The 72,089-nt window shown below is 39.6% G+C and overlaps 1 protein-coding gene across 1 annotated transcript; it reads left to right on the forward strand.

Moving 5' to 3' along the window:
* Positions 1-21,629: 21,629 nt before the first annotated feature.
* Positions 21,630-52,134, forward strand: LOC128534122 (NLR family CARD domain-containing protein 3-like). Its single transcript, XM_053508422.1, has 9 exons — positions 21,630-21,715; positions 24,029-24,156; positions 24,369-24,485; positions 25,389-27,173; positions 37,743-37,937; positions 42,638-42,811; positions 45,259-45,432; positions 49,298-49,474; positions 51,558-52,134. Exons 2-9 carry the CDS (start codon positions 24,104-24,106, stop codon positions 51,562-51,564), a joined length of 2,682 nt encoding a protein of 893 aa, XP_053364397.1. The 5' UTR covers positions 21,630-21,715; positions 24,029-24,103; the 3' UTR covers positions 51,565-52,134.
* Positions 52,135-72,089: the final 19,955 nt, after the last annotated feature.

Raw genomic sequence — 72,089 nt, forward strand, 5'->3', positions numbered from 1 at the left:
GATTCGTTGTGTCGCGCGACGCAGAGACATTTAATTATTAAAAAAAAAAAACTTTAGTTGAGCGCAGAGAGAAGTGAACACACTCTGTCTCGCGCACTGATGCTGGCAGAGTTTGGCGCTTCATAGACAGGGAAAATATTAGCATCATAGCAAAAAATAAATAAATACAAGCAGAGGTAGAGGAAAGATACATGGCGAAGGCTGCTGGGTCTTACTATAACACTGTGAACACGTGTATGTGTGCAAAACATATTTTATTTTGTGTCTGTATGCGTGTGTGTACAGCGCGCGTTTAAAGCAAAAGCAAATCTCATTAGAGACGTTAAAAATCCATGTTCTCTCACTGCTCAAGGCTCAGACTTCTCTTTGCCTGTTGTGTGTGGGTGTGCGCGCACGTGTATGAGGCGCCGTATAGGGCTTAAATCAAACTTCACTCATGCACACACACATAAAACACTTGCATACACATATATGAAACACTCACACATAGACTACTAACTGCTCAAACAACTACATATGAAACGCACACACACACCTTTGAGACATGTGCACATACATACACAAACGCTCCGTGCACACACTGCACGGAGTAGCAAACTGTAGCGGTGTAGGGACCTGAATGAAAAATTATCTGTCATTACATATCGCTGGAGCATGAAAAAATGTAACTCGAAAAAAATATTTATAGATTTATTATAATTATTATCAAGGACGACATCATATAAATAGGACACAATAGTTAACATTTTAATTTAATTTAGAAACGCTTAGTATTATTATGGCTTGTAATCTGTAAAAAAAAAAGTATAAATAAAATGAATACATCTCCGTACATCTTGTGAATCGAATCATTTTCGGTAATTTATAAACGTTTCAATACGTTATATATTTTATAATGGTATTAGTTTTTGTTTCAATAAATATTCTATATTTAATGTCCTGAGCGTAATATTTCCACACTAGCAGCGACAGGTATCCGAGGTGCTTATGTTACCACAGTAACGCATGGAGTAACGCCTTCACAGACATTCCCTGCACATGGAGTAGGGAGTAGGGTGTAGGGAGTAGGGTAGTGATTTCAATGTATATGTACTTGCTGATTCATTCTCCCTGATTAGTAGTAGCGTCTTTTGAACAGACTGTTATTGGACAGTTTAGAAGACAGCGAATGATTTATTTATTATCACCACAAAAGTGAGTGATATGGAGGGTTGGAACAATGTTTAAATTTTTCGATTCTGTATTTGGATTTGATCAAGCGGGGAGAGTCAAGTGGGATTCCGATGAGTTAGGTATTGTTCATATTAGCGAAGGCGGGGAAACACATTTCACAAAACAGTAATTGCTTCTGTTGTAGGATCCGACATATTAGCCACAGATTCCGTGCTTCAATTTTCTTTTTGCAAATCATCACCTGCATTTTCTGCCGCCGCAATATTCAGACATCATTTGGACAGTTCTAAATAGGCCTTGTTATTGAACAGTGATGATCATTATACTGTTCTACATACAGTATCATTATACTGATCTTATAAACTGTCCAACAGCAGGCTGCTTACAAGTCCGTCTACAGTGAAATGACTTCCTTTTAAACTGAAATGACTTCCGTTTACACTCAAATGACTTCCGTTTACACTGAGAATCTCATAAGTGTGTAAGCACGGAGAGTTTGTGTGTATGTGCGCGCATCTCATAGTTGTGTGTGCACGGAGAGCTGGGTGTGTATGTGCGCGCGTCTAATAGGTGTATGTGTGTGCATTTTATATGTAATTGTTTGAGCAGTAAGTAGTATACACTCACCTGAAGGATTATTAGGAACACCATACTAATATGGTGTTTGACCCCCTTTCGCCATCAGAACTGCCTCAATTCTACGTGGCATTGATTCAACAAGGTGCTGAAAGCATTCTCTAGAAATGTTGGCCCATATTGATAGGATAGCATCTTGCAGTAAATGGAGATTTGTGGGATGCACATCCAGGGCACAAAGCTCCTGTTCCACCACCTCCCAAAGATGCTCTATTGGATTGAGATCTGGTGACTGTGGGGGTCATTTTAGTACAGTGGTCATAAAGGGATGGACATGGTCAGAAACAATGCTCAGGTAGCCCATGGCATTTAAACGATGCCCAATTGGCACTAAGGGGCCTAAAGTGTGCCAAGAAAACATCCCCCACACCATTACACGACCACCACCAGCCTGCACAGTGGTAACAAGGCATGGTGGATCCATGTTCTCATTCTGTTTACGCCAAATTCTGACTCTACCATTTGAATGTCTCAACAGAAATCATCAGACCAGGCAACATTTTTCCAGTCTTCAACTGTCCAATTTTGGTGAGCTTGTGCATATTGTAGCCTCTTTTTCCTATTTGTAGTGGAGATGAGTGGTACCCGGTGGGGTCTTCTGCTGTTGTAGCCCATCCGCCTCAAGGTTGTGTCTGTTGTGGCTTCACAATTGCTTTGCTGCATACCTCGGTTGTAACCAGTGGTTATTTCAGTCAAAGTTGCTCTTCTATCAGCTTAAATCAGTCGGCCCATTCTCCTCTGACCTCTAGCATCAACAAAACATTTTCGCCCACAGGACTGCTGCATACTGGATGTTTTTCCCTTTTCACACCATTCTTTGTGAACCCTAAAAATGGTTGTGCGTGAAAATCCCAGTAACTGAGCAGATTTTCAGTTTGACATTCAGTTTGGAGTTCAGGAGATTATCTTGACCAGGACCCTCCCCTAAATGCACTAAAGCAACTGCCATGTGATTGGTTGATTAGATAATTGCATTAATTTGAAAGTAAACAGGTGTTCCTAATAATCCTTTAGGTGAGTGTATATGTATGTGTGCCTGTTTCATATATGTGTATGCAAGTGTTTGATGTGTGTGTGCAAGCCAAAGTAGTAAAATCATTTTTTTCTAGGAATCACACCATATTCTAATAATCTCCATCATCCTGTCTTTCTTTTCTATTTAGTCTTTCTCTAATGCTTACTTGCACCACAAACACCCTTCATGTCTCTGTCTCCAGGATAACATTCACCCTCCCTTCCTGATACTCTGCCTCCCAATGGGGGTCAGCGCTGGGAATAAACACTTGTAAAACAACCATAAAGTGCTACAGTGTCCTTCAGCATTGTACAGTGACAGAGGAAGAGATGAAGAGTGAGAGTAAATCTTATGATTTGAAATTAGTTGCAGAAGTTTTACTACAAAAAAAGAAACAATAATCAGTGATGCTAACCTTTTGACTTCACTTATCACTCAGTAATAAAGCTTCTGCTGGTCTGTTTGATCAGAACAGTTTAGTTTCCAAGCAGCAACATTAAACCACTGTCTTGTATTTTGCCTAATTCTTGAACTAACACATTTCTGAATGCAATTCTAATTATGGAAACACTCAGGGAGTGTGAGACTGGGAGGTGAAGACTTAGTGAGTGAAGTCTGGACCTATTAGAAGCTGGAGACGTTCTCCTGTCAGGACCGAGCAGAACCTTACTGATTCCTGTACAAGATTGGAAAAGATAATCAGACTTAGGGATGTTAATCATAATCATGTTAATCTACTAATGATCAGAAACGTTATTAATGAGATTACATCACACAGCACTAATAAAGGCACAAGGAGAAATAGTGTATTTGACCAGTGTGTTAGCTGAACATGTCCTTTAGCTGGGGTAGGAGACAAACATTTTATTAATCTGATAAAACCTCGCTGCTAAAGCCTGATGTCTTACCCCCTGGATAGCAGCCGTGTTGATGGTGGTCTTGTTCACAGGGTTTAGCAACAGACCATAGCTTGGTCAAGACAGAGCCCCTGACTCTTGATCCATTTTTCCCAGCATCCTTTGCAAGTGTATGAACTATACATACGTGAGTGATTGCTCCTGGTCTTTGCCACTGAGGAAGTCTGGTAGATCATTGACCTGTGTGTATATTCAATTAATTCATTTATTCATTCATTCATTCATTCTCTTCAGTAATCACCTTATTCTGGTCAGGGTTGCGCTGTTGCCTTTTTTCCTTATGCTGACTAATGAATAGTTTGTACTGAATTGCAATTTAAATGGGCAATTTTAAAAGGCAATGTGTCCCTGATAGTCTGTTTAGGTGGTTCACTGATTAGTTGTATAAATTACAGTAATATTGTGAGGGTTCACCACTAGAGGAAACTGTTTTTGTGTTGTAGTTTTTGTGTTGTAGTTTTTTTCCCCACATGTGGTGGACCTTTAATGCGCTTTAAAGGGTAAATTATTTTATGTTAAATTACTGTTAGGTACAGTACACTATTTTCATTGAGTAATGAACTCCAAAAGGAGTTGTGGAGGTTGTTGTGGAGAATTTAGAAATTAAACCGAAAAAAATCTGAAGTTAAACGTCACTTTGCACTTTTACGTTAAATTAGACCTTGGAATCAAAGCTGAATTTTAAACAAATGCATTTAATCTGTAAACTTCCTGAAGTTTCAAATGATGTGACACAAATTCCAAAAATAACAATCAGATTCCATTTCTTGTAATCAAGTTGGCCTCGTCAGTTTGTCACTGAGCCCACAGGTTTACATTTACATTTATTTCATTTGGCAGATGTCCTCATCCAGAGCGACTTCTATTTCTCATTATACATCTAAGCAGTTGAGGTTCAAGGGCTTTGTTCAAGGGCACAGCATAGATGGGTTGGTTGTGTTGGAGTTTAATATGTGATTCTGATTTGATTCTTCTGACTTGTAGTCCAAGTCTTAACCACTGAACTAAAAAGATGTGCCGAACTGTAATTTTCCTTGTCTCTGCGGTGGTACCATCAATAGTACATGTTTGTAATTTTAGTATGTACCTGTTCCCAATAACCAATCACTGATCACTACTGCTTGTTTTAGGAGTTTTAGACTTTCTTCTTTGGAAGTTGTGATATTCCATCCATAAACACTTTCTGACATTATTTTGTAAATTTGTGGATAATTTGTGGTGCCATGACCAACAACAGTTATAATCATTCATTATCTATATCACTTATTCTGAGTAGGGTTGCTGCAGTCCTCCAGTACACACACACACACACACACAAACTTACACACCCAGTCATACTCACTCACTGACATATTGTTTTATCCTGTACACATGGTTACAGAGGGCCTGAAGCGTATCTTGGGAGACTTAGGGAATAAGGGGGGGTAGACCCTGGACAGGGTGCCAATCCATCACAGGGCACACACACACATACACACATTTAAACACAGACTACAGGCAATTTAGGAACGCCAAACAGCCTAATCTACATGACTTTGGACTGTCAGAGGAAACTGGAGTACCTGGAGGAAACCCACTAAGCACAGAGAGCTAAACACCAACTGGAATGCACTGCATGTCTTTGGACTTTAGAAGGAAACTGTTGTGTGTGGAGGTAACCTACAGTACCAAACACAGTGAGGACATGAAAACTCCACACACACAGACTGGAGGTGAGATTCAAACCCCCAACATTGGAAGTGTGAAGTAACGGTGTTAACCACTGAGCCACTGTGTCCCCCAAAATCAATTTAATCATTTAAAATAATTGATTACTCAATTCAGTTGAATCCAATTATTAGTTTAATTAATAATTAATTAGTCATCCATTAAGGACACCTAAAGAGTTAGGCTTAAAGCTAATTAAAGCTTCATCAAAAGTACAAAATCACTCCACAGTGAATAAAGGACACAGTAGAGGTCAGTATCTTTATTTCTAAGTGTGAGATGAATGGAGTTGTATTTGCACTGACCAGCTCAATGTACAGAATGTGGCTGTAAGAAAATTCTTTTTTTTATAAAATAAGTTATTTCTACTTTCTTGCTCTCTTCCTGATAGATCTGATAATAACGTGTTAAATCTTCCCTGCTGCTGTCTTCCTGTCTCATCCTGCATCTGTTCTTAAAGGTGCTACTGTATAACACTCCAGCTGTCCACTTACACTGTGTCCCTGATCAGACCCAACCAGACTGGACTGATCATGACTGTTTACATGAGATCATCACTAACTCTGCAGTGCCCTGACTTGTCTTCTACTCCTTTAGAGAACTTCACACACATTTATGTTGATGTCTCTTGTTCTAGTCCTAATGATATTGTGACCTATTGCGTTTATTCTATCTGTAAACTGACCAATATTGTATTAGAAGATTATTCACTGCTTTTTCTTTAATTTCAAGCTGCTGAACTTACCGCTCTTACTCGGACATGTGTCCTATTCAAAAATCACAATTAGCTATGGTGAAGGTCAAAGGTCATGCATCTGGTGACTCTGAAGAGATTTTGGGTAATGCTCTAACTGATGAAGTATCTAAGTATCACAACCCCCAAGTTGTCCCTGTTGGGCCTTGAGCGAGGCCCTTAACCCTCAACTGCTCAGGTGTATATGAGATTAAAATTTAAGTCGCTCTGAATTAGGGCATCGGTCAAATGCCTAAATATAAATGTAAAAATAATTTCTAGATACGGTATTCCAACATCTATTGACAGTGATAATGTCACGCACTTCATTTCCACAGTGACGCAAAACTTGTGTACATTCTTAAGCATTGACTGGAAAGTTCACATCCTTAAAGTTCTGGTGTGGTTGAAAGGATGAACAGAACAATCAGAGACAGACTGACCAAAGCCATGATGTATTCGGGTAAGAACTGAGGTGACCTGTTACCGTCTGTGTTTTGTGAAATTAGAACGACACCCAATTCTACAACCAAACTCTGACCCTTTGAGATTATAATGAGACGACAGTTTTCTCCCTAACAATAGCCAGTGTCCCTGATAATTAATTTTGGCATTTTTGACTTATATTGTTAAACAAACTAATGTCAATAAGGGGAGCTTTGTTTGTATCTCTCTACCTCACTACACTGAACATCCATTTAGACATAAACCGCTTCTAAAGTTCGCTAACTACACTGTTTGTGCTGCTTCTTATGCCAAGCCAGGTCCTTTTGTTTTCTATAAACAGTCATATTTTTGAACGTACAGGTTATACTCGTGGTCCATATTTAACTAATAATAGTTGTTTGGAAACCTGCGCTAATGCTTCTCACTGTGAGGAGGCCTATGTTTCTTTCCAGGCTTGTCACACTGTCACTTTTCCTCTTAATCATTTATGACTGTTTCTGTAGTGACTTTAAAACCCAGGAGACGTGGCACCAAATTTGTAGGCAGTTAACCAAAATATGTCTGCCAGACAATTTATATTTCCTGCATATGGCCAGGGGTAGCTCAGTGGTTAAGGCATTGGACTACGGTTCGGAAGATCCCAGGTTCAAACCCCACAACCACTAAGTTGCCACTGTTGGGCCCTTGAGCAAGGCCCTTAACCCTCAACTGCTCAGATGTGTAATGAGATAAAAATGTAAGTCGCTCTGGATAAGAGCGTCTGCCAAATGCCTAAATGTAAATGCATATGTAGTAATTGTATCTGCTTCCCACCGTCTGCCAAATGTAACTGTTTATTTACAGCTCCTAATGAGAAAGGCACCCAGATGCTTGTAGAACTGACTACTCTTCATTTGACCGTTATATAAAACAGAATGACTTTGGATATTTTACTTACTCAATAAGGTGGTGTTTGTATGGTTGGTAGCCAGTGTTGTACATACATACCCCCTAACGATGACACTAATGGTAACATTTCTATTGCCCTTGAACAACTGCATAAAATCTCTAGAAAATAAACAATGATGAACATGGTAACACAAACTGTGGACTTTTATACACTTTGTTTGTCTCACTCGTACCCTCACTTTGCAATGATTATTCCTGTTCTTTTTGTCTTCCTACTTCACTTATTGTTTGGTTCTTAATTTTTTAGCTGCCTACAGTCACTTATCTCTCATTATGATTCTGCATTACTTACATCGGACTAAGAGAGCAGCTGCTGAAATGCCATTACAAAGCAGCAAACAGGTATTTAAAGCTGCTGGTGCCTCTGGAGTCCCGCAAACCTCAAGGTGCAGGATCCTTTAAAGGCTTGCAGTTGTGCATAAACCTACTATTCGGCCACCCCTAACCAATGCTCACAAGCAGAAATGTTTGCAGTGGGCCCTAGCATATATGAAGACAAGTTTTTAAACAGTCTTGTTTACTGATGAGTGTCATGCAACCCTAGATGGTCCAATGGATAGATGGTTGGTGGATGGCCACCATGTCCCAACAAGGCTGCGACATCAACAAGGAGGTGCCGGAGTCATGTTTTGGGCAGGAATCATGGGGAGAGACCTGTTATGCCGCTTTAGGGTCCCTGAAGGTGTGAAAATGACCTCTGCAAAGTATATTGACTGTCCACTTCCTTCCATGGTACAAAAAAAAGAACCATGCCTTTTGTAACAAAATCATCTTAATGCATGACATGCACCATTTCATGCTGCAAAGAATACCTCTGTGTCATTGGCTGCTATGGGCATAAAAGCTGAGAAACTCATGGTGTGGCCACCATCCTCCCCTAACCTCAAAGCCCACTGCGAACCATTGGAGCATCCTCAAGCAAAAGATCTATGAGGGTGGGAGGCAGTTTGCATCAAAACAGCAGCTCTGGGAGGCTATTCTGACATTCCGCAAAGAAATTCAAGCAGAAACTGTCCAAAAACTCACAAGTTTAATAGATATAAGAATTGTGAAGGTGATATCAAAGAAGGGGTCCTATGTTAAGATGTAACATGCCTTGTTAGGATGTTTTTAATTGAAATATCTTTGGATTTCAGTAAATATGACCTCCTAAAGCTGCAAATTTAACAAAAGCCTATTTTCAGTTCTTTACAACCTATAAAATGTTTTAACTCTGGTATGCATAATAATTTGGAACAGTGCATTTTCAGTTTTTTTTTTTTTTTTTAAATAAATATTGTTATCATTAGGAGGTTTGTTCAATAAAATTTAAATTATACCCTAATGGTTGATGACTTGAAAATTATACTGACTGTCGTTTGCAATGACTAATTATAAAAATCAGAGAAAGATATAATTTGCGTAATAATTTGGAACGCAGTGTACATACATACAATCACTAATTAAAAAAAAAAAAAAAAAAAATTGAAATTGCGACTGCGATTGAAACGGTTACTTAGTACTTGAGTATCTCTTCACTGAATACTTTTTTACCCTGTAAGTTTTTATAATATTGTAAGACACTGTAATCTAATGAGAAGATTCTTGTGCTCTGAAAACAGACCCCTTACTGTGCTTCCTCATGCCTTACAGTATGTGGTAACACCTTCTATATCCTTATCCAGATGAAAATACATCCAAATGGCAAATGCATGTCCTCTCACCTGTCTGTCTGTCTCCGGGTCCCTCTATGACTGACATGTTAATGACTGGTTTTTTTTATGTTTGGGATGTAGCATCGTTTAAATGTGCTCTCTTTGCTAAGAATAAACAGAGATCTTCAGACATCATGCCTGTGTGTGTCAATCAATCAAACCCGGACCGATAGGTGTATCAAGGTGCAGTGGACACAAGAAATAATTCTTCTACTCTTAGCTTAAAACTGACGACACAAGTCTTCTTCATTTAAACCTAACAATTTGGCTCAGTCCGGTCTTCCCTCTCAGAGGAAAAAGTATGTGTTTATTTTGCTCTTTTTGTTTTCTCCTCGGTCAGGGAAGATTTTATAAGAACTCGTGAGATTTGGTTCAAATAAAGTGTAATTCATGTTATGTTTTCTAAATAAGTTTTTTTCACCGTAATTAATTCTAATCGTCTTGTCTAAAAGGTTCTTCTTCATTTAAACCTAACATACTCCTCCTTGAGTAATATTTTGGATGACTTCTTTTTACTTCTCCTTATATTTAAGGACAGCTACTATTACTTGAGTAATGTTTTTTGCGGCTGTTGTGAACATTACATACCTGACATTTCCATGGTGTTTATTGCTGCTTACTATGAACTGCTTTACAACACACACAGACCCTGTGACCAGCAGTGAAAACATTCCTGATATCTGAGGTCAGTCCATGTGCTGGTTGTACACAGTCACAGGTGCAGATAGAAACTTATCGTGTGTCCATCCACTTTAAAAATACAAGAAATCCATCCCGAATTCAGACCCCAGTTGTGGTCCAGGTTCCAACGTGGGCAGGAATCACAGAGTCTCATCATCAGTCTGTGTTTTCCATGAAACAGTGATGGTCGTCTGTATCTCGCCTGCTTGTTTACATTTGCTTTCTATCAAACAGGAGGCTGATCATTTTCACTGTCACAACTGTTTATAAAAAAAATTTAAAAAATAATGTAAATAAATTACTAATTGAATAAACAATCACTAATGACCTTCCATAAAGACAACACAAGCTTTTGTAATGTCATACAACAACTTAAACTTTTTTTTCTTTTACATCTAAATATCATAAAGTCTCTAAACTATATAACTCAGTATTTTAGCCCTCAGGATCTAAAGTGTTCGTACTAAATAACATTATAGACAGCAGTGTTATAAACTAACCAAAAACTAAACCATAAACCAAAGCTATACAGAGCGAGTGTAATACATTGGAACATTTACACCACAGCTGATACTAACAAACATCTGTAATCTGCATAAGACATTAGATTAGACTAACATGTTCGTGCTAAACTACATAAGGCAGTATGATAGCATGATCATGTAAATCTACATCCTACACTAAACTATGTATGTGCTATTGAAAAAATAATGTTACATATAAGTTGGACAACATGAGGTAAAATAAAATAATATTAGTTTTATATTTTCAAAATAAGGATTATATGAGATTTAATAACTTACCCATAGTTACAGTTTGCTGGATTTTCCTCCTCTGTTTTCTGTCAGTGTTTCAGTGTTTGTTCTGAGGTAAAGCTAAACTCCTCCCACCGTCCAGAACATTCTGTAGAGCTCCAGAAACCTGTACAGCGCGTGACAGTGAAACCCAGGAAACTCACTAAATACGAGTGTGTGTGCGCGCGCGCGAGCCCGCGTGTTGGGGGCGTGGCCTTGTATGTAGATTACCCTGTGACTGTTTTCCCTGTGAATAGCGTGTGGGCGTGTCCTGTCTCAGGTCAATACTAGAAAATTACCAGACTGTGCCTCTCCTTGGATTCATGCGGATTACATAAACTGAGAATATTTGTTTTTTATTAAACTTGTTTTTTTTTTAATTAGACCCTTTAAGCGTTCTATAGATATATGTCTTATGTCGGTGTGTGAAGAATTCGCATAGTTTCAGTAAATTTTAGTGACGCGTTTTAGAAAGATATTGGTGGGTATTGGATACTTACTGTACATACACCTCATAAAAAATACAAAAAAACCTTTTTTCTTTACTTTCAAACATTAAATCAGAGTAAACATTTTCTGTTTTGTATCACTAAATATTATACATATTTTTTGCAATTCTTAAATGTCAGAATCCAGCGAGGGAGAATTTTTATTTACTTTTTATCACTTTTATCAAAGTCAGAAGTATACATACACTAAGTTTATTGGGTCTTTAAACAAAAAGAAAATTCCAGATGATTCCATTCTGAGCTCAAGAAGCTTCTGATAGGATAATTAATTTACATTTGAGTTCATTGGTGGCACACCTTAAACACAGAGCCTCTTTCTTTGACATCATGGGAAAATCAAGAGAAATCATCAGGAAAATGACTGTGGAAATGAGGAATCAACCCCAAGGACAACAGTAAAAGACCTTGTAAAGATGCTGGCTAAAACTGTTAAGACAGTGTCATTATCCACAGAAACGAGTCCTGTATCACCATTAGCTGAAAGGTTACCCTGGCAAGAGAAATCCATTACTTCAAAATGACCATAAAAAAGCCAGAATACAGTTTGCAACTGCACATGGGGACAAAAATCTTAATTTCTGTAGACATGTTATGTGGTCTGACAAAACAAAAAACATGACAGGTGAAGTAGGTTCTGTCTCAGGGGGTGTGCAAACATAGTACCTTTTTAACAAATTAATGTGGCAAAGGCGAGTTTTATTTCTACAGTCCGGAGTACTAATTACATAATTGGTGGGGCTAAGCTTCTGCTTTACTTTATAAGGCCCAACAAATCTAGCTTGGAGTGAGGATCCCGGCACTGGTAATAAGGCTAAAACTTGATCTCCAGGACAAAATGCATGGGAAACTGCCTTACGGTCATATCGCTCCTTCATGTCATCCTGGGAACAACATAGAGCTTGGTTTGCCATGTCCCTTGCAATTCTTAAACGTTCACAAAGGGCCTGAACATACTTCAAAATTGATTTCTCTTGAACTGGTGAAGTGGACAACCATTGTTCCTGTAGGACCTTTAAAGGCCCTCGCATAGTGTGACCAAACAGAAGTTCTGAAGGACTAAAACCAAGAGACTCATCCACAGCATCACGGATTGCAAACAACAAAAGGGGAACACCCTCATCCCAGTCCTTTCCAGTTTTAATGCAATATGAGCATGTTCTTAAAAGTCTGATGGAAACGCTCAAGGGCACCTTGTGATTCATGGTGATAGGCAGTGGAGACCTGATGGTTAATATTCAACTCTCTAATTACCTGAGAAAACAGGCGTGACATGAAATTAGAGCCACGATCAGTCTGTATGCATTTAGGCATGCCAAATGTAGTGCAGAATTTCTTAGAACTTAACGTCTTAGACTTTAGTGAGCGCTTAGGGATAGCTTCTGGGAACCGCGTGGCAGCACACATGAGAGTGAGCAAAAAACTATTCCCAGAACATGTCTTAGGCAGGAGACCAACACAATCAATGATGATACGCCTAAATGGTTCAGTTCTGATAAGAATAGGCTGTAGCGGAGCAGGAGGAATAACTTGATTAGGCTTACCCACTTTCTGACATGTGTGACAAGTACGACAGTAGCGTGCCACATCGCTCTTCATGCCAGGCCAAACAAAACACCTTAATGCACGTGAATATGTTTTACGGACCCCTGTATGTCCAGAGCAGGGGTGATCATGAGCCAGTTTTAAAACCTGTGGCTGGAGGGAGTAGGGAACCACCACCTGGAACCTCTCCAACCAACTATCAGATGACCCAGGGGGAGACCATTTCCTCAACAGAACATCATTCTCTATAAAATAAGCAATCGGATGATTCATTAACTTAGACTTTTCCACTATAGAAGCAAAACATCGTGCTAAGGAGGGGTCTGCTTTTTGAGCCGCAATCAACTGATCATGTGAAACAGTCAGTTCAGCATCTAGCTCAGCACTCAAAAAGGCATCATTCGGAGCCCCATCACAACCACTGTCAGGAATTTTCTCCTTTAAAGGTCCCTCTTGACACAAGAATGTCTCAGAAAGATCTACCACGTCACTCAACTTCTTCTGCTGGGCACGGGTTAACACACAGGTGTAAAACACAGAGGGATACTGGATGGCTACTGTACATCAGGACTGTTATTCATAGGTTCAGACATAACTTCCGGTAGGGAAAACACTTTATTACCAGCTATATCATTTCCCAAAATGAAAGATATCCCACTAACTGGTTATGTTGCACGTACAGCCACCTTTACAAGCCTGGAGAAACCTTCAGTTTCCACATATACATGATGTAGGGGTACACGGATTACAGTCAATTCAATGCCTTGAATTAAAACATCACTGCCTGCGTAGGAGGCTTCTGAGGGGGGAAGCACATTTTCTAAAACAAAAGACTGAGCAGAACCAGTGTCTCTTAAAACATTAACCGGATACTTCACCTTATCAACACCTAATGACAGATAACCTGAAGAAACAAATGATTTGAATACTGGCTCAAAAGTACACTGGGGAACTGAAATATCTGACCTGATCTCTGCTGCATTAACTTTCTTAACTGCAGCCTGCTGTCTCACTCCTTTACGTTTCAGTACTGGGCACATGGCGATTAAATGACCTTTTTCGTGACAGTAAAAGCAGTCTCGAGATTCAGAAGGGGAACCAGTGGATGAGCGAGTCTGGGGCGGTGGACTAGACTTTAATGGGCGCAAGGACACATCCTTACGAGAAGAAGAGTTACTAAAAACTGTTTTGTGGGTTAGCACAAACTCATCAGTGAAAATGGCAGCTTTATACAGAACATCAATCTTTTGCTCATTAAAACATACAACTATCTGCTCAGGAACACGAGACTTAAACTCCTCCAGCAACATCAACTCTTGAAGCTGCTCAAAATTCGTCACACCACTAGCCGAGCACCATTTATCAAACTTAATGGCTTTCTCACGAGCAAATTCAACATAAGTTTGACTGTCTGATTTAACAGAGTTTCTAAAACTTTGCCTGTAGGCTTCAGGCACACGCTCATATGCACGGAGAACAGTTGCCTTTACCACTTCATAATCTACACTTTGTTCCAGCATGAGAGCTGAGCATGCTTCCTGCGCTTTTCCTGACAATTTACTCTGCAACAACAGTGTCCACAAACTTTTAGGCCAGTCTAGTGTGGTAGCTATTCTCTCAAATACAGAAAAGTATGCATCAACCTCATGCTCTCGAAATACAGGCACTAACCCAATATGCCAGCTCACGTCAAAAGCAGACTTACTTACTGGAGAGGTCTGGTTTGGAGCAAGCAGGGACGCTGATGCACTGGAGGTCTCAGCCCTCACGGGATCAGGGGAGCCTACTGGAGAAGAGCAAGACTTCCGTGGAAGTGGCACTGGCTTCCTACTCTGAGCAGTTAGGTCGAGCTTCCTACTCTGAGCAGCCAGGTCAAGCTCCTTACTCTCAGCATCTAGCTCCCTCTCACGAATGCGCAACAGCTGCGTCTGATATTCCTGCCGCTTAATTTCCAGCTCCAGCTCCTTCAGAACAACCTGCAAACCGGGGTCTACTGTAACGGCTCGTAGCCGTTCGGAACCTACACCACCCGCTAACCGCTCTCCAAGCTCCGCGGATGCACCTCTCGTTCAGGTAAGACCTGCAGAGCTACTAGTGCCTGACACAATGCCGCTTTAACATCCTTCTTGGCAGCTAACCGTGGAACTGTAATATCAAAGAAATCTGCTATTAAAAGCAGATCGTCCTTTCTACACTTATCAAAATCCTCTAGTTTGGACAAAGCGTAAACATGGTAAGGTTGAAAGCCATTTTTCACACTAACAGGCCTGAGGAAAATGCAGAAAAGAGAAGATGAGTACTTTCTAACCTTTAGCTGGATCCCGGATGAGCCCCCAATTCTGTTACGACCCAGTCTAGGGTTGGGCCGCACAGCGATATTATAGGTGAATGAATAATGGTAAGCTAAAGAAGGAGGGTGGTACTGTTTCAACTCAAAAACGAAACACACGGAATGGATTGTAAATTATATATTGAATGAGGTACTATACAAATTAACCGGTGTAAACTTCAGGGTGGACCAAGGCCAAAACAACAAACAGAAGAACTGATTAAGGAAAGCTCTAACTTCCCTACAAAAGAAAACAGAAATAAAACACAATTTGCTAACCTAACTTCCTATCCATAAACAGTTAAGAAAAAAAAACCTCCCACACCCAACAAAAATGGCAGCCACACCCCTACAACCAGTGAAAAAAAAGAGAAATATATACATAAAACACTAACACTTTATACAGACACTAGACATTTACTTACATACAAAAGATACTAAATTTCACAGACTGACTAAACCACAAGGGCAGACCCATAGACCAAATAAATGACCCAAAAATCCACACATCAACCACCAGAAATAGCAAACACAAACAGACAAAGAATATGCTGAGTAGTCAAAAGCCACCCCAGCACTGGCTTCTGGGGTGTTAAATACTGTGGGCCAATGATGATGTCGTCAGGGGGGAGACAATCACACGAGCCGAGGAGGAGAGTTGCAAGTCCTGGACTGGAATCAGGAAGGGACTGACCTGCACACATGAGACAATACATATATACACAACAAAAAACAACCTGCCCCCAGACAGGGTCACAGTGTTATAGTAAACAGTACACGTGTGCATGGATGTTGATTATACCAGTAAGAAACGAGCACTAAGACCCAGCAGGGGAGACGATTCCGCAGCGCAAGAGAGAAAAAAAAAATGTTGGCTCAGTTGTGATCACATGACGCTCGGTGTCAAAACAAGAAGCCCATGCGTGAAACATAATACTCGGTGCTCGTAAACCAAGACAATGCTCGTTTTACAAGTCAAAATTTATAAAACATCTTTGCTCATCTTGTGGAACACTCGTAAACCGTGTTACTCGTAATCCAAGGTTCCACTGTAGATCAAATTAACTTGCAATTTACCATTGAAAAGATTGCAACAGAGAAGTGTTTCCAGTAGAGAGAGAGCGTGTGTGAAGGCGAGAGAAAGTTAAAGCTTGATGGGGCATGGTTTCCAATGACGCTCGTTTACACAAAGTGCAGGCTGATACAGAAAAAGGAAGAGAGAAAATGGAATTTTAACAAAGAATAAGCCTTTCTTTTGCTTTACACAGGCAAACACATGTGTGTTATAACAAACAGCACAGGCGTGCTGCACAAACATGCAAAAACACAAGATAAAATATGTTTTACATGCACACACGTGGTCACAGTGTTATAGTAAACAGTACACACATGCACACAGATGTTGATTATACCAGTAAGAGACAGTAAGATCGAGCATGGGAGACGATTACCCACATTTCCGCAGTGCAAGAGAGAGAAAAAAACATTGGCTCAGGTGTTATCATGTGACGCTTAGCGTCAAAACAAGAAGTGCATGCATGCTACATGATACTTGGTATTGGTAAACCAAGATTTAATCGTTTGTCAAGTCCAAATTTATTACAAATCTTTGCTCGATTTGCAGAACACTCACAAACTGCGTTACTCACAATCTGTGGTTCCACTGTGCAGTATATAGATTTGTATTTCTCAGTATTTGTGGGCGTGTGACTGTTTAACCTTGGACATTTTAGCCTTTGCTTTGGTATGTTTGGCACGGGGTTCCTCCTGGACCAAGCTGCTAAATGCATGCAAAATAAATTAACAGAAACTAACAAACCAACTAGGACATCTAATTAGCTGACTATCTAAGACAAACCAAATCGACACCATAATTTAACAAAAACTATACACAAGATATATTATTGTATAAAAGACAACATGTGCAAATGTGCAGCAGATATGAAAAAAGAGTCCTTGAGCAAATAGCAGCTAATGATATAAATATTATCAAACCAGACAGTGATGCAGCTGCTCAAGATGCTCCTTATAGTCCCTCTGTAGAAGATTGTAAGAATCGGTGGTGGAAGCAGGGCCTTCCTCAGCCTTCTTAAAAAGAAAAGACGCTGTTGGGCTTTCTTGAGCAGAGAGTGGTAAGATCCTCCTCCAGGCGGACACCCAGGAATTTGGTGCTGTGGAATTTGGTGAGTGGTCACTCCGTGTCCCCCTGAAGTCAACAACCGTCTCTTTTGTCTTATTGACATTTAGTCTGTTAGCCTCTGTACTTCCTCTCTGTACTTTGACTCATTATTCTTGCTGGTGAGACCCACCACGGTCGTGTCATCAGCAGGCTGTACAGTATGTAGCTGCTGATGCTTTTTCTTCGTTTGTGTCTCTTCTGTGCGTAGCTGTAATATCTTGTATGAGTTAGAAATAAACAGTGGGCATTGCACTTTTTAATAATTAGAATTTCTTTTGTTTACTTATTTATCATGTTAATGACAGCAAACAGAGTTTTAAAAAATAACAATAACCTGTTATACACACTACCCAAAAGAAGCAAGCAAACAAAAATGACATTATCACACAATTATTCACATACACTTTTAAAAAAAGGCGAGGCCATGAACAGGTAGTTTATTAAATGTTTCATCTTTGAGATTGTTTACTCAAACAGTAAAATTGTTACGTGCAGAGCGCGTGTTGTTTTATGCGCTGATTGCCTGATTGTGAAGATGAAGCGTGCGTTGGCCGGGCTGCAAAGCAGGGGTGCTGTGCTTGTTTCGTGGCGATGAGTCATGGTGGTGAGCATGCGTGGGTCAAAGCTGAGAAGACAGAGTCCGTGATCCAAATCCGTGGTCAAGAGTGGGAGTAGTTATCCGGAAATCCAAACAAACAACAATCTAAGACAAGAAACAAAACCGTGATCTGTAAAACATAGCGTGTGTTGTGATCCGAGTAGCAAGGCATGAGAAATCACTGGAGAATTGGGCATCAAGGCACACAATAATATGGCAATGAGTGGTTGTTTGTGAGCAAGTTAAATAGAACAGAGTAGTAAATTAAATTAACAGGTGTGCTGGAGCAGGTTAATGAGGTGGCAAGATTGAAACCATGAACTAGAGTATGGAATGGAGTCGTGGGAGATTATGGCTTGGTTTGACAGGTGGGCGTGACCTGGCGTGTCGTGACAGTGCCGCGTTCTTGAGGGAGAATCCGTAACCAGAAAACGATTCAGGATAAATGTGGCTGGAAACCATTTTCTCTCCTCTGGTCCGTAACCTTCCCATTTGACAAGATACTGTAGGCCATGCCCTCGGCGGCGAGACTTGAGCAGCTTATGGACAGTGAAGCCAGAGGGCATGGTACCAATCTGCGGATCTGGGAGACATGGAATGTGGGGTAACCTCGGCGCATGGAGAGAGGGAGAGCCAGTCTGACAAAGGAGGGGTTAATGATTGTGAAGAGACCTATGAATCTTGGCGAGAGTTTACTGAATGTGGTCTTGAGTGGTAGATCGCGAGTGGAGAGCATGACCCTTTGACCAATGCGATACTTTCGGGCTGCACAGCGGTGCCGGTTGGCCTTACGTTGGAAAGTGCTCATGGTGAATATAAGCTGAACATAGGCCCGTCGCCATGTGTTTCTACAACGGCGCACAAAAGCTTGAGCTGAAGGGACGGCTGTTTCCTCCTCCTGAGTGGAAAAAAAACGGTGACTGGTAGCCTAAACGGCATTGAAATTGGGACATTCCAGTCGCAGAGGTGGGGAGTGAGTTATGTGCGTATTCGACCCAGGGGAGGAAATGGCTCCACGAAGCTGCGTCCCAAGCGGTCATGCATCTCAGAATCTTCTCATGCTCCATATTGGCATGTTCAGTCTGGCCGTTGCTCTGAGAGTGAAAACCGGACTAGAGGCTAGGTGATGCGTCGATGAGGCTACAAAGCCTTCCAGAATTGGGCTGAGAATTAAGGACCCCTGTCGGAGACTATGCCTAAAGGGAGGCCATGGAGATGAAATACATGGTTGACCATAAGCTTGGCGGTTTCTTTGGCGGAAAGGGAGTTTGGGTAGAGGAACAAGGTGAGCGGCTTTGGAGAAACTATCAATTATGGTGAGTATACACGTGTTATTGTTGAAGCGGCGTAGCCCATTGACAAAATCAAGAGCGATATGGGACCATGGGCAGGGGGGGATTTGGAGAGGCTTGAGTAGACCCTCAGGTGGACGGTTGGGTGCCTTGTTTCTGGTGCATATGTCGCATGTGGTCACAAAGCTTTTTACGTCTTCTGTGATGGATGGCCGCAAGAATCTTTGCTGTAGTAGGGCGAGAGTGCGGGTAGCCCCTGGATGGCATGCTAACTTAGAGTTGTGGCCCCACTCTAATACTGAAGGATGGATTGAAGCTGGAATGAAGAGTTTCCCGAGAGGGACGTTACTAGGACCTGGCTCGTGCTCTAGTGATTGCATGACCTGGTTTTCTACTTCCAGAAAGCCGGCGAGAAAAGAACGAGCATGGGTGAAATTGCTTATCTTGTGGAGATCTCTGGAAGAGGACTGCTCCAGCGCCTGTTTCGAAAGCGTCTACATCAACGATGAACTGAATTGAAGAGACAGGGAACACCAGAATTGGTGCTGTGGTGAATTAGCGTTTAAGCTGGTTGAATGCTTCCTGGGCTTGAGGGTTCTACTAAATGGGTAGAGGTGAGACTGGTGAGAGGCGTAGCCACTGAACTGTAGTTTCTGATAAAATGTTGATAGAAATTGTCAGTTGATTTAAAATTGAAATGTTCTAAGTTTCTTGTGTGCCTTAATTTTTCCATCTGAATAACAGACACCATTAACAACATCCACCCTTGAAAAGATAAAGAAGAGGAGAGTGTTTAAAATGAGTCTCTAGTCTCTAAAGAAAGCAATATTCACATTTTAAATCAAATAAACTACTTAAAAAGGTCAAAAGAATCAAAGTTAAATTCAAACTAATAAACTCAGAAGAACTTATCATTTTAAATGTATAATAACACAAGTGTAAATTACAGTATGTTAAAAGATTTTTTTAAATATAAAAAATAATTAAAATTGATGGTGTTTCCAAATTGCCCGTAGTGTGTGAATGAGTGATGTTGGTTATTTTCTGTTGTCCATTGCACTCTGCAGTTAGCACACAGCAGCACAAAGTCCAGCAGACAAGTGGGTTTCTACCATAATTTTGTAATGCAGGGTCCATTTGTATCTGTGAAAATTTGTAACTCGAATGTTCGTAAGGCGGGGACTTACTGTATTTGGAAATGCTCTTACTTTCATTATTAAACACAGTTAAGGTTTTTACTTGCAACTTCACCAGTGTTTAAGTGATCTCTATCCATGTTGTTTTCTGACCACATTTTTTCCACAAAGGTTAAAAGGTTTAGCACAGTCCTAACAGCTTTTAATAATGTACTAGAAAGTTATTAAATTAATTTCAGTAATTTCAAATCTTCGTAACAGCTTTCAAAGCTTCAGGCAGGACAAAAATTTGAAACTTCTCAAATGCTGACTTTTTAGTGTATTTTTATCAACTTCAAATTTTGTGTTTGTTGTACTGTATGTATTTATTAAAAGTCAGTAACAGATAAATAAGTTGTAGCTTCTAAATACTACTAATTTGCATTTTAAAGCCTACTGTTCTAAAGTTAATGAACTTCAACTTTCCACTTAAGAGCTCCACAGGCCATCTCCAGTCCTTCTGAAATATGAGTATGAACCGATCCAAAGAGTCAACTCATTCTTAATGACTCACCATCTGTAATGAATCCTCTTTCCTAAAATGACTTCATTTTGTGGGAGTGTTGGAAAAGGTAAAATGTAATGTTCTTATATCAGGGAAAGTTTATTTGAAGCAGAAACTGAGATATTAGTGCAACACAACAGGGCCGGGTGACTAAAGGTGCGTAATTTATTTATCGAACAATGTGGTCACAAATAACAAATAAAACTCATGTAAAACTCAGATGTAGGAAACGTGTAATCCGACTGTCAGGTTTTGAAGGATGCACTGAAATGGATGGGAGGGAAAGTTTCCCATCAGTCAGTGCGCCTCGCTGCGGCGTGGAAAAAAAAGAACTCAAGAAAGGATTTATTGTATATTTACTGTATATATTATTATTAAAGAGAACATAATAGGACGCATTCGTTTAAATTTTTATATATATGTAAGAAATTGTTAGTATTATATAGGCTAGTAATCTGTAAAAAACACCTTTGTGCATCTTGTAAATTAATAAAATATTTTTAACGTTTCAATTATATATGTTTTAAAATGGTATAAGCTTTTTGTTTCAATACATATTTAATGTCAGTAGTGTGACATTTCCACAGCAGCAGCGACAGATATCAGGTGTTTGTTACCATAAGTTCCCTTACCGACATTACCTGAACACGGAGGGCATGCAGGGAGCACCCTCTGAAGTACACCTCGGAATGGAACACAGCCATCACCTGTAATTAATCCTCTGGTGAAAGTGAAAGAGTTTCAGCCGCGACTTCATTTTGCGGAAGTGTTGGAAAAGTTAAAATACAAGTTCTTATATCAAGGAAAGTTAAATGCAGAAACTGAGATATAAATGTAACAGGTGAGTGATTTATTCATTACTAACGGCTTAATGTAAGAGGAATGCGGATATATTATGAATAAAACTCGTGTAAAACTCAGGTGTAGGAGACCTGTATCACGACTGTAAGGTTGGATGGAGACACGGCGTGTTCGTTACTGACGTGTAATTATAAACAAACACCAACAACCTGAACAAAATAAACGGGTGGTAAACAAACTTTTTATGAAACTAAACAACAGATGCGTGACCAAAGTGCAGTTCATTCTGGGGAATTAATAATTAAAAAAAGAAAACCGACAACACGAAACATGAAACACAGTCCATGGTCGAAAGGCGCCCTCTAGCGGTTTCCCAGGAGGCTTAGGGCACGAGGCAGGGTACACACTGGCACCAATCCATCGCAGGGCACACACACACTACAGGCAATTTGGCCCCAGATGAAGAAATAATTGCCCCCATGCTAAATAATAAATTAACTGTAATATTAATTGTTATATATAATTGTTATATTCTTGCTGGTTCATTCTCTCTGTTACTACTTATGTACAGTTTTGTTCCCATCATCATGCATTTGTACATAGAAACTTTTTTTTTTGCTTTTCCTTACTGCAATTCTTGCTTTTTGCTTATTTGTTGTATAATATGTGAACTGGATACTGTAACGATGCAATTTCCTTTTGGGGTTAATAAAGTTCTCTCTCTCTCTCTCTCTCTCTCTCTCTCTCTCTCTTTCTCTGTCTAAGGCAGTGGTTCTCAAAGTGTGGGGCGCCCCACTAGTGGGGAATACAGGCATGACAGGTGGGGCGCAATGAACGGGAGGGAATTAGTGGAAAATAATAGGAAAGTACCTATTATAATTCATGCTTTTCTTTATTGACAATAAACATCGGACATTTGAAACTAAACAATCATGTGCAAAGAAATAGATCATTCATACAAGTAAATTAAAATAACTTTAGAGAAAAAGTGGAACCATAGTTCAACAATAACGGTTTAACGTCGGCATGTTAATTGCAATTGTATAATTGTATCTTATTCACGGGTTTATTTACGCAGCTATTGAATTCGGAGATGCGAATATCAAACTAACTTTACCGCGGACACAAACAGGTGTTATAAGCTAAAGTGCCCCCCTGCCACGGATTGCCCAAACTCATCACCCCCCCCACCCTCCCCCAACACATACCCACGTAATCTCTATCAAATATTATATTAGGACATACATTCAAAGGTTTATTATTACCAAATATATTATTACTATTATAATTAACCCTAGGCACGTGACAGCCGTCGAGACGATTAATACAAATCCCCAAAAATGATTATTTTATGGCACATTTATTTTGTAGGGGTTTGTCAATGTACAAATAACAAATTGTTTATCACAAATTGCACTAAATAAATATTGTTTGTGGTGAAAAATTATAGGAAACGATTTTTATTATAAAATAAGCAATATAAAAATATACATGTTGTATATAAAAAAAAAAATATATAATTTATATATTTTTCCCCTATACAACATTTTTTATATTGCTTATTTTATAATTAAATTCATTTGTTATAATTTGTCATTTGTAAACCATAAACCTATGAATTTATGTTCTAATATATTATTTGAAAGAGATTATGTAGGGGAGGCAATTCGTGGCGAGGGGGGCATTTTAGAGCATAACACCGGGTCAGTAGCGTACTGTATTTAGTGAGCATAATAACATCAATGGATACATTTGTTACATGGACCACAAAAAAGCAGGTGATTCAGCACTATCAGCCTAATCAACCAAAAAGCCTATGATGAAGCCTATGTTGCGCTTGGATTCATGGTGGGGATGGTGAGGGCAGAGGAGAGACCTGTGTGTGTTTTGTGTCTTAAACCGCTGGCAGCAGATAGCATGAGACCCAACAAAGTAGGAAGACACTTAGAGACAACACACCCCAGTCACGTTAATAAGCCACTCGACTTCTTTGAAAGAAAGCTCTAGATAAGTGACGAAGTAAGCCTGTTATAACAATTGCACGTGTATTTTATCTGTTTTGAACTTGCCGTTATTTGATCTTATTGGTTTAGAAATTGATATTTCAATAAAAAATACACTTGGTCGTTTTCGTTATCATTTTGTTGACAAGTGGGGCTTGAAAATTCGCCCACCCCCTTAAGTGGGGAATGACAGAAAATGTTTGAGAACCACTGGTCTAAGGTGTCCAGGCTGATTACTCTATTCTGTAACACAGATTTTTATTTTTTCGATGACTGCTGTTCTTTAGGTCAAATATGTGAAAATGATTGTGTGGAAGTTTAATTACAAACTTGTTTTTGTGTTTTTTAAGGAGTGTAATCCACTGAGATCAGACACTTCAGGATCTCAACAGCTAGTTTGTGTATACACTTAATAATATTCAAAGATGAAGACTCCTGATCTGGACACTGATAACGTGTCCCCACCCTCTAAAAAACGGTAACCTACTTTATCTAAGCCTTTCAGTCATTAAATATTCATATCCAAATTACTAATTGAGCATATATGAAACAAATCATTTAAAATTGTAAACAGTAACGTGTTTCACTATTATTCACAAACTAATAGTCACCATAAATTTTATTCTGTTCACTGCAAGCAAAATTTAGCTCTCATTAAATTAACAAGTTCAAATAAATAATGTTGTGCAGTAAACTCCAGGGAGAGAGATCAGAATCAGCAGCACCCAGCTGTATCTCCATGAAGAGTGATGTGTCTGTGTATCAGCCTATTAAGTTTAAAGCCGGAGTCTTCTCACCTCTACACAGGTAACGTGTTAATATAAAATAAAGATAACACTGCATATATCGTTTTTTACATTAATACTGTGTATAAAAAAAAACTAAACTATAGTGTGTTGCATTTATGAAATCAATGAACTGCTACAGAAAAAACTAAATTTTATTTCTTCATGCAACAAAAAAAAATTTCAGAAAAAAAGGACACTGGGTTGAAGGTTACTTTCAAATAAAATAATCAATGTCCATTTGTGTACTCCTCGTATTTATGAAATAAAAATCTGATCTTAAATTATCCACCTGCAGCAAAACAAAAATGCTGTCTGTATTTGTGTGCCGTTATCCTTTCATCGGGTGTACTGGAGTGTACAGTCTTGCAGAGTGATTAATTCATTTCCTATTGGAACATCTGCAAGTTATGTACAGGAAACCGAAATGAGTACAGCGAAACCTCGAATTGTGAGTAACGTGGTTTGCGAGTGTTACGCAAGACGAGCAAAGATTTTCTTTTATAAATTTTGACTTGAAAAACGAACAAGTCTTGGTTTACGAGTACCGAGTATCATGTATCACGCATGTCCTTCTTGTTTCGTCATGGAATCACAACTGATCCAACGGTTTTTCTCTCTCTTGCGCTGCAGAATTGTGGGTAATCATCTCCAATGCTGGGTAATTTGACACCGTGCCACTTTACACACTCTCTCTCTCGCCTTTAGTGTGTATGTGTGTTTTATGTGTGTGTGAAGCAGAGAGGGGGTGCTTCACACACACACAGTGATTAGATTATAGAAACATATAATACTGTAGAATAAAATAAACACATAGTAAGAACATTACAAAGAGCTATCAGTGATATCAGGGCAGAAAAATAAGACCTTAAATATTAATTATTGGACCCCATGTCTCACCACATTCTACTTTACCATCTCACAGGCACGACCCAGAATCTGCTGCTGTAAATGAGTTCCAGGAAAAATTTAAATTAAATCTGATGAAGAAGTTTCAATTCTTGAATGGAGTGATAATAAACCTGGGAACCCAAACACTCCTGAATGAGATCTACACAGAGCTCTACATCACAGAGGGAGACAGTGGAGACATCAATAATGAACATGAGGTAGGACAGATCGAAGCAGCCTCGAGGAGAACAACAACAGAGGACACACCAATCAAAGGCAATGACATTTTTAAGCCCTTATCTGAACAAGACGGACCCATCAGATCTGTGCTGACAAAGGGAGTTGCTGGCATCGGAAAATCTGTCTCTGTGCAGAAGTTCATTGTGGACTGGGCTGAAGGGAAAACAAATCAGGACATCCACCTCATATTTCCACTTCCTTTCAGAGAGCTGAATTTGATGAAGGACCAGAAAATGAGTCTGATGGAGCTCCTTCATGTCTTTTTTAAAGAAACAAAAGAAACAGAAATGTCCAGTTTGGAAAAGGTTCTGTTCATTTTTGATGGATTGGACGAGTGTCGTTTTCCTCTAGATTTCCAGAACACAGTGAGAGTATGTGATGTAACTGAATCTGCATCCGTGCCTGTGCTGCTGATCAACCTGATTAAAGGGAATCTGCTTCCCTCTGCTCTCATCTGGATCACCTCCCGACCTGCAGCAGCTGATCAAATCCCCTCTGAGTGTGTCCATCGAGTCACAGAGGTACGAGGGTTTAATGACCCACAGAAGGAGGAGTACTTCAGGAAGAGGATCAGTGATCAGAGCCTGGCCAATAACATCATCACACACCTGAAGTCATTAAGAAGTCACTATATCATGTGTCGCATCCCAGTCTACTGCTGGATTTCAGCCGCTGTTCTAGAGAAAATGTTGGGTCAAGCAGAGAGAGGAGAGATCCCCAAGACTCTGACTCAAATGTACACACACTTCCTCATCATTCAGATAAACATCATAAGAGAAAAGTACTCGAAGAAGCAGCAGCATGATGAAGAAATGCTTCTTAAACTGGGACAACTGGCTTTTGAGCAGCTGGAGGAAGGCAACCCGATCTTTTATGATGAAGACCTGAGAGAGTGTGGCATTGATGTGAGAGAAGCAGCAGTGTACTCAGGTGTGTGTACACAGATCTTCAGAGAGGAGTTTGGGCTTCACCAGAGTAAAGTGTACTGCTTTTTTCATCTGAGCATTCAGGAACACCTCGCAGCTCTGTATGTGCACCTGATGTTCAGGATGAAGAAGAGAAATGTTCTTAAAAAGAGTCGAGCTTCAAAACAGAAGAAGGAAGAAATTACAGTTTTAGATTTCCACAAGTGTGCTGTAGATAAAGCTTTAAAAAGTCAGACTGGACATTTGGATCTTTTCATTCGCTTTCTTCTGGGTCTCTCACTGGAGTCCAATCAAAAACTCTTACAGGTTTTAGTAACACAGACAGGAAGTAACTCACAGTGCACAGAGGAAACAGTTCAGTACATTAAGAGGAGGATCAGTAAAGCGCGTTCTACAGAGAAATCCATCAATCTGTTCCACTGTCTGAATGAACTGGGTGATAATTCTCTGGTGAAGGAAATCCAACACTACCTGAAATCTGGAAAAAAAAGTGAACTTTCCTCATCACAGTGGTCTGCTCTGGTGTTTGTTTTACTGACATCAGCACAAGAGCTGGAAGAATTTGAACTGAGTAAATATATCAGTCCAAATAAGATAACATATAATGTTCTTCAGAAGTTGATGCCTGTGATTGCAGCATCCAGGAAAGCAATGTAAGTAAAGCTGAATATAACTGTTCTACTCTTACCGTGCTAGAAAGAAAACTGAAAACATTTTTACAAATATGTGCTGTGGGATGTTTTGACATCAACATGATTTAGGGTTAATGCAGATAAATAAACAATTTGATTGTTTACGTATTAACCTTAATTAATATTAATAATATAAATAAATATAAGTACACATTTACATAATATAAAAAAATAAATAAAATATAAAAAATTAATAATAATAAATTCATAAAGAATATGAATAAGACTGAAGGGTTTTTAGTAGATGTCTGTGAGTCAGTTGATTTTATTTGAGAAGAAAAACGCTGAAGTTATAACTTCCTATCATACAATAATTAAAAAGTTATGCTGGTTTATGTTTGAAATTTGGTGCATGCTCACACCAACATGCCAACCTATGTCCTGGTCAGCATTTACTAAGTTTTAATGGCACCACCAAGTAGCACTCTTCCAATTTGCACTTACCCTGGAGGTGCAAGGCAACAGTGCTAACCACTAAACCACTGTGCTGCCCCATGAAGATACATAACCCTTGTGTAGTTTTTAATTTTTAAATAATGTTTTTGCAATATCACCCCCTCAGTAGCCAATTTGTATGAAACTTGAAATGTGTCCCTAGGATCTTGAGAGCACTATGCGTATAAAGTTTGATGTGAACAAACCATTGAGGAGATACAACACTGGTTCCTGTTTGTCATCTTCACTGCCATGTTTGTTGGAGTGTCAAAAAAAGACACAGTTTCATTTGGGCTTGGTCCACAGATGCACATGTAAGATGTACATGATGCAGATGTACATGTAATGTGGACAAAAATAGTAGGAAATGAAAATACACAAAATTTAAAATGGCAGAGCTTTTAACAAAGTTCATTGTTGCAAAGCAGTTTTACAGAAGAAAAAAATATGTAAATAATTTTGAAAAATGTGAGAAATAGTGTATAACTTATAAGAAACAGTTTGTTCTTGCTGAGTAAGCCAATGGTAACAGTTTTAAGGAAATATTCAATGAGATGACAATAGCAAGAAATTTTGAGAGAAACCAGACTCATTTGGGTGACATCAGAAGAGAGTGATTTCTGGTCATACTGTGTGTTATGAGGCCGAAAGTTTAGTATAACATAAAATATTTTTAAGCTGATATAAAGTCCACTTTGTTGTTGCAGGCTTGGGGACAATGCAGTTTGTTGAAAATTCTTATATAGTCTTAATACTATAGTCTTAAACTAATAGTCTTTAACTATTTTGTGATTGCTATCACAAGTCTTCAGAGAACAACTGCCTTTTCAAGTGTAATCATCACCAGTCACCCTAACCATCCCAAGCAGACCACACGAGGCCTTCATACAATGAGATCTCCAGCCAGAAGCAGCGCACCAGAATGTGTCAGTCCAGTCCAGGGGGCAGAAGAAGTCAGGATCACTTGTAACTTAGTGCTAGGATTAGCTCAATGAGATAAAGTGTGTGAAACGGGGAGAGAGGGAGAGAGGGAAAGAGAGAATGGTTAGGTATACTTACAGTCACATAATGTATATGGTCAATACCGCAAGACCACAAACAGGGACTCCAACAAGATTGACTTTGACAGCATAACCAAAAGCAAACACAGACATGAGGGCTACCTGGGAAATAAAGCAACTATTCACTTCACTGTCAAAAGTAAATGGTTGCTTTATTTCCCAGCAGTAGAGTTTCTGACTAGTCTGTTTAACAAGATCTTGGAAAGTGAAAGGATCCCAGAGGAATGGAGGAAACTACAGAGGAATAAAGCTGATGAACCATACAATGAAGCTGTGGGAAAGAGTAGTGGAAGCCGTAGAGCCTTGCATGGTGTCAAAGTTGTAAAGCCTGAGTTACTGCTTTAGGCAAAAACATTCTGTGTCTTTGGAGCCAAAGGGGATGAAGATATGGGCATGTGAAATTGCAAATTTGACCTGTTGGTGGTAGAGGGAGTGATATTGTTACTCAAAAAAGATGATAGGTGTCTGTTTGGCATTATACTCTATCAGTGTGCAAAGTTACATACAAAGTATGAGAGGACTTCTTGGTAAACTTACAGAGGACTTATTTTACTACTACTACTACTACTCTTCTAATAATAATAATAATAATAATAATTAGAGATAGGGTGACAGATAAGAGCGGAGGCAGAAGCACTCTGGTGGACTACATCTTGTGTCGAAGTGGTAATTTGAAAGAGATCAGTGACTGCAAAGTATTGGTGGGGGAGAATGTAGCCAGACAACACAGGATGATAGTGTGTAAAATTACTGTACCCTGGTGGTGAGGAAGGTGATGAGGATAAAGTGGTGGAAGTTGAAAAAAGAAGAATGTTGTGTAGCTTTCAGGGAAAAGATGAGACAGGCTCTGGGTGGTCAGGAGGTGCTTTCTGTTGATTGGACAACTACAGCTAAGGTGATCAGAAAGACAGGGTACTTTGTGTATCATCAGAAAAGGGGAAAGTTTACAAGGAGACTTAGTGGTGGAACAAGGAAGTCCAGGAGTGTATACAAAAGAGATACAAAAGAAAGAGATTAGCTAAGACGAAGTGGGACACTAAGAGAACTGAGGTGGTTTGGATATGTTTAGAGGATAGATTGTGAATATATTGGTGGAAGGTTGCTGATGTTATAACTGCCAGGCCGGAGGTTTAGAAGAAAATCAAAGATGAGATTAATGGATGTAGTGAGATAGGACATGAAGTTAGTTGGTGTGGGGGAAGAGAATGCAACCACGGGGGAATGCAACCACGGGGGAATGCAACTACGGGGGGGCGCAATCCAGTCTCTTCTTGTGCCAGTCCCAAGTCTGGATAAATGCAGAGGGTTGTGTCAGGAAGGGTATCCGACATTTGCCAAATCAATGATGCGAATCACGAATATAATTCCCATACCGAATCGGTCGTGGCCCGGGTTAACAACTACCGCCATTGGTGCTGTTGACCTACAGGGTGCTGGTGGAAATTGGGCTACTGTTGGTCGAAGAAAAAGAGGAGGAAGGCTTGTTCGAAAGCAGAGAGAGAAGAGGAAAGGCAAGAGTTTAGGAGTGATAGTAGGGACTTTGAATGTTGGGACCATGACAGGGAAGGGAAGAGAGTTAGTTGATATGATGCAGAGAAGGAAGGTGGATATACTGTGTGTCCTGGAGACCAGGTATAAAGGTAGCAAGGCTAGAAGCTTAGGATCAGGGTTCAAATTGTTTTACCATGGTGTGGATAGGAAAAGAAATGGAGTAGGAGTTATTCTAAAAGAGGAGTTTGTAAGGAATGTTCTAGAGGTGAAGAGAGTATCAGATAGGGTGATGAGTCTGAAACTGGAAATTGAAGGGATAATGTTCAATGTTGTTAGTGGTTATGCCCCACAGGTAGGATGTGAGTTAAAAGAGAAGAAGAAATTCTGGAGTGAGTTAGATGAAGTGATGCAGAGCATCCCCAGAGGTGAAAGAGTGGTGATTGGTGTAGACTTCAATGGACATGTTGGGGAAGGGAACAGAGGTGATGAAAATGTGGTGGGCAGGTTTGGTCTTCAGGACAGAAATGTAGAAGGACAGATGGTGGTGGACTTTGCAAAGAGGATGGAAATGGCAGTAGTAAATACTTTCTTTCAAAAGAGGCAGGAACATAGGGTGACATATAAGAGTGGAGGCAGAAACACTCAGGTCGACTACATCTTGTGTCGACGTTGTAACCTGAAAGAGATCAGTGACTGCAAAGTGTTGGTAGGGGAGAGTGTAGCCAGACAACACAGAATGGTGGTGTGTAAAATAACCCTGGCGGTGAGGAAGGCGAAGAGGACAAAGGCAGAGCAGAGGACAAAGTGGTGGAAGCTGAGAAAGGAAGAATGTTGTGAAGTCTTTAGGGAGGAGTTGAGACAGGCTATGGGTGGTCAGGAGGGGCTTTCAGTTGACTAGACAGCCAATGTGATCAGGGAGACAGGTAGGAGGGTACTTGGTGTATCATAAGGTAAGGGGAAAGTGGACAAGGAGACTTGGTGGTGGAATGAGGAAGTCCAGGAGTGTATACAGGGAATGAGGCTAGCTAAGAAGAAGTGGGACACTGAGAGGACTGAAGAGAGTAGACAGGAGTACAGGGAGATGCAGAGTAAGGTGAAGGTAGAGGTGGCAAAGGCCAAACAAAGAGCATATGAGGACTTGTATGCTAGGCTAGACAGTAAGGAGGGAGAGGTGGATCTGTACAGGTTGGCAAGGCAGAGAGATAGAGATGGGAAGGATGTGCAGCAGGTTAGAGTGATTAAAGATAGAAATGGAAATGTACTGACAGATGCCAGGAGGGTGATGGGAAGATGGAAGGAGTACTTTAAGGATTTGATGAATGAGGAAAACAAAAGAGAACAAAGAGTAGAAAAGGTGACTGTTGTGGAACAGGAAGTAGCAAATATTAGTAGGAGTGAGGTGAGAAGGGCGTTGAAGAGGATGAAGAGTGGAAAGGCTGTTGGTCCTGATGACATACCTGTGGAGGTATGGAAGTGCTTAGGAGAGGTGGCAGTACAGTTTCTGACAAGTTTGTTTAACAAGATCTTGGAGAGTGAGAGGATTCCAGAGGAATGGAGGAGAAGTGTATTGGTGCCAATTTTTAAGAACAAGGGAGATGTGCAAAGCTGTGGCAATTATAGAGGTATAAAGCTAATGAGCCAGACAATGAAGCTGTGGGAAAGAGTAGTGGAAGCTAGGTTAAGGGCAGAGGTGAGCATTTGTGAGCAGCAATATGGTTTTATGCCTAGAAAGAGTACATCAGATGCAGTATTTGCTTTGAGGATGCTGGCGGAGAAGTACAGAGAAGGTAACAGGGAGTTGCATTGTGTCTTTTTAGATTTAGAGAAAGCGTATGACAGGGTGCCAAGAGAGGAGCTGTGGTATTGTATGAGGAAGTCTGGAGTGGCAGAGAAGTATGTTGGAGTGGTGCAGGACATGTATGAGAGCTGTAAGACAGTGGTAAGATGTGCTGTAGGTGTGACAGAAGAGTTCAAGGTGGAGGTGGGTCTGCATCAAGGATCGGCTCTAAGCTCTGGTGATGGACAGGATGACAGATGAGGTAAGACAGGAGTCCCCATGGACTATGTTGTTTGCAGATGACATTGTGCTCTGTAGCGAGAGCAGGGAACAGGTGGAGGAAAATTTGGAGAGGTGGAGGTATGCTCTGGAAAGCAGAGAAATGAAGGTTAGCCGCAGCAAGACGGAATACATGTGTGTAAATGAGAGGGACCCAGGAGGATCGGTGAGGCTACAGGGAGCAGAGGTAAAGAAGGTGCAGGATTTTAAGTACTTAGGGTCAACGGTCCAGAGCAACGGAGAGTGTTCAAAGGAGGTGAAGTGGCGGGTACAGGCAGGTTGGAATGGGTGGAGAAAAGTGTCAGGTGTGTTGTGCGATAAAAGAGTATCAGCAAGAATGAAAGGAAAGGTGTACAGGACGTGGTGAGACCAGCGATGCTCTACGGCTTAGAGACAGTGGCGCTGAAGAAAAGACAGGAGGCAGAGTTGGAGGTAGCAGAGCTGAAGATGTTGAGGTTCTCTTTGGGAGTGACAAGGATGGATAGGATCAAGAATGAGTTCATCAGAGGGACAACCCACGTTAGATGTTTTGGAGATAAAGTCAGAGAGGCCAGATTGAGGTGGTTTGGACATGTTCAGAGGAGAGATTGTGAGTATATCGGTAGAAGGATGCTGAGGTTGGAACTGCCAGGCAGGAGGTCTAGAGGAAGACCAAAGAGGAGATTTATGGATGCAGTGAGAGAGGACATGAAGTTAGTTGGTGTGAGAAAAGAGGATGCAGAGGATAGGGTTAGATGGAGGCAAATGATTCGCTGTGGCGACCCCTGAAAGGGAACAGCCGAAAGACAAAGAAGAAGAAGAAGGGGAAGAGAATGCACAGGAGAGGTTTAGATGGAGGGAGATGATTCGCTGTGGAGACCCCTGAAAGGGAAGAGTTGAAAAGAAAGAAAAAAAAGAGACAATGTATTGAGAAATTTTGGAATAGGGGCATGTGGATGCATTAATTTTTGTAGGCAAAATAGTAAAAACGTCTCCTTTGTAGGTTATAGGGTGCCTGCGATGTGGCCATTCACCTATCCTGTGTGTGTTTTTCTGTGTGTCTGCGCAGAGAGGGAGTGGTTCTTATTGTGGGTCCTGGCCAGAAATTTTGGGAGCTGCAAGCGCTACAGTGTTGTTTTTTGATTGTGAATAAAATGTGCCAACAATTTTGTCACAGGAAGACTGAAGAGAATAGACAGAAGGACAGGGAGATGCAGCAAAAGATGAAGGTAGAGGTGCCTAAGCGCAAGCAATGTGCATATGAGGACTTGTATGCTAGGTTGGACAGTAAGGAGATAGAGGTGGATCTGTAAGATTGGTGAGACAGATAGATAGAGATGGGAAGGATGTGCAACAGGTTAAAATGATTGAAGATTGGGATGAAAATGTGACAGGTGCCAGGAAGGTGATAGGAAGATGAAAGGAGTATTTTGAAGAGCTGATAAATGAGAAAACTGAAAGAGAACAAAGAGTAGAAGAGGTGACCACTCTGTTGTGGAGCAGGAAGTACCAAAAATCAGTAAGAGTGAGGTAAGGAGGAAGTCAAAGTGGATGAAGAGTAAAAAAGCAGTTGGTCCTGATGACATACCTGTGGAGGTATAGAAGTGCTTAGGAGAGATTGCAGTAGAGCTACTGACTAGTCGTTTAACAAGATCTTGGAAAGTGAAAGAATCCTAGAGGAATGGAGGAGAAGCGTATCGGTGCCGATCTTTAAGAACAAGGGGGATGTGAAGAGCTGTGGAGGAAATATTTAATTCAATTCAATTTTATTTATATAGCGCTTTTAACAGTGGTCATTGTCTCAAAGCAGCTTCACAAAAATGAAAAAATTCTTTAGAAAAGAAAATATTTGGAAGTGTGTATATGTGAGAAAAATGTGTCTAGATAATAATGAGATGAATGAATGATAAATGAAATGTCTCTAATGAGCAAGCCAAGGGTGACGGCGACGGTGGCAAGAAAAAACTCCCTGAGATGGCAATAGGAAGAAACCTTGAGAGGAACCAGACTCAATCAGAGAACCCATCCTCATTTGGGTGATAACAGATAGAAATAACATCATGTGTGTTGTGCAGGTGAAAGTTCAATATAACAGAAGTTATTTAAATTAACATAAAGTCCAGTTCAGCACAGGGAGTCAGTAAGTGCAGAGGGCAGATGGGGTCTGGGTCACTGGAAGCACAAGAGCAGCATGTGTAGCTCCAACCATCATAAAGCAGAATCCAGCTGGAGCTGGTCCTTCTCTGGATGCATCAGAAACCTTGCAGGGTTGGCCTTTGTCTACTGAAGCTGGTACAATCTCCCAATGCCTCGGGATGGGTAGAAAATACAGAACAGATGGAGAGAATTAGCGTAGTTGCCATTCAGGATAGATGTACTGGAGTATGAGGTTATGGGATGAGTTACATGTATGCCAGATTAAAGAGATGCGTCTTAAGTCTACTTTTGAATTGGGAAAGCGTGTCTGCTCCCCGAACACTGTCTGGAAGGCTACAGTATTCCAAAGCTTTGGAGCTAAATATGAAAAAGCCCTACCCCCTTTTGTAGATTTTTAAATTCTGGGAACTACCAGAAGTCCGAAGATTTGTGATCTTAAGTAGCGTGGCGATTGTAGTGTATCAGAAGACTGGTTAGGTATGTGGGAGCTTAACCATTTAAAGCCTTGTATGTAAGTAATACTTTTTTGTAATTAATTTTAAACTGAACAGGTAGCCAGTGCAGGGATTATAATATTAGGATTATATGATCATATTTTCTGGATCTAGTGAGAACCCTGGCGGCAGCATTTTGGACTAACTAAAGCTTGTTTATTGAGGATGCAGGACAACCACCTAGTAATGCAGTACAATAGTCCAGTCTGGAGGTCATGAGTGCATGAACTAGCTTTTCTGCATCAGATATGGATAGGATGCTCCTAAGTTTGGCAATATTTCTAAGATGGAAAAGGCTGTTTTTGTGATATTGGAAGTATGATTTTCGAAGGTCAAGTTATTGTCCAATGTTACGCTCAGGTCTTTAACTGTTGAGCTAGTAGTAACAGTATATCCTTCTAAATGCAGGCTGAATTGTGAAAGCTGTTGTGTGCTGGTTTTTGGGCCAATACGTAATATCTCCGTCTTATCTGAATTTAGTAAAAGAAAGTTATTGGTCATCCAATCTTTTATGTAGTGGACACATTTAGTTAATCTAGACAACTTTGGTATTTCGTCTGGTTTTGTTGAGATATATAATTGGGTATCATCAGCATAACAATGGAAACTAATCCCATGTCTTCTAATGATGTTACCCAAGGGAAGCATGTATATTGAGAACAGCAGAGGTCCTAAAACTGACCCTCGTGGGACCCCATATTTCACTGGCATTACACCAGACGGTTCTCCATTCAGATCTACAAAATGGTATCGATCAGACAGGTATGATCTAAACCATTTTAATGCCTGCGTATATTCGTGTTACTCCGTGTTTGGGTTTACCATTCACGCTACAAAGGGCTAACTGCTGAAGCTACGTCTTCTGGTCTCCTCGGGTTAGTTCCTGACACTAGTGCAGTTTCTGTACTATGATGGGGCCTGAAACCTGACTGAAATTCTTTGAGAATGTTGTTTTCCTGCAAGAATGTGTGCATATTTGAGCAGATACTACTTTTTCTAATATTTTGATATGAACTACAGAGGAATAAATTTGATGAACCATACAATGAAGCTGTGGGAAAGAGTAGTGGAAGTTAGGTTAAGGGCAGAGGTGAGCATTTGTGAGCAGCACTATGGTTTTATGCCTAAAAAGAGTATAAGAGATGCAGTAGGATTTTGCTTTGAGGATGCTGATGGAGAAGTACACAGAAGGTAAAAGAGAGTTGCATTGTGTCTTCGTAGATTTGAAGAAATTGTATGACAGAGTGCCAAGAGATGAGCTGTGGTAAGTCTGGAGTGGCAGAGAAGTATGTTAGAGCAGTGTAGGACATGTATGAGAGCTGTAAGACAGTGGTGATATGTGCTGTTGGTGTGACAGAAGAGTTCAAAATGGAAGTGGGTCTGCATCATGGATCGGCTTTAAGCAGGCAGGCTGGAATGGGTGGAAAAACGTGGCAGGTGTGTTGTGGGATAAAAGAGGACTGTATCAGTGAGAATAAAAGCAAAGGTGTTCAAGACAGAAATGAGACCAGCAAAGCTCTATGGCTTAGAGACAGTGGCATTGAAGAAAAGACAACAAGCAGAACTGGAGGTAGCAGATCTGAAGATGTTGAGATTCTTTTTGGGAGTGACAAGGATAAACAGGATCAAGAATGGGTCCATCAGAGGGACAGCCTATGTTAGATGTTGGTTTGGACATGTTGAAAAGAAAGAAAAAGAAGAGACAGTTTTGGAATAGGGGCATGTGGATTCATTATTTTTATTGGCAAAATGGTGAAAACATTATAGGGTTCCTGCGATTTGGCCATTCACCTATCCTGTGTAAGTGTCTGCACAGAGAGGGAGTGGTTCTGACTTGGGTCAATGGGTCTTGGCCAGAAATTTTGGGAAACGCAAGGGCTACAGTGTTCTTTTTTTGTTTGTGAGTAAAATGTGCCAATAATTTTGTCACTGGAAGACTAACCCGAAAGTCACATGGTTTCAATTCCCAAAAATAATTATTATTAGTATTATTCCAAGAAGATTACAGTCTAATACTGTGCCAGTATTATTATTATTAATTAATTATTATTTATATTAATATTTATATTAAAAAAAGTGCCAGTAAGTGAGGTCGGCTGATCCTAGTCTGATAAATATGCTAAAAATATGAACTACAGCATTCACAAAAAATGTCCATACGGTGCTATGAAAAAATAGTTTTTACCCTTTTTTTGAATATTTGTTACAGTTAAATGGTTGAGATCATCAAAGAAATTTAATATAACACAAATATAACTCGAGGCAATACAAAATGCAGTTTTTAAATGATAATTTAATTCATTAAGGGAACAAAGCCCATCCAAACTTACATGGCTCTATCTAAAAAAGTAACTATCCCCTGCCTTTGCTAAATCATGAATGAACTGTGATTAACCCCATTTTTTGGCAAGCTTAGTTAAGTTTCTCCTGCCACACACACACACACACACACACAGTGCCTGCGTGCACAAACAGAAACACTTATCTGTCTGGATTTTTTTTTTTACTTTTTTTTTTAAAGGTAAATTGCAGGTTAATTTGTTTTATTTTTATTTTTTGTGTTAATTATTTTTATGTATGTATTTCTTTGGGCTGTAGAATGAATAATTTGAGTTTCCATTATTTCTTATGGGAAAATTTAATTTTGTTTACAAGTGTTTTGGAATACGAGCATGCTTTTGGAACGAATTATGCAGTAATCCGAGGTTCCACTGTAATTACAAATACCTATTGTGTCCTGTAAATATTTTGTCTTTGATAATAAATATACATACATCCCTTTTGAAGCTTCATTGTCACAACCCGACTGTAAATACTAGGTAGCTTTTTTCATTATGTATTATTTTATTCCCTTCAGTATCAGGTGTGATAAAGTTGGAGTGGAAGGTTGTTTAGCTCTGAGTTCAGCGCTCAACTCAGAAACCTCAAATCTGAGAGAACTGCATCTGACTGTGAAAACACTGGATCTGTCCTACAGTACATTAGAAGACTCAGGAGTAAAGACTCTCTCTGCTGTACTGGAGAATCCTCACAGTAAAGTGCAAAGTCTGAGGTAAGATTATCTCTTTGAAGGTCACAGTAACTATGGGTGTTGTCTTGTAGGAGCTTGGGGCTGTTGTAGCTACTTCAAGAGTAGTCATAGCGCGCCCACAGCACCCCTAAAACTTTATGGTTTATTTATAAAATTTATTTTTTAATGAGTGAAAATTTTATTAACAAAATGCAATAATAAATCCAACTATTTTAGACAAAAAAGCAATAATTAAAAACAAAAACAAGACTTGTGATCTGATTATGAGGGGTTTAATGAAAGCCAATGGGTTTATCACATACTGAACTTTCTCTCATGTCCTTGTAGCCAGTGTGCAATTTTTGTAACTTAGCAGCAACAATGCATTGGTGATACAATGATGAATGTTATGATATTTAATTGTTAATGCATGAATTGCCCTGTTGCCTGTTATGAATTTCATATATTTTGGTGGTTAAGGAAGAAACTGTGACTCCTCATCGCTGTCTCTACAGTATGTGATGTTCATTCACATACCATTAAGCCTGTAAGACTGTTTCTTATGCGCATAATATTCAGCTTAATATACATCCTGACAAACCTGATTTAGAGACTAACTAACAAAATGTAGGTGAAATGCAACAGTCAATCTGGAGCTGTTGAACAAAGAGGATGCATGAGCTGGAGGATAAAAAGACATAAACTGTAGGATAGGAAAGTCCACCAAAGTGGATCTCCCACTGGTCCTAAGGGTGTGTGAGAGATGGAGAGAAAGACTTTTCCTTTTTATATGCTCTTTAGTAGCACCTGCGTTATAAAAATAAAAAAAACACATGCAATGGTTTAGTTTGGTTATGTAAATTTTCCTGATTTTATTAAATTAAAATAAATCCCACCCCACCCACCAACAATAATCCTAACCCCATACGGTCTTGGTCAAATTTAATCCATCAGTCCAGTGAAAGCTCAGGCAGGTTAATAACTTCACACACTTTAGTTGTTTTCATAGATTATAGGCTTGTTTATTGACTTTCCTGCAGCTAATGTCCATTTTCCTAACCTGAATCTTCTCTGTAGTAGGAGCACTGTCAGGTTTTTGTTTGTTTTTGCATGCTGCACTGATTTTGCGTTGTCTAGAAAATCTTTTGTCAATAACACATTTCTCTTCCCCGTTGTCAGCTATAGAAACCGATTTAGCTGTTCTGTAGTGTACGTATAGTTCTGGAATATATACAATATCGCAACTCAGTGTATTGACAAAGCTTGTTTTTGTCAGGAAAACAAAAAAAAAATTACTTTATTCACTCAGGAAGTGAAGTGGCGTTTCAGGGTCGCGCTAGGTTGTTTTTGCCTGTGTCTGGCTCTCACTTGTTCAGTACTATAATGTCTTGGGCAATGGCTTTTCTTTTTTTCCTTCTTTTTTTTTTTCTCTTTTTTGCCTCATTTGGCATCTCACCTCCGTAATGGATAATGGATATTCATCATCTCAGCTAAGGGCCTTTAACTGTCATCCGCGTCTTGACCCTATGATGTATGAGTACTACCGAGAACTCACGGCGTGTGTTCAGGAGTATCTTTTGCTCTAAGCCCGAAGCCCTTCTGGCATCTGGACTAACTGCTGGTCGTACTGTTCATTGCTCTCTAATTTATCTCACTGGTACTCAGCATCGTACTGCAAATCTGAATTCTGTACATAGGCAGTTTGCACTTCTAAACTGTCAGTCAGTATCGGACAAAGCCCCTTACCTCAATGAAATTATCACTGACAATAAGCTTGACATTTTTCTTCTCACTGAAACCTGGCAAGCTCCGGATGACTTTATTCAGTTAAATCTTCTTGCACCTGATGGATAAAAGTACCTCACCTGACCTCGACTGCATGGCAAAGGGGGTGGTCTTGCTGTCATTTACCGGGACAATCTTGGTCTGAAACAACTTGCTTTTCACAATATAAATTCATTTGAATACATGGTTTTGAAAGCTGACTGTCTCACAATCATCTTATTCTACCGTCCTCCTAAAGCCCTGTCCAGCTTTTTTTCTGAACTCAGTGAACTGTTAACCCTTGCCTGCTCATTGTCATTTCCTATTCTTCTGTTAGGTGACTTCAATATTCATGTTGATACAGTTTACCCCAACACTGCCCAACTACTGTCTGTTTTTGAATGTTTTAATTTGACACAGCATGTTCGCGTTCATACCCATACTCATGGTCATACCCTTGATTTAATATGTACTTCAAGAGGTGATATCACTTCTATTTCTGCTTCTGACACCGGTATTTCTGACCATAAACTTCCTGACTTTAGCCTTAATCTGCCTATGCACTTTAAATGCCTTAAAACTGTTATTTCATACCATAATTTGAAAGCAATTGATACTGTATCATTTTGTACTTCTATTGTCTCTTCAAATCTTTCTGATGTCATCGATATTTCTTCTCCATCCGTGATACTATCTAATTACAACTCTACAATTTCTGAAATCCTACAGCAGTATGCTCCTATTAAGACCAGAAATGTCCCCGCCACTCACTCTTCTCCTTGGTATACCCCTGAGCTCCGTATTCTTAAGGCTACCGGCAGACGGCTTAAACGTCTTTACAGGAAAACCGGTCTTACTGTTCACTATTTGGCTTTTCTAGATCATCTTCAATGTTATAAATCTGCTCTCTTCTCAGCCCGCTCTAACTTTATCTCTGCCACAATCAATAAATCGAGCAACAGACCAAAAGCATTATTTAATACGATAAATAAACTTAACAACTGCCCACCTCAGGATGCTCTAGTATCTAATGAGTTTTGCTGCTCTTTTTTGGATCATTTGCTTGAGAAGACTAATGCTGCCCACCAATGTTTCCCTACTAATACAGAGCTCAGCCATCCAACAAATCTATCCCGTCAGTCTCTGTTTTGTTTTTCTCTGATGACCCCAGATTCTGTCTCTAAGCCAATCCTGAAATCCAACTCTTCACCTTAATCCTGCTCCTACTTCTCTCCTGAAACTTTGTCACTCTGCCATTTCTGCACCTATTTCTTATTTCAATAACGCATCTCTTACCTCTGCTTCATTTCCTCTGCCACTAAAAACTGCTGCAGTTACACCTGTGCTCAAGAAACCCAAACTTGGCTCCTCAGTTTTATCTAACTATCGTCATTTCTAATTTACCTTTCATATCCAAATTACTGGAAAGTACTGTTGCTGCCCAACTCCAGTCTTTTCTAGTTGATAATAATCTCTTTCACCATTTTCAGTCTGGTTTTCGCCCCTCCATACTGAAACTGCACTTGTAAAGGTAGTGAACGATCTACTGCTTTCTTGTGATTCTGGTTCCTTGTCTATACTGCTGCTACTTGATCTCAGCTCTGCCTTCGATACTGGCTCTTGCATCAAAACTTGTACTTCTGTCCAAAATTTACGAGTAATCTTTGACTTCACACTCTCCTTTAAGCCTCACATTAAATCTATCATTAAATCTGCATTCTTTCATTTACGCCGCATTGCCCAACTGCGTCCCTTCATCAGTACCAAAGATGCTGAAACTCTCATCCATGCATTCGTCTCATCACACATTAATTTCTGTAATTTCCTTTTCTTATTTAGCTCATGCAGTCTACCTGCCAGCTCCATCTGCAGATTACAATATATTAAAAACTCTGCGGCTAGAATACTCACTCATAGCAAACGCTCTGCTTATATAACCCCAATCTTGTCTGATTTTCATTGGCTCCTAGTTGTCTACCATATTAAATTAAAAATTCTTCTCCTTGTTTTCAAATCTATAACACTTATCTTTTTAATCTGCTTGCCCCCTACATTCAGACTCGTTCACTACGTTCCTCCGACTTTTTTTGTTGTCCCTCGGTAACGCCTCTCTTCAATGGGCGGCAGATCATTCAGTGTTATTGCTCCCAAACTTTGGAATGCTCTACCACACACTCTCCACCTGTTAACAACATCTCCATATTTAAATCTTTACTCAAAACTCACTTGTTATCCGAATGTTACACTTAAATCCACCTGTCCTCTGCATGTTTTTTTTTTTTTTTGTCGGTTTGTTGACTCATTGTAAAATCTCCTTGAGCTCTGGAAAGGCGCTATATAAATAAAAATTATTATTATTATTATTATTATTAGTAGTAGTAGTAGTAGTAGTGGTGGTGGTGGTAGTAGTAGTAGTAGTAGTAGTAGTAGTAGTAGATGTTTTCACAAGTTCTCCCACCACTAACAGCACCTCCTTCACCTGTAGTCCGTTTTCCGGCACACACCTGACACTACGTTGAAGACAGCATCTCTCAAAGGCCATCTCTCAAAAGTGTCGTGCTCAAAAACTATTGTCTGCCACTAAAAACGCATGGTTTAAAACATAGGGAGACATTAAACACTGTCTTTCGAAAAATTTTAGCAAGACACCAAACAGCCATTCACACGTTCCTCCCCAAATTCAATGCATGTGCAGAGAGAAAGAGAGCTTCCTAAGGGTGTGGTATGACAAATATGGACATTTGTATTGATGAAGCTCAGAATCAAGCCACATAACAGAAAAAAATAAATAAATTTAAAAACGCCAAATATATGCACATTTAACTTTGCAGTCAAAAATAAAGTGACACTAGTGTTGAAAACTATTACACACATATTTCATTCATAGGGAGAGTCGGCACAGTTCCTCACTTCTTAATAACAATTATACAAAGACTAAAATCTGGTGATAAAGAGTGTGTCATTGTGTCTCTCTACAGGTTGTATAACTGTGGTGTCTCAGATGAAGGCTGTGCTGCTCTGACTTCAGCTCTGAGATCAAACCCCTCACACCTGAGAGAACTGGATCTGTCCTATAATAAAGTAGGAGACTCAGGAGTGAAGTGTCTCTGTGCTGTACTGGAGAATCCTGACTGTAAACTGGAGACACTGGGGTAAGATAATCTCTCTGAGAGTCACATGACCTGCTCCTCAGTAAGACACATTCTCTAATAGTGAGACTGAAGCAGAAGTTTTAGGTTGATCATCAATGTCCTGAGGAGGAAGATTGTTTCTTTTCACTGCACACTGATGATTTGTCACAGAGTCTTTGGGTCAGATGTACGTATGTGAGAAGCTGCAGAGCAAAACATGACTTGATGTGACTGCAGTGTGTCTGAAATGACTGTGAAATTTACTAAAACATTGTAACTAATCACACAAACTGCACCTGGGACACAAACTAAATGCACTGTGTGTGAGCTGTAGGGTTTAAAAGCAGCAGGGAAATGCAAATGAGAAACATTTTATTGGTCTTAAAGCTGAAATAATGTTTATTTTGTCAGTGAACATTCGTCTCCATCTAGCTGCTATAAACAGGGTTGCCAGATCTGTATCATAGACGCAGTATAAAAATCATGCAATCTTTCTTAATAGTTCTTTCACTAAGCTCTTAAATAGTCTTGTATTATTTTACATTTAGTGATAAATAAAGAATATCTATAAATAAACTCACTGACTCAAATACACTCATACAGTAACACAGAGCTGAAGTTGAGAACAGGATCAATAGGTGTGTGTATGAGAGGAGATCACAGTGCATGATCACTACTGTATGTTTAATATAGAGAATGTGGAGTTACATCACCCTTGATACGCATTGGTTCTTTGGGAAAACACTGCCAACTTTGGTTTTATTGCTGATCGGTTGGCATGGTAATTTCTGAGAGATGTGTTGAGAGTGACACAATTATTTCTAATTGTAATCATTTATTCTTAACTATTTTCATTATGCTGCAATATCCTGTCAATATACACATCTGCTGATAGAAACAAATTATATGACTCAGTATGTCATTTTAATCAAATCACTGTTATTGTCACATCACGTTACTGGTTCAGTACACGTGAGTGAAATTCTTGTGTGTAAGCTACACAAGCAATAGTGGTGTAAAATTATAAGTATGTGCACATAAATAAATATGCATATGGATAAGTACAGTATTGTATAATTATATAAGGGTCGTTGACGGATAAGACCTTTTAATAGGCCAATTTTAAAATACCAAAAATATGGATATGTTTGGCCATTTTCTAAACATTTGGAATGTAATGTACACATGCCTTTATAAAGAAAAGTAAAAAAAAAAATTGTCATTTTAGTGTTTTTACACTTAAGTTATTAAAACATAGCCTTAAAAAAAGTCATCTGGGGCGACCGTAATATATCTCAGAATTCACATTTTTATGTATCATTAAGACTAGTTGAACTCATATCAGTAAGTAGATAAACTGATGAAGAAAGATAAACTTTGTTACCCTTTCATTTTATGAAAACCATTATTTCACAAGTTTATTCTATAATATCAGAGTCTCCTTCATTATCCAGTTAAAAAAAAATGTTTATTCCTATAAAAGGAATGGAAAATGGCTTAATTTAGAAAAAAAAAAGATAAAATATACAAATAATTATACTTAAACAATTAACTCTATGTATATAATTGATGTATAGAATATGAAAACTACAAATATAGGACATATAGCCCCATATGATACTCGGTCGCCCCATATGATGTTTTCAAGTTTACTCAAGTATAACAGGCTAACAGTTAGCCTCCGAAACCAAACTAGCTTCTTCTAGTGACAAAGCACTATTAAATTTATCATCAAAATATAGATTTGTGGAAAAAAAAATTATAATTCACAGTTTTGGGGTGGTCGCCCCACATGATGACCAAAAGTGACTACGACATCACAGCCGTTAAAAAACAGCTTTTTCTTACTATATGAGAGAGACTGATTTACTATACAGTTGTTTCCAGGGGGTCTTCACTTGTGTCTGGCTGATGCAGTATCCCATCCTTGAGATGTTTTTTTTTAAATAAAGGTCCCAGAATTGTGGTTTGTCGATGTTCGCCCCGGATAAAATGGATAGAATCAACATAATTCGGACAACATTCGTTTGTATATCATGATAGAAATATATGAGCAAATGCTTTATAGTTTTGTCAATGGATGTAAAACATGTTTAAAATTATGCCAACTAGGAAAAGGGATATATTTAAGTTGATTTAAAGTGTTTTTAAACCAGTTGTCCTAACTAAAGTCAAGGCCGGACGGTCGCCCCATATGGTGTTTTGGCACTTCGGATAGCAGAAAAATGATGAAAAACTTAAAAATTTGGAGAAGTTAGAGTGGTTTAGTAGGTAAAGGTATAACAAGTAGATGAGAAATTTTTATGTATTTTTTATTTTTTTCTGCAAAATAAAATTAACCCGGACAGAAAAAGGGGGCGTCACGTCATTGACCCATAAAAAAATTACAAACACGTCCGCTTTAAAGTTAGTCTCAAAAACATATAAATATCTGGAGATGATGAGTGTGTCATTGTGTCTTTCTAAAGGTTGTGTGAGTGTGGTGTCTCAGATGAAGGCTGTGCTGCTCTGACGTCAGCTCTGAGATTAAACCCCTCACACCTGAGAATCCTAAATCTTTCCTGGAATAATGTAGGAGATTCAGGAGTGAAGTGTCTCTGTGCTGTACTGGAGAATCCTCACTGTAAACTGGAGACACTGAGGTAAAATCATCTCTCTGAGAGTCACATGATCACTGTGCATGCTCACTACTGTATGTTTTAATATAGAGCATACAGAGTTACATCACAATGTTTTTATATTATGTTGCAATATGGGATGTCTCCGCCATCTTTGGTTTAAATGCTGACTGGTTGCCGTGGTAATTTCTGACACGGAGTGAGAGCGGCTTGTTATTGTTCCTAGATTTGTGACATAGTGTTTTTTTTTCAAGTTGAAGAAGAGTAAACCTAAAGGAAAGGGACTTTACTGGGAGAAGTTAAATTAAAACAGCAGTGCATACATTGGGCCACTGTTCGCAACAGTGGTTGGTCCAATGTCATTTTGTCCATTGGGCCAATGTTGGCTCATTGATGAGATCAAAGATAGGTTGGCACAATGTTGGCACAATGTTGATTCAGTGGATAATGGCAACATTGGAAATTAATTATAAACAATAAAACAATAAAAACAATAAATGGTCAGCAAATAATCTGGTTTACACAAGACATTAGTTATTTTTCAATTTTATGATTTATACCTTACAGTCATGGCCAAAAGTTTTGAGAATGACACAAATATTAGTTTTCACAAAGTTTCCTGCTGAACTGCCTTTAGATCTTTGTTTCAGTTGTTTTTGTTGTTGGTCTTTCGGCTGCTCCTGGCAAGGGGTCGCCACAGCGGAATACCCAGTCCGCACTACAAATTGGCACAGGTTTTACGCTGGATGCCCTTCCTGACGCAACCCTCTCATTTTATCCGGGCTTGGGACCGGCACTGCATCCAGTGGCTGGGGTTTGGGCACTGGCTGGGAATCGAACCCGGGCCTTCCGCATGGCAGGTGAAACACCTACCACTGAGACACCAGTGCTCTTGTTTCAGTTGTTTCTGTGATGAACTGAAATATAATTACAAGCACTTCATACGTTTCAAAGGCTTTTATCGACAATTACATGACATTTATGCAAAGAGTCAGTATTTGCAATATTGGCCCTTCTTTTTCAGGACCTCTGCAATTCTACTGGGCATGCTCTCAACCAACTTCTGGGCCAAATCCTGACTGATAGCAACCCATTCTTTCATAATCACTTCTTGAAGTTTGTTAGAATTAGTGGATTTTTGTTTGTCCACCCGCCTCTTGAGGATTGACCACAAGTTCTCAATGGGATTAAGATCTGGGGAGTTTCCAGGCCATTGACCCAAAATTTTTACGTTTTGGTCCCCAAGCCACTTAGTTATCTCTTTTGCCTTATGGCCGGGTGCTCCATCGTGCTGGAAAATGCATTGTTCTTCACCAAACTGTTGTTGGATTGTTGGAAGAAGTTGCTGTTGGAGGGTGTTTTAGGTACCATTCTTTATTCATGGCTGTGTTTTTGGGCAAAATATTGAGTGAGCCCACTCCCTTGGATGAGAAGCAACCCCACACATGAATGGCCTCATGATGCTTTTCTGTTGGCATGACACCGGACTGATGGTAGCGCTCACCTTTTCTTCTCTGGACAAGCCTTTTTCCAGATGCCCCAAACAATCGGAAAGAGGCTTAATCTGAGAATATGACTTTGCCCCAGTCCTCAGCAGTCCAATCAACATAATTTTTGCAGAAGATCAATCTGTTCCTGATGTTTTTTTTTTTTTTGGAGAGAAGTGGCTTCTTTGCTGCCCTTCTTGACACCAGGCCATCTTCCAAAAGTCTTCGCCTCACTGTGCGTGCAGATGCGCTCACACCTGCCTGCTGCCATTCCTGAGCAAGCTCTGCACTGGTGGCACTCCGATCTCGCAGCTGAATCCCCTTTAGGAGACGATCCTGGCGCTTGCTGGACTTTCTTGCATGCCCTAAAATTCTTGTTAAAGCCTTCTTAACAAGAATTGAACCTCTTTCCTTGATGATCCTAAGTAGCCACAATATCTTTGCCTGTGAAGCCATTTTTATGCAACGCAATGATGGCTGCACGCGCTTCTTTGCCGGTCACCATGGTTAACAATGGAAGAACAATGATTCCAAGCATCACCCTCCTTTTAACATGTCAAGTCTGCCACTCTAACCCAATCAGCCTATGATAATGATCTCCAGCCTTGTGCTCGTCAACATGCTCACCTGAGTTAACAAGACGATTACTGAAATGATCTTAGCAGGTCCTTTAATGACAACAATGAAATGCAGTGAAAATTATTTTTTGGGATTAAATTAATTTTCATGGCAAAGAAGGACGATGCAATTCATCTAATCACTCTTCATAACATTCTGGAGTATATGCAAATTGCTATTATAAAAACTTAAGCAGCAACTTTTCCAATTTCCAATATTTATGTAATTCTCAAAACTTTTGGTCACGACTGTGCATCATATCTTTTAATTCATGATGCTGTCTTCCAATGGGTTTTACACTTTTACTTCTTTAATTTCGCAGTAATATACTATAAATATAAACACATCTGCTGAGAGAAGCAAAATATAAAACTCAGTATAATAATTCTTATTACATTGTTAATTGTAATAAAAATCTGGTTAAAAGGATAAAAAACGTGTGTCATTGTGTCTCTCTACAGGTTGAAGTGGTGTGGTGTCTCAAATGAAGGCTGTGCTGCTCTGACTTCAGCTCTGATATCAAACCCCTCACACCTGAGAGAACTGGATCTGTCTAATAACAAAGTAGGAGACTCAGGAGTGAAGTGTCTCTGTGCTGTACTGGAGAATCCTGACTGTAAACTGGAGACACTGAGGTAAGATCATCTCTCTGAGAGTCACATGACCTGCTCCTCAGTAAGACACATTCTCTAATAGTGAGACTGAAGCAGAAGTTTTAGGTTGATCATCAATGTCCTGAGGAGGAAGATTGTTTCTTTTTACTGCACACTGATGATTTGTCACAGAGTCTTTGGGTCAGATGTACGTATGTGAGAAGCTGCAGAGCAAAACATGACTTGATGTAACTGCAGTGCGAAATGACTGTGAAATTTACTAAAACACTGTAACTAATCACACAAACTGCACCTGGGACACAAACTAAATGCATTGTGTGTGAGCTGTAGGGTTTAAAAGCAGCAGGGAAATGCAAATGAGAAAATCATCTATAAATAAACTCACTGACTCCAATACACTCATACAGTAACACAGAGCTGAAGTTGAGAACAGGATCAATAGGTGTGTGTATGAGAGGAGATCACAGTGCATGATCACTACTGTATGTTTAATATAGAGAATGTTGCTTTTTGGGAAGTCAGTATTGTTTTTAAATTTAATAATTTTAATGAATATTAATTTATAATTGTTTTCTTTTCCCATGTTTTAGACTTTTACTTTACAGCAATATACTGTAAAATACCTAAACACTGAGAGAAACACATTATGAGACTCAGTATAATAATTTTTAATTACATTGTTAATTAGAATAAACAGGTGATGTCAATCTGAATAATTAACTATTTTTACAAACACATCAACTTTAAAATAGGCGCACAGTGACTTAATGGTTACTGTAGCACTGTTGCCTTGCACTTCCAGGGTCTGGATTCGATTTCCGGCCAGGTTCGATTCCCACCTCTGTGTGCTTGGAGTTTGCATGTTCTCCCCATGTTTGTTGGGTTTCCTCCGGGTACTCCGGTTTTCCTTTGCAGTCCAAAATTTGCAGATTAGGCTAATTGCCATTTCCAAATTGCCCATAGTGTGTGAGTGCGTTTATGTGTGGATTGTCCTGCGATGGATTGGCACTCTGTCGAGGGTGTACCCCGCCTCATGCTCTAACACCCGTGGGATAGGCTTCAGGCCCCCCGCGAGCCTGTATACAGGATAAAACGGTATAGACAATGAATGCGTGATCAAATTTAAAGTAAGTCTGCTGATGAATAGTGTGTCATTGTGTCTCTCTACAGGTTGTGGAGTTGTGGTGTCTCAGATGAAGGCTGTGCTGCTCTGACTTCAGTTCTGATATCAAACCCCTCACACCTGAGAGAACTAGATCTTTCCTTGAATAATAAAATAGGAGACTCAGGAAAGAAATTACTCTCTACTCTTAGGGATAGTGAACATTACAAACTACAGACACTGGGGTGAGTAATGATCTTTTTATATAAATGTTAAAAAAATAAGTCTTATTTAAGCAATTTGTCATTAATTTGTACATTTCTGTTTAGTCCCAATAAATTTAAATTTAGCCGGTGTGTTATCACTGTGTTTTATTTAAATTCTTTTTTTTCTTATAATATGCTTTAATGCTTTAATGTTTTGGGTTCAGTAAAGTTGATTTAAATTTCATGTGAAGTCAGAAGACAGGGAGTCAGTCAGAGTCTACAGAGTCTTGTTCTTAAACTGTTCTATAGACCGCGTTTCAAATTATTACGCAAATTATATCTTTCTCTGATTTTCATAATTAGTCAATGCAAATGACAGTCAGTATAATTTTCTAGTCAACTATTAGGGGATAATTTGAATTTTATTGAACAAACCTAATGATAACCATATTTATTTAAAAAAAATAATAATAATAAAAACGCACTGTTCCAAATTATTATGCATAACAGAGTTAAAACATTTTATAGGTTGTAAAGAACTGAAAATAGGCTTTTGTTGAATTTGCAGCATTATGAGGTCATATTTACTGAAATCAAAAACTATTTCAATCAAAAACATCCTAACAGGGCATGTTACATCTTAACATAGGACCCCTTCTTTGATATCACCTTCACAATTCTTATATCCATTAAACTTGTGAGTTTTTGCACAGTTTCTGCTTGAATTTCTTTGCGGGATGTTAGAATAGCCTCCCAGAGCTGCTGTTTTGAATCAAACTGCCTCCCACCCTCATAGATCTTTTGAGGATTCTCCAAAGGTTGAGGTCAGGGGAGGATGGTGGCCACACCATGAGTTTCTCAACTTTTTTGCCCATATCAGCCAGTGACACAGAGGTATTCTTTGCAGCATGAGATGATTTTGACAATGCATGAGATGCATTGTCATGCATGAAGATGATTTTGTTACGGAAGGCATGGTTCTTCTTTTTGTTCGATGGAAGGAAGTGGTCAGTCAATATACTTTGCTGAGGTCATTTTTACACCGTCAGAGACCCTACAGGGGCGTACCAGCTCTCTCGCCATGATCCCGGCCCAAAACTTGACTCCGGCACCTCCTTGTTGACATCGCAGCCTTGTTGGGACATGGTGGCCATTCACCAACCATCCACTACTCCATCCATCTGGACCATCCAGTGTTGCAGGACACTCATCAGTAAACAAGACAGTTTGAAAATTAGTCCTCATGTATGCCTGGGCCCACTGCAACCGTTTCTGCTTGTGAGCGTTGGTTAGGCGTGGCCGAATAGTTTATGCACAGGTTTTTGCACAACTGCAAGCCTCTAAAGGATCCTACACCTTGAGGTTCGCGGGACTCCAGAGGCACCAGCAGCTTCAAATGCCTGTTTGCTTCTTTGTAATGGCATTTCAGCAGCTGCTCTTTTAATCTGATGAATTTGTCTGACAGAAACCGCCCTCATTCTGCCTACATCTGCACGAACCTGTCTGTGCTCTGAATCAGCCACAAATGTCTTCACAGTACGATGAGTTTTCGTGAAATATCTAATGTTTTCATACCTTGTCTAATTTGACGCTTTTCAGCAGCAGAGAGATCCTTTATCTTTCCCATATTGCCTGAAACCTGTGGCCTGCTTTATAATGTGGAACAACCTTCTTCAGTACTTTTCCTTTAATTGGGCATATCTGGCAAACTAATTATCACACGTGTCTGAGATTTATTTCAGTAATCCAAAGAGCCCTGAGACACAATACCATCCATAAGTTCAATTTAAAAACTAAACATTTAATGTTTGACACTTACATCTAATTTGCATAATAATTTGGAACACAGTGTAAATGTAGAACAAGAGCTAAATGACTCAGTAGTGTCCATTATTTAAAAAGCTCCAAAGCCTGTGATTGGATAAGAGCAGTAATGTGACAATATCTGCTCATGTTCCTGTTATAACACAGATGTTACTAAGAATAAGGAAAAATGTTGAATAAATAATTATGAACAGGAAATGATGTTTTCCTTAAAGGTGAGATGATTACATGCTGTTGATCATAAAGTACCACAGTCCAGTTTATGGCTATTAATACACGTTTTTCCTTCCATATTCAGGTTGTGATGAAGACGCTGGTGTTCATGCATTTCCATGTTGGTAATAGAGAACATGCCTATAAACACATCACTCGGATGACAAAAACCATCCCCTCTGTAAAACTACCATACTTCTTACCATCCCATTTAGATTAATAATGCTGTGCATTATTTAAAATTTTTCATGAAAAAAATGTAATATGAAAACTCTCTATAAATGGTCATCTTTGAACTGATAGTGGTAAACAGAATTCAGTATTGTAATTTTAATATGGACACTTTATTCTTATTCGTTTTAAATATGTGTTTTATACCCTCATATTTTGAACTTCACATATTTTGAAGCGCGAAACGAATCATGCACGTGATTCTGGGAAAAACAAACGAGGCCTCAGTTGTCATTGTCATGTGAAATTCAGGGTAACAACACATTTGAAACAAGGCTTTATTTGGAAATGCCCCTTATGCTCGACACAAGCTTCGGAGCTTCAGTGTCCTATGTAACATCACTAACATACAGTATAATAACAGTTCATGCATAATTAAGACTTTCTCCTACCACTCAGCTGCTGGCTGATAAAGGACACAAGGAACAGTTTTTGCTATTTTTACTGTGTGGTAAACTTGATTGTTTAAATATATTATTGCCTTATCAGCACTATAGTTTTACTTTATAAGTTATATTGTTTACAGTAGGCTAATTCATGGTTTTGTTTGGCCATTGATATATTTTATGTTTCTTAATTGCATTCTAAAGGGAGATTGTTATTAGTTAAAGATTGTAATTAATAAAATCATTCAGGTAGCACCTAAAGAGTGTTTGGTAATGTACATTTTTTTTGGTTTGTTTTAAATGCTTTATATACATAAATATACATGAATATGTGTATATACATACAAAAATGCATCCCAGGCAGACCACACGGGGCATTTATGCTATGAGATCTCAAACTAGAAGCCGGACACCAGCAAGAGTCAGAGGGCAGAGGGGGTCTGGATCACTAGCAGCTCAAAAGTGACATGTATAGCTCGACAGAGGGAGAAAGAAGAGGATAGAGCAGAAGAGAAGGAGAGAAGGAGGGATGGCAGTTAGGTCTGGTCACAGTCAAACAATGTATAAAGTGAATGTATTGTAGCGTTTTTCACAGCTACCAATGAGCGTGGAGAGACGAGTGAGCTTCCTTGCTGCCCAATGCAAATGGCTGGGAGTACTTTATTTTTCATGGCACGAAAGTCACACAAACGATCAACAAGACACACTTCTGATTCACACACACACCCTGGCCGAAGCCACTACCCCAGACACATTTCCCCAACACGGTGAACACATAACAGTCCCTCCCGCAAAGCATGATGGTTATTACTCAAACCCCACCCACGCCACACTGCCCCCACCCGAGCCGCGACCGTCCCCGGTCACGATGGCGAAATCAGTCTAGCAGGCGTGACGGTGGTCGGCGCTGGCGTTGTGAACGCCGGAGTCTTTTTGCGGGGGAAGGCGGGGCGCAGCCCTCTTCCTGAGGCGGACTGGCCTCCACAGAGCTCGGTGTTTTGCTGACGTGGGGCTGGTAGGGAGCGAGCCGGTCCCGGTGGAGCACGACCACTCGCGACCGCCCCGTCAACCGCACCCGGTAGACTACGTCGGACAGCTGAGCAACGACCGTGCAGGGAGAATGTTCCGATTCACGGGGGTCGGGGAGTGTTCGATGTCGCGACCACGCACGCGCTCTTCAACCCGCTCGCAGTGCCGACAATGCTCTTTGCTACACGGCCGGCGGGATAAAGCGTCCGCGTTACCATGCAGTTTTCCAGCTCGGTGCTGGACGGTAAAATCGTAGTCCTGCAACCGCTCTAACCAGCGCGCCAACTGCCCCTCGGGCTCTTTAAAACTAAGTAGCCACACCAGCGAAGCGTGATCGGTCCGCAGCGAGAAGGATTGCCCGTATAAATACGGCCTAAAATGTTTTAGGGCCGCGACGACCGCTAACAGCTCGCGCCGCGTGACGCAGTAATTTTTCTCAGGTCCAGACAATGCGCGGCTGAAGTAGGCGATAACACGCTCTTTACCCTCGGACACCTGAGACAGGACAGCCCCCAGCCCTACATCGCTCGCGTCCGTGTCAAGGATAAACATACGAGACGCGTCAGGGTATCCGAGAACGGGCGACGTGACCAGAGCTTCCCGTAACCGAGTGAAAGCATGCGCGTGCGCCCTGTCCCAGCGGAACGGCTGATTCTTTTTCGTGAGGCCGTGCAGCGGACTGGCGATCGTGGCAAAATCTTTCACGAACCGGCGATAGTAAGAGGCTAACCCGAGGAAGGTGCGCAGTTGTGACACATTTAGCGGTTCAGGCCAATTCTGCACGGCCGCAATTTTTGCTGGATCGGTGGCAATACCTCTAGCACTAATTACGTGTCCTAGAAAACCCGTCTCCCGCCGCAACAGCTGGCACTTTTTGGGGTTGAGCCGCAAATTCGCCCGCCGGATAGCCGAAAATACTTCACGCAAGTTAGCTAGCGCGAGCTCAAACTCCTTGCCGTGCACCAATAAATCGTCCAGGTAAACGACGCAACGGTTGCGAGGAATATCCGTCAACACTTTCTCCATCAACCGTTCGAACGTCGCTGGCGCATTACAGAGGCCGAACGGCATGCGCCGGAATTGCCATAGCCCTTGGCCGATCGAGAACGCGGTTTTTGGTCGTGCTTCCGGGGCGAGCTCTACTTGCCAATACCCGCTACGCAAATCCAACGAGCTAAACCACGCCGAGCCCGCAACGTGCTCCAGCGCGTCATCTATCCGCGGTAACGGATAAGAATCTTTACCCGTTACCTCGTTTAACCGCCGGTAGTCCACACAAAACCGCCACGATTCGTCCTTTTTACACACGAGCACAACGGGTGAAGACCACGGTCCGGACGCTGGCTCTATGACGCCCGAGTCGGCCATCTCGCGCAGCTTCTGCTCGGCGATAGCTCGTTTAGCTAATGGGAGGCGTCTCGGATGTAGCCGAACAGGCGCTGCGTTACCCGTATCAATCGTGTGCTGCACCAAGTTGGTATGTGTGCACTCGCTCTCATCAACCGCGAAAATGTCTGCGAACTCGTGTAGCAGGGATTTCACGGTGTCGGCCTGTGTCTGACTGAGCCCTACGCTGCTACGCTGCATAAGCTCGGCCATTATTCTCGTTCGGCCTGCTACCGGATGTTTACATGGCGCGCCCGCCGGAAGTTCCGCCCCCCTGGTGTGCTCCACTAACATGTCCGGCTGCGCTTTGGGCACTAGCAACCTGGCTAACCCGAAGCTACCACGCAACGTTCCGTCAACGAGATTAAGTACTGCACCCCACCTTTCCAAAATATCCAACCCCAAGATACAATCATCCTCAATGTCGGCCACCAAGAATGGATGAAAAAGAATGATTGCACCTACTTGTATGCGCACTGTGCGACAGGCCCGTATCTCTAGATAGCTCCCCGACACGGTGCGAATGCTCACGGCTGGGGCCGGCAGCATACAACCGCGATCGCCTTGTCCTAGTACTCCCCAGCGCAGCAGCGAAACTGTGGAGCCAGTGTCCACGAGCGCCCGCAGCGAAACGTTGTCCAGGCCACAGTTAACGTAGACCCCCGAGCGATTTCCTGCACGTCCTGACCGGAGGTTGAACCCGGTAGTTGGGGAAACAAAGAAGGCTGTGGGAGCCGGCTTCACCTCGGCGCCCCCTGAAGCTAGTTTTAACGGCTGCTGGGGTACGTTGTCCTCAGGCCGGAGAACACTGCAGCGGTAATCCGGCGGTCCCTGGCCTCGGCGACGTCGCGGAATCTCGGAAGCTGGGTCGGGGCCTAGCCGCGACGGGTTGCCCTGTCCCCGGCTAGGTTCACCTACCGAGCGGCCCTGAGTCACGGGAGGTCGCTCGGCTCTTTCGCCGTGGCGTTCTGCCATGATGGGTTCGGCGCGCTCAGCCTCGCGCAGCGCCTCAGCCAAGGAAGCCGATGCCGCTAACCGGATGTGCTCGCGCAGCCGCCACGGCCGGATTCCCCGCAGGAACGCACGGCGCGCTAGCTCCTCCTGCTGGACGGACCCGAACTCCGGGTAGCCTCTGCGCGCGAGAGACCTCAGGTCCATGGCGAACGCCCCCAGTGGCTCGGAGGCACTCCGCACGCGGGTTGCCAGCTCCTCGCACGCGGCCTCCTTACGGTCACCTGCGCTGAACCGGAAGCGGAGCGACTCCCGTAGCTTCGCCCAGTCCTGCCGCTCATCAGCCCGGAGGTCTTCCAACGCCCGCAGCGCGTCACCCTCCAACGAAAGGGCCACCCGGACGGCTGTTTCCGCCGAGGACCAGCCCGCGAAGTCGGCGGCTAGCTCTACCTGGGCGAGGAACGCGTGGGGATCGACGGCGCCGTTGTAGGCCGGCAGGCGCAGCTGCAGGTCGCTTCGCTGGCGGACGGGGCACGGAGCTGTAGCTTGCTCCGGTGCTGCGTCACTGGAGGAATTCCCCCCAAGGTCCCGTGCCGGAACCTGGAACGTGCAGCTCCGCTCTGGTCGCCGCTCTAACCCGCTACTCTCCATCCCACTTCTGACACCAAATGTAGCGTTTTTCACAGCTACCAATGAGCGTGGAGAGACGAGTGAGCTTCCTTGCTGCCCAATGCAGCTGGAGCTATATATATATAAAGAGAGAGAGAGAGAGAGAGAGATCTTGAAACAGCATGAAGCGTTTTTTTTCTGAGGGCCCAGCTCAACTAGGCCATGACCCTGACTAACAATCCTTCTTTAACCTTCCTGTTAAGTTAGCTTTCTGTTACTATCTCTTATGTTAATGGGTCGGTTTTGATCCGTGTCTTTAATCAGCCATATTACCCTCAAAACAATTATTTATCATCCAATTCTTTTCCTTACCTCTTGGTTACTTTGTTACGCTTCCTAGTTCATTAAAAGAATGTTTTTAATATTTTTGCTGTGACCTTTGCTGAGCTTTTACTTTAACAGCATACCTCTGGTTTTAAGTATAAAAAATATATATATTAAATGAACCTCAAGAGAATTATTTAAATAAATAAAAGGTTATGTTACCTGACTATTACTGAGGGGTATTAGAAAACATCTCTTAAATAAATTTGTATTATATTAATTACTATAGTAACATCTATGGTGTTACGGGTCAAATTTGACTGATATATATTTATTTTTTAAAGAAAAAGGAAAAAATTACTTTAATATAAATGGAAAGCTTAATAAGTAAGTTTCAAAATGTGGATTTGCAATGTCAAACAAATAACGAACAATTAAGCAAATCAAACCAATAGAAATGAGGCACTAGTTCCAAAAAAATGTCTTTGTGTGCAAGAACATGCATGTGCATGTAGATGCATGGTTGGCAAAAAGTGACACTTTTATTGTGTTCTTTGCAAATATATTTTTTGCAGTAGAAGCAGAGTACTTTTGTCTTTCCGTCTTTATTTCTAGGGCAGACCTGACACCTCTTTCTTTTAGAATCAGTGGGGGTGTGGCTGTGGCTGTGTAGGTTGATGTTGAGGCAATGCTGGCCAAAGAGGATGCTGGCACTGATGCTCTTTGTGTTGCTGATAGTGTGGTGCTACATGAACTCTGCAGCTGTCTGACCAAGCCTGCAGCTGCTGGATCCTGGGGCACCCGATCCCTTCGCTCAATGTGTGCCTTGAAAAGGGAACGTCTTAACTCCTCAAGAAACATTCTTCACTTGTTTTTCTTGGTTGAGTTCCACCCTGGGTGAATGTGGGTCCACAACAGAAATGCATTGTATGCAGACACATGTACAGGTAAAATGTTATAAAACACAACCATTGGCCATCTCCTGGTCATTCTCTGGCAAGTGTAGGTGGCAGTCAGCTTGTCCAGGTTGTCCACTCCATCTTTGTTTTTATCATAGTCCAAGATAATTATGGGCTTTTGTCACTTCCTGATGACACAGCTGCGTCTTTGAGAAAAGTGGACATAAGTATCACACTCCAGTGTTTTTTTGGACAATATGAAACAACCATGGGGATGTCTGTAAAAGCAAATTTTGAAGAAAGTGAAGCCCTGTCCTTCACCTGCAACATTTCGGCAGGCAGCTCAGGTTTACTTTTTTTTACTGTGCCCACCCACCATGGTAAGTTTCCACCTGAGAAGTTCTTGTCCAAGGTCATAGCTGGTAAAGGAATTGTCACATGTGATATTGTGACCCCACAGTCCAGTAGTCATATACAGAACTACATGTTTCCCTTGATTTTTCTCAGGAATGCCAATTGCATGTTTGCCTGTGTAAATCTGCAGATTCCATGCATAGCTGGTTTTTGCATCACAGGCCGCCCAAATTTTTATGCTGTATTTCCCTGGCTTACTTGGCATGTACTGTACTGCCGGAAAGGGCATTTTCCATTGTCAGATTTTTCTATAGTTTCTCAGTTGTCAAATCTAAGGACTCTTGATATCATTTGAAATGACTGAAGTGACATTGTTGCCCGGAAAATATTTCTGCCTGTCAGTGGCCTCATTGCTGGATTTGTAAACACCAGCAAAAAGAAGAACACCAATATAAGCATCCAGGTATTCCTCATCAATGTCATTCCACATGTCACCATGAATCTTTTTTCCTTCAAGGTTTGTCATAGCAATTATGACTTTCTTTAGTGACAATGGCATAAACAGATCAAAACATGTCATGATGTCACTTACTCTCGTCACAGCAAACCTTATAATTCCAGGGGTCATTTTGATGACTTTGCAGCAGCTGCCCTGCCATGCAAGTCAGGAGGTACTGAGCTCCAACAGATGTTACCACTTTTGGATTTGAACGTTTCAGCAGGAGTGAGTGCAGCTTCAGCATCAGTGAGTGCAGCTCCTCATCAGACTCATCAGATGTGTCTGTGCTTTCTGGTAGATACTCTACAACGTCTTTCTCTTCGGAAACCTGCTTATCCTTATCACTATGCTGTTCTGTGTCCTCTGCCTCATTTTCAGAAAAGATATGATCTAGAGTTTGGCTTACTGTAAATCTTCTTCTCATTTTTGACTGCTGCAAACGGGAGATGTGACTCTGCAAGTCACCAACGCTAAACTAAATTTGTCTTATGCAAGCCTTACAGTACATCTCTGAACATGTCCGTCTTTGTTTGAGAGAGAGAGAAGCTCCTCAAAGTGTGTTCATGATTTTTGTTTTGACTCTATCTACAGTATTGTTTTATAACCTTAAATTATGACTGGGTCAAAACTGAACCTAACAACACAAAGCATTTTATAATTTAATAAAACATTTTTTATTAAATACAGATTCCTGACAAAGTCAAAAAGCCTTGATGCAATAAACAAAATTAGGTAGTAGTTTTATGCATTAAAAAAAAAGTAAAACGCAAGAGACCCTAACGCAAGAGGAAGGTTAAAAACACAGGTTGAGCTAGTTTCAGCAGGTAGACTTTTTTATTATTATAGATATTATAGTTAGAGCAATATTTTATTTACTTTCAAGCTTCCTTCCCAGTTAATTTGTTTTAAATACACTGTGTTAGAGTATTTGTAATTTACTTAGTTATTTTAAATACAATAGTCTATAATGTAGCATTAGTAGCAGTAACTCAGAAACTGTTTCCTTTCCACACAAAATTAATCTCTACTGAATTTCTCTGATAATTTCTTTAGGTTATAGCTCTAACGAAATAATAATAATGATAATAATAATAATAATAATAATAATAAAAGTTAAGGGCCATATTTTATTCTTGTGATTTGTTGTGTTTACTTCATTTCAGTTTATTAGTTTAAGCATTTAGTTTTATACTTGTAAGTTGTATTGTGACATCATTTCATAAGTTGTTCTGTGACATCATCTTACAGTTGGGTAGCTGCACGTCTATCACGCACGTTAGTTGTTCTGCTGTTGGTAAGACACGGAGGAATACAGAAAGGTGTGCAGAACACAAGCTTTTGACCGTGATACTGTGAGCTAAAGGATACAGTAAGATAAGTTGTTGTAACTGTAATCTACCGAAGCTACAGAACACAGCAAACGACTTGTCGTGACTACAGTGGATTTATGCAAGAAACTGTAACAACCGTTGTACTTTGATGTTGAAAATAAAACAAGAGACAAAGAAATCAACAACGTCTGGAATCGTGAGTGACACTGTGTAACAATAAAGACACGCGTCAGAATTTGTGAATAACATGCACGTACAATAATAATATTTTTTTTTCTTAATACTGCAGTGCACAGTCACTGAAGTATTTCTATAACTGCAGTGCAGAGACATGAAGGTTTACATTCTGATACACTAGCATAGCATTTGTGCCATCATACTCAGGAACTTGTAAAGCAGGTGCTCAGCATCAACTTTTGTGTGTGGGTAAATCTCACTCACTCATCATCTATACCGTTTTATCCTGTATTCAGGGTCATGGGAGGCCTGGAGCCTATCCCAAGAAACTTAGGGCACAAGGCGAGGTACACCCTGGCCAGGGTGCCAATCCGTAACAGGGCACTCACATATACTCACACTCACGCACTCATTCACACACTACGGGCAATTTAGGGAACACCAATTAGCCTAACCTGCAGGTCTTTGGACTGTGGGAGGAAACCAGAGTACCCAGAGGAAACCAAACAAGCACAGGGAGAACCTGCAAACTCCATGCACACAGAGACGGCAATTGAGCCTGGCTGGGAATCGAACTTGGACCCTGGAGGTGCAAGGCAACAGTGCTAACCCCTAAGTCAACGTGCCACGCATGGGTAAAACTATGCTTTAGAAATATGTCTATCTACATATCTAAAATGTATTTTTCCCTGAAATGACATTTTATAACACCTGCAGCTCCTGCTTTACGTACATGTACTGAAGAGTTAAATTTCACTATACACACATGAAACATTAATTGGCCCAGAGCTACACTGATCATTAAAGCCAGGCCACATAGCATTATAATAAATAAAAAAACATCTACACACTGAGGCACAAAATGATCTTGATCAATGTCTATGCTCTAAGCCTAAGCACCATGTCCTAACTCCTACATATTCCATCAGAGAAATAAAACCACTGTAGGCCTGTCACTGGGCAGATACTGATGGACTGTCACTGACGATAGGCAGGTGATGTGTGTTGTGCTGATAAGTGGATCATATAGAAGTGTTGTTGTGATTTTTAGGGTGCCCCTTTGGGAAAACCTGTGTTTATTCTTTTTTTTCCTATGGGTTCTATGTTTAATAGTGGAAGTAAAAGCCAAGCACACAATGTTTGGGATTAAACAGCTGTGTGTAAATGAGAAAACCACATGAAAAAGTTCATGGTCAGTTGAGTAAAAATTACTAACTAACTAACTAAACTTATTTTAGGCTAAATCATATAGAAATATGAGTGACTAAAGCTAGCTCACCTTTAATGCGCTTCACAAGTTTGTTAACGGCCCTTGGGGAGACTAACTGTGGAGCAGTGAGTCAGACTGTGTGTATACAGGTAAAATGGAGCTGGTTGGCAAACTTCGAGTTGTCAGGGAGGGAACACTTATAGGCATTTCTCTTTACAGAAAAATCATACAGGTAAATGTAGCATCTTGTGATTTTTTTCCCCACTTGCCTCTCTCCGGTGTGTAGCTATAATATCTTGTGTGACCGAGAAATGAACAGCGGACAATTAACTTTTTTTTATAAGCATTTTTTTTTTCATTTTAATAAGATCAAGTAGAGTTAAAATATCACAATAATGCATTATACACAGTACTCAAAAAAGCCAAGCAAACAATATTTATTTTAATAAATTAAAATTAAAAGTCAGGAACCATTTAAGAGTTAAAAAAGATCATTAAATAAGTTGTAGCATTGCTTTTTTTCATACATAATTTACTTTTTAAAGCCTGCTACTCTAAAGCTAATGGAGTCAAAAATATGAAAATGATTTGATTCAAAGAATCGACTCCAGTTGTCCGAATTGTCACGTGGGAGGTGCGACGGGCTGTTGTAATCGCCGTGGGCTTAAGGACGGCAGGCATAAACGCAGGGGGGTTTAACACAAAAAGTATTTTATTTAAAACAAACAAACCATACTCAAAATAATAAACAAAACACGGGCTCTTTCAGCATACACGTCCAGGAGTTAAAGACATACAACCTCACATACGTTTAACATAAAACTTAAGCTCTTTATGATGGGATAAGACCTATGCGCCTACGAGCGATACACGCACTCGACACGCGCTCTTTTGAGCGATACACGCACTCGACACACACGCGCTCTTTTGAGCGATACACGCGCTCGACACACGCGCGCTCTTTTGAGCGATACGCACACGCGCGCGTTCTTTTGAGCGATACACACACACACATGAACAACACACACTCGTAGAACGTACACAGACTTAGAGCTTTGACTGACGACAGGGAGAGACAGACATGAGTAACTGGAAATAATATGACACTACTTACTCTCCACAACACTCACGTAAACACAGGTAAACCCAAAGATAGATTTAAGTACAGTCAACTCAGAAAACAAGCCTTGAGAGCCAGCTCAACATAAATAAACAAAACAAAAGGCCCACTAGACAGTATTAGAACTAACGAGGGAGGCAACAAGATGGCGAGCTAAGCACATGTAGTTTTCTCGGCTCTTCAGCAATTTCTGAATTTTTCCTTTATATTTTATTTGTTATCATCCCAACTGTTACTTTTACTGTTGATTCGTCGGAGAGGATCAATATTATGTCATCAAAAAAAGTTTCAAGCCACCCAAATATAGTTATTCCAGGAAATAAGGCAACAGCTATGACAACCTCGACTACTAATTCCGAACACGAATATGCCATGAAAATTGGTCGTGACGACCACAAGGATAAACGCAAAGAGCCCTCATCTATACAAAACACTCCAACTAAGATGTCCACTAAGAAACTGAAAGGTAATGAGGATCTTGAGATTTCCAATGCAGCTCTCCTGGAAGCTTTAGTCGCCAGGTTTGATTTGCAAGATGGGAAGCTGAGTCGTATTGAAAGTAAGATCACAGAGAATAGTTTGATGATTGTAAACTTATCCAAGGCAGTGGAATTCAATGCGGCGGAAATTAAGGACTGTAAAGTCAAAATGAATCTGTTTGATAAACAACTCACCTCTACTCTCGCATCACACGCAGACCTGACCACTCGTACATCAGAGCTTGAACGCTACAAAAGAAGATGGAACCTCCGAGTGATTGGAATGAAGGAGGCTGCAGATGAAGCCATTCGTGAAGACGTCATTTCACTGTTAGCTGAAATAGCTCCTCACCTGCGGCACAAGCTTGATGACATCGTGGATACAGTCCACCGCATTGGCCCACGGCAAAAGGATAAATCCAGACAGGTGATCATTCAGTTTTGTATGAGGAAATACAGAGATGAGTTCTGGCGCTCCACGAAATTTTCGGACATCTGTAAAACCAAGGGGATAAAGTTTACTGAGGACTTATCCAAGGGAGATCGAGAGGCTCGTGCGGCGCTGTGGCCGGTGATCAGCGAGGCCAGAGCTGCGGGGAAGAAAGCGTACTACCGCGGCCCTTACGGCTATATTGAGGGCACTCGGATCGTCAAAAATACTGTAGCTGACTCCAATAATGTTAACTGATAACTTTAATTGTATCTACTTTCCTTGACGGAGAGATGTAAGTGGGATGTTCTTTCATGTTTTGCTGTTGAGCGGGATTTCGTTACAGTGCTTTGTTTAAGGCAGACGTTGTTCACGTGTTCTTTAGACATTTTTACTTAAATTTTTTGATCATTTATTATAATACGTTATTTTATTTAGTTTAGTAAGTTGATGTTCTCGGTGAAGACATCTTTATCTTGTATTTCTTTAAACGCAAGGGGTCTCCGTAACTCTGTCAAAAGAAAAGCCTTTTTTCTATTTTGTAAAAACAAAGGTGCACACTGTGTATTATTACAAGAAACGCATTCAAAGCCTGATGATGTTAAATTCTGGACAAGCCAATGGGGTGACAAAGTAGTTTTCAGCCATGCCTCTGCACAGTCAGCAGGGGTTGCTATTTTATTTAATAACCTCCCTGGGAAAATACTAAAGTCAAAAAGTGACTCGAACGGTCATTGGATTTCAGTTGTTTTAAACATTGGTGATGTTTTGTTTATTTTATTTAATGTGTATGGCTACAACAGTATTCAACTTAACAACAAATTATTAGCTGAAATCTCTAATCTTTTATTTGAATTGAAACGTTTATACCCAACTGACAATGTTATTATGGGAGGAGATTTCAATATGGTAATGGATGAGACATTAGACCGTTGCCCACCTAAATTTAGTGATTTGCACCCGAACCTTCATTTTCTAAACTTCTGTTTAGATAACAACGTAATGGATGTTTGGAGGGCTGGGAATCCAAATCTAAGGCAATTCTCCTGGTTCAAACCAAATGGGATTTCCAAATCTAGGATTGATTACTGGTTAACCTCCCCTGGCTTGACTGAATTTATCAAAGACATCTCAATTTCTTCAGCACCCTTAACCGATCATTGCTGTATCTCCTTGTCTTTCTGCTCAAATAAAAGAGAATCACGAAACAAGGGTTACTGGAAACTTAGTTCTGACTTATTAGAGCATAGTAAGTATTGTTCGCAAATTAGAGCAATGATAAATAGAGCAAAATTAGATAAAGAACACCTTTCATTTACAAGTAAATGGGAGTGCCTAAAACACAAGATTCGGGAATTTTCTATACATTTCAGCAAAAATTTAAGTAAAGCTAGAGCGCAATTGGAGGAAGAATTATCTAGAGAACTAAATAATCTATGTAACAAAAGTGACATGGATGATGAAACCAGACTTAAAATTTTATCTTTACAATCCAAAATTGATAATTTGTATATTCAAAAAGCCAAAGGAGCTTATGTGAGATCCAGAGCAAGATGGATAGAGAAAGGTGAAAAAAGTAATAGTTATTTTTGCAGACTCGAAAAAAGGCGACAGGAAAAAAATGCTATAAAGTCTCTTTTTGTTAATGGAAATGTAAATAACTGCCCAAAAATAATTTCTTCTGAGATCTTTAAATTTTATAGCACTTTATACAGCTCAGCCTTCTCTGAAACAGATTGTAATAATTTTTTTGACAGAATATATACTAATATACCACAGATTGACGAACATTTTAGAGATTTGTGTGAGGCGGACATTAAAATTGAAGAACTTGACAAAGCTATTGACAAATTATCCTCAGGAAAATCTCCAGGCCCTGATGGGCTTACCCCTGAATTTTATAAATTCTTTAGGGAAGACTTGAGGGATCTATTGTTTGATGTTTTTCTTGAGTGTTTTCATAATAATATACTTGCTTCAACTATGAAGCAAGGACTGATTACTCTTATACCTAAGCCAGGAAAGGATGCTCGACAAATAGATAATCTTCGACCCATCACTCTTCTTAACTGCGATTATAAGGTTTTAGCTCACATATTTGCCAATAGACTAAAGGAAGGATTAGACCAAATAATAAGTGAATCACAATCTGGATTTATGAAAGGTAGATCAATACATAATAATATCAGATTAGTTTTAGATATTTTAGACTATCACGAATGGATTGAGGATGATGGTTACATTTTGTTTTTGGATTTTAAAAAAGCGTTTGACACAATTGAACACAAATTCATATTTGATTCTCTTAGTAAATACGGCTTTGGTAACAATTTCATATCTTTAATTAAAATGCTATATAAAGACATAAATAGCTCTATATCACTATCGCATGGGACTTCTCAGAGATTTAATATCACACGAGGAATTAGGCAAGGCTGTCCCATTTCCCCTCTCTTATTCATCTTGGCTGTAGAGATGCTCACTATTTTGACTATTAATGACAATAGTTTTGATAAACTCACGGTATTTGGAAGACAGATTTCTATTAGTCAATTGGCGGACGATACAACTCTTTTTTTAAAGGATAAATATCAAGTTGATAGAGCTATTAAACTAGTTAATCTCTTCTCCAATGCCTCTGGTTTGCATTTAAACATAAACAAATGTGAATTAATTGCAATTCATAACAGCGAATTAGATGTCCTATGCAATATCCCAGTTAAAACCTCTGTAAAATACTTGGGTATTACTATTACTAAAGATAATAATCATAACATTCAGGAAAATTTTGTAAACAAATTTCTAAAAGCAAAATCAATTCTTAATAGTTGGTTACAAAGAGATATCTCAATTTTTGGAAGAATTTTGTTAACTAAAATGGAATTCCTTTCTAGATTTGTTTACCCAGCCTCATCACTAGCTATCCCTCTTCATTTACTTAAGGAATATAACAGTACAATCTTTAATTTTATCTGGAAGAATAAGCATCACTATATAAACAAAAATGACTTGGTTCGTAGTTATGAAGAAGGAGGTCTGAATGTTATTGACTTGGAAATATTGAACAATGTTTTAAAAACTCAGTGGCTAAGATCATTTCTTAACAACACAAACAGTAAATGGTTTACAATATCATCTTCAGTGTTTGGGAAAGTAGGTGGTCTCAATTTTTTAATCAAATGTGATTTTGAATTGTCCAAGTTACCTCTCAAATTGTCTCTTTTTCATCAACAGGTTTTGCTGTGTTGCAAACTAGCATTTTCTCACAATTTCAGTCCTCACAAGACTTGTATTTGGAATAACCGTTTTATTTTACACCGCAATAAGTCTTTATTTTATGAAAATTGGTTTAAATATAATATTATTTCTTTACTGGATATGATGGATAACCATGGTGACATTCTCAGCTATAATGACTTCTGTCTGAAACATGGATTTGTATGTCATCCTAAAGAGTTTTATACAGTTGTAAATGCCATCCCTAAAAGTATGGTATTATTTCTCAAAGGAATTCTGTCTCACTATTCTGTGACATTCTCTTTTCCATCTCTGTGTTTGGGTTCTTATTCTATTAGAGATCAAAAATGTACCAACTTGTTGTTAAGAAGTGTTTTTATTAATAGACTTTCCCCAAATCGACTTAGACGTCACCATATTTTTAAGGAATTTGATTCAAAAGATTTAAAAGAGATAAGAATAAGTTACCTCTCTTTTCCAATTTTCCCAAAAGTAAAAGAGCTTCAATTTAAAATAATGAATGATATATATCCATCAAAAGAATTTCTTAGGTCATTATTTAATATTGAAGAAAATTATTGTCAATTTTGTGAAAGTGATATTGAAACTACTGAGCACATTTTCTTCAACTGTATTCATTCAAAGCTGTTTTGGTCTCATTTAGAAAATAGAATGTCCTGTGTCAATATTCAGATTAACCTTATAAATTATAAACAAATTAAGTTTGGAGTGTTTAAAAAAGATTGTACACAACACTTTTTGGTTAACAACCTTCTTTGTTATGGTAAATTTTTTATTCACAAATGTAGGTTTTTGAAAACTCCACCTTCCTTTCCTCATTTCATAAATGATCTTAAAATTATTACCTCATCTTTGTGTACCCTTTCGAGTAATAAGGCTAATACACTAGCTAATTTTTTTACTGAGTTTAATGATTTATAATATTTTACAACCCCTTTGCAAAGTCATGTAAATTATTATTTTTTTTTTTTATTATTTTTTTTTTTTATCTTGATTTTGTAACCCAATTCGGTAACTACTATGTATATATCTTACAGTTGTGTCTGCCTTATGTACTGGTACTACTTTATTTTGGTTCATTTAAAGCCTGTTTGATTTGTAAAAAATAATAATAAAAAAAAAAAAAAGTATTAGAACTAACAGTTTTTTATAATGTCTCTAATTGGCTGCCTCTGCACGTGAGCTCCTTCCTCACCTAACCGAGGTGCCTTCTGGGAAACTGGGTCTTCCAACAAAACTACAAACAAAAATCAATGACCACCACAGTGCCCTCTAGGGGCAGTCCCTTACACGAATGACTCCTCACCTGTAATGAATCATTTTTCCTAAAGTGAAAGTGTTTCAGCCTTGACTCTATGTCGGGAAGTGTTGAAAGAGTTAAAATACAATATTTAAAGGAGAAAGAGAGATATTTATGTAACCCAACAGGGACGGGTGACTAAAGGTAAGAGATTTATTTATTACTAATGACTTTATACATGAACATTGCAGATATTTGTAAATAAAACTTGTGTAAAACTCAGATGATGAAATGTGTAATGTGTGTACAGTGTATAGGTACAACCTGAAACAGGTATTGTCAGGTTTTTGCTGTTTCTGTGAAAGTAACAATACTCTACCAGACAACATACTGTAATGTGCTGCACTTCTTACAATAGTTTTAAAAATAAAATATTATGATGAAAATGATCTGTAATGTAACTCCGGGACAATACTGTACATCTGAAGCAATGTTTATGTTTAATATTGCCCCAAATAACTAATTTAAAATAATAAATGATAATGTTTCTATTAAAATTTTAAATAAATCTGAAAAGTAAAAGGACATGTGATCACATTTTACAGCAGTTTTTAAAGCAATTTTACAGTGCATGACCTGGATGTTATTGAAATGAAAGTATATTCTGTATATTAGAAATGATTCACTGGCAACTGTTTTCTTAGTTCACTGTTTTGCCATAATTTTTCAGCAAATATATAAACTTAAAAAAAGCTTCTTGTTTATGAAATGTATTGATATAGTTTAATATTTTTTAGAGTATTTGGTACAAAATAATGATTTATTAAATAAATAATCAGCGGGTTAATCATTTATTTTTAGTTGCAGTTTGGGTATTGAGGTGCACTGATTTGTTTCAGAGATCATAAATAATTAATTAAGTGGTTCCCTGTTAATGTGTTAATGTCTAAACCTAATATCTGACCATTATGGTTTTGTTTAATTTTTTTTTGTGGAAATATAATTAAAGTATTATTTTAGAAACATTTTTTCCCCCGAATTTTCTATGTTAATAACACAATGTTACCCTGAGACAGCAAAATAAAAGTAGGGCACAGGGGTCAAAGGTTGAATAAATAAATACTTAATGATGATCAGAGGGCCCCCACTAAATGAGAAATGCATAAGTCAAAATATTCAGTAATATCCATTATGCAGTTTTTAAGTCGCTTGGTTTAAACATTTCTTAAACATTAACATCCTGAACATTAACATTAACCTGTAACTGAGCTTCTTAAAACAATTAGTTCAAACAACGCAACACAATTGAATGGATTTTCTATGGAAACCTATGGATAATATTCAATGAAAGTGATTGAAAATGCACTGTCTGTACCACGTTTATCAAGACAAAGAACAAAGTTACACATTACTGTATGTGGAAGGCTGATATTGTAAAAGATTCACTTTTATGCATTTGTAATATAATTTACTGACAGATGATGTCTTCGTTATACAGAAAAGAAAAAGACAAGACTGTTTAGTTTTGTTTTTTCACTGTATAGTCAAGTCAGGTCAAGTAGGCTTTTATTGTCATTTCAACCATATACAGTTCAGTACACAGCGAAACGAAACAATGTTCCTCCTGGACCAAGGTGCTACATACATACAAGATAATTTAACAACATGAACTAACAAAACTAACTATCTACTTAAGGCACCTAATTAGCCGCCAAATTAGACAAAACAAATTAATACCATAAATCAACAACCATAAATTAACATAAATTATCAAAGTACTATACAAATGACAAAACAAAAAGTTTTTTACTTTGAAAATAAAATAAAAAATAGTGTAAATATGTGAAATATTTTTAGGCAGAACTATACATGAACTGGATTATGGGTAATTACAGTACAATGCTGTTATTCTACACTTCCTGAATTTCTTGTCTGTCAGGTCACAAATCTCAATGCAGCACTGACATAATCTTTAGGTGTCGTACCCGCCCTCTGCAAGTGTCTGCAGTCACGTCCTCACATAACACATCCATTGCAACCAGGTATTTTAAAGAACTGGTTTATGAGGGTTGTTTGGTTTAAACGTTCCTCTCTGTTGGTGAAGTTAAGATTCACCTGGTGGCGTTTTATGAATTCAGGACACATTTACAGAACAAAAAATGTCTAATAGAAATTAGAACTCTGGAAAATATGAGTGACAGGTTGTGACAACTGGTTCGTAAAACGTAAAAGCTGTGCGCCCTCTGCAAGACATTTTAAAATTTATTTGTCACGATTCCTTAATCTGCGTCTGTGTTTTGGTGGCATAAGTGCAGGAGGCGAGCTGGCGGTTTAGTAATGGCTTTTATTTTTAGAACACAAAATAACACCGACATAAATCATATACAATAACTGTAACAAAAGCTAGATGCCTGACTGCGCTCCAGTCAGGCTATTTATAATAAACTTAATTAGCTTACCTCGGTTCAGGTGAATTCTTACGCCACCTGACCGAGGTGCAGTCTGGGACACGAAGTCCAACCTAAACAAAACTACAAAATGAAAAGAACAAACCCAGGCACTTTGGCGCCCTCTAGGGGTTAACCATTACAAATTTTATACTGTATACCAGCAGGTCACATGACTGTAAATTTAAATAAACATTTTTTACTTCTATCACAAACTATTAATGAAAATGTTAAAAGTCATAATATCAAAATATGTACAAAATTACCTTTAAAACAATAGATCAGATGGCTTGTAATGCTACGATTTCTATCAAATAATTACTGAAAATATGCCAAATAATATTATTCAATAACCTAATTTTATTTATATCTGCAGGACATGTAGTCACACGTTTAAAAAATGTATAAATATTTAAATTATAGTTTTATATATTATTGATTGTGTTCTTGGTTAGCACTGTCGCCTTGCACCTCCAGGGTCCAGGTTCGATCCCGGCCAGGTTCGATTACCATCTCTGTGTGCATAGAGTTTGCATGTTCTTCCCGTGCTTAGTGGGTTACCTCCGGGTACTCCGGTTTCCTCCCACAGTCCAAAGATAAAGTCCGGTTAAGTTAATTGGCGGTCTCAAATAGCCCGTAGTGTTTGAATGAGTGTATGAATGAGTGTGTACAGGTATGTGTGTACCCTGTAATAGATTGTCACCCTGTCCAGGGTGTACCCTGCCTTGTGCCCTAAGCCTCCTGGGATAGGCGATATAGAAGATGAGTGAGTGAGTGAGTGATTGTGTTCTCTGTAGAACATTTAGCTACACAGGGTAGACGGTCAGGTCGCGCCTTGTGTAAGTGGAATTTGCATATATTTTAGTCTAAAGTCATGTGTAAAAGGATAATTGCAATTTCCAAATTGCCCGTAGTGTGAGATTTAGTGTGTGTGTGCCCTGTGATGGATTGACACCCTGTCCAGGGTGTACCCTGCCTTGTGACCGGAGTGCCCTGGAATAGGCTCCAGGCCCTGTGACCCTGTAAAGTTTAAGCAGTATAGGGAATAAGTCAGTGAGTGAGAGGTCACATGACCTGAAAATTATTGTAATAACATTAAACATTTTCTTACATTTCATATAGAATATACAACTATAAATTAAATTGTCACTAACAGTACCAAGTTGTAACTTAATTGACTGACAAGTGTAACATTTTTAAATATTTAGATTTTTTTCAATGTCATTCTTCATGCATTACAGCATATAGGTTTTATAAAATAGCTGAATTATACAGTAATTCAGTTGGACAGTAATTAACAGATTAAGCATTAAGTACCACATTCAGTGCTATTATCCATGGGGTAGTTACTGTACAGTAGGTGCTATAGTTGGATTCTGTTAGCCATCACTCAGGACCAAGTGGTGAGTACAGCACTAGAGGACTGAATGTAGGGCCTCATGATACTTGACAAAATGTGAATCACGATTTTTCTCCATGGGACTTGAGATCACAATTTTCTCCTACAATTTTCTCTGTTTTTTTTTTGTTTTCTTCCAACAAAAACATTAATTAAACTAAAGAAAAAAAGTCTTTTTTAATCACTATATTGTTTTCTGTGAGCAAGTAAACAAGATCATTTTCACATCATTTTAAAGCAAAAACACTAGTCCACCAGCCCAGTTCTCAAAAGTCTTGTGAACAAATGTTCTGTATGAGTTTCATGGCCTTATTTCAGCTACTTTTATTTTCACAAAACTTACTAACCACGCATAATAATTTTTTTCCTAAAAAAATGCAAACACATATATTAATTTTGGCCACATATTATTGCTGATTACAAGAAAAATACAGGTTGGTCAATAATATATTATAAGTAGCTGAAAAAAGCACAAATATCAGATCATGTCCAAACATCTCAAGGGCCCGCAAAATCACCCCGGACCTCAGAGGGTTAATGTAAATAAAATTAAAGGTTGTTAAATATAAATAGAATATTAACTATACTACATAAACATAATGAATAAGTAGCTCTACTGCATTTTGGACACTCAGACAACTACATAACTTCATCACGTGTTTTAGTTTATATTATTATTATTATTATTATGAATATTATTATTTCATCAGCAGAAGGTGTGCTCCTCTGTAGCTTTCACTCTGTTTTCAGAGTAACAGCTGGAATCAACACGGCAGGTTTAATTATCTAATACTTTTACAGCCCAATTAGAACTGCACATGCCTGTCTCTGTTTGGACATTAGTAGTGTATGCACTTT

Source organism: Clarias gariepinus, chromosome 12 (genome assembly GCF_024256425.1).
Source record: "Clarias gariepinus isolate MV-2021 ecotype Netherlands chromosome 12, CGAR_prim_01v2, whole genome shotgun sequence".
NCBI classification, from domain to species: domain Eukaryota; kingdom Metazoa; phylum Chordata; class Actinopteri; order Siluriformes; family Clariidae; genus Clarias; species Clarias gariepinus.

Bases quoted from the DNA above. Each gene is read 5' to 3' on its own strand.
- LOC128534122 (XM_053508422.1), top strand. From the start codon at position 24,104: ATGAAGACTCCTGATCTGGACACTGATAACGTGTCCCCACCCTCTAAA. The intron at 24,157-24,368 runs GTAACCTACTTT...AATGTTGTGCAG, and splicing joins TCCCCACCCTCTAAAAAACG to TAAACTCCAGGGAGAGAGAT. The intron at 27,174-37,742 runs GTAAGTAAAGCT...TATTCCCTTCAG, and splicing joins GCAGCATCCAGGAAAGCAAT to TATCAGGTGTGATAAAGTTG.